General features: G+C 43.6%; 4 protein-coding genes across 6 annotated transcripts in view; 1 reads left to right on the plus strand and 3 right to left on the minus strand.

Moving 5' to 3' along the window:
* Window positions 1-41,674: 41,674 nt before the first annotated feature.
* LOC123043275 (uncharacterized) lies at window positions 41,675-46,302 on the plus strand. Its single transcript, XM_044465681.1, has 5 exons — window positions 41,675-42,016; window positions 42,242-42,417; window positions 45,361-45,544; window positions 45,834-45,940; window positions 46,046-46,302. Exons 1-5 carry the CDS (start codon window positions 41,945-41,947, stop codon window positions 46,125-46,127), a joined length of 621 nt encoding a protein of 206 aa, XP_044321616.1. The 5' UTR covers window positions 41,675-41,944; the 3' UTR covers window positions 46,128-46,302.
* A 6,180-nt stretch (window positions 46,303-52,482) lies between these two features.
* On the minus strand, window positions 52,483-57,128 carry LOC123043278 (phosphoglycerate mutase-like protein 1). Of its 2 annotated transcripts, none has more exons than XM_044465685.1 (10): window positions 56,921-57,128; window positions 56,517-56,583; window positions 56,285-56,392; window positions 55,228-55,307; window positions 54,972-55,134; window positions 54,551-54,625; window positions 54,370-54,458; window positions 53,198-53,317; window positions 52,900-52,944; window positions 52,483-52,812 (listed from the first exon to the last, which is right to left on the minus strand). In XM_044465685.1, the coding sequence occupies exons 2-10, from the start codon at window positions 56,574-56,576 to the stop codon at window positions 52,698-52,700; spliced, it is 855 nt and encodes a 284-aa protein (XP_044321620.1). In that variant the 5' UTR covers window positions 56,577-56,583; window positions 56,921-57,128; the 3' UTR covers window positions 52,483-52,697. The 2 variants fall into 2 exon arrangements, with proteins under 2 accessions (XP_044321620.1, XP_044321621.1); XM_044465686.1 differs by having other exon boundaries at window positions 56,517-56,578; window positions 56,921-57,116.
* Window positions 57,129-59,300: 2,172 nt separating this feature from the next.
* LOC123043277 (phosphoglycerate mutase-like protein 1) lies at window positions 59,301-65,057 on the minus strand. The gene is made up of 10 exons (XM_044465684.1): window positions 64,770-65,057; window positions 63,629-63,690; window positions 63,422-63,529; window positions 62,347-62,426; window positions 61,389-61,551; window positions 61,027-61,101; window positions 60,848-60,936; window positions 60,098-60,217; window positions 59,709-59,753; window positions 59,301-59,620 (listed from the first exon to the last, which is right to left on the minus strand). The coding sequence occupies exons 1-10, from the start codon at window positions 64,969-64,971 to the stop codon at window positions 59,506-59,508; spliced, it is 1,059 nt and encodes a 352-aa protein (XP_044321619.1). The 5' UTR covers window positions 64,972-65,057; the 3' UTR covers window positions 59,301-59,505.
* A 1,620-nt stretch (window positions 65,058-66,677) lies between these two features.
* The window catches only part of LOC123043276 (phosphoglycerate mutase-like protein 1), a 5,956-nt gene continuing 1,374 nt past the window's right edge, over window positions 66,678-71,259 (minus strand). Inside the window, exons 1-10 of one of the 2 annotated variants that reach the window (XM_044465682.1) lie at window positions 70,149-71,207; window positions 68,797-68,858; window positions 68,597-68,704; window positions 68,398-68,477; window positions 68,142-68,307; window positions 67,960-68,034; window positions 67,780-67,868; window positions 67,410-67,529; window positions 67,267-67,311; window positions 66,678-67,182 (exon numbers count right to left, since the gene is read on the minus strand). In XM_044465682.1, coding sequence (XP_044321617.1) covers window positions 67,002-67,182; window positions 67,267-67,311; window positions 67,410-67,529; window positions 67,780-67,868; window positions 67,960-68,034; window positions 68,142-68,307; window positions 68,398-68,477; window positions 68,597-68,704; window positions 68,797-68,858; window positions 70,149-70,308 — 1,086 coding nt within the window. In that variant the 5' untranslated portion in view covers window positions 70,309-71,207 and the 3' untranslated portion in view covers window positions 66,678-67,001. Of the gene's footprint in view, window positions 67,183-67,266; window positions 67,312-67,409; window positions 67,530-67,779; window positions 67,869-67,959; window positions 68,035-68,141; window positions 68,308-68,397; window positions 68,478-68,596; window positions 68,705-68,796; window positions 68,859-70,148; window positions 71,208-71,259 lie in introns of those variants that run through there. The other variant, XM_044465683.1, reaches the window with a different exon arrangement.

A 71,259-nucleotide genomic window follows, 5' to 3' on the forward strand; every position in this document is an offset into this window, starting at 1 on the left:
GCCGGTACGACATCTTCCTGTACAGCAACTCCACTTCTTTCATGGCGTCCGTCGTCGCCATCGTCATGCTGCTGCCATTGACGCTGAGCGACGACGTCAGATGGCTACAACGTTGCTTGCCATTCCACAGGGTGGACCTCAAGTGGTCACTCTGGCCGGTCCACACGGCCATTTTGCTAGACATGCTCGGCCTACTTGTGGCCTACGCGGCAGGAAGTACCAAGAAGTGGGAGTCGTCCAGAAATGTGATATTACTCGTCCTCCCCGTCCTGGCCTACATTGCGCTCTACGCAATGGCGGCGGCGATATACATATACATCCGCCGTGGATCCTCCCAGTCACAGTCACCGAGCAGGCAAGCAGGCCAACAAGCAACCAGCGTCGAGTCTTCGTCTTAGATATCTTATGTATTAGCCCTTTCATTTTAGTTTAAAGTTCTAGGTTTATCCTATGTCAAACTTCTTCAGGTTTGACCGAGTCTATAGGAAAATGTGCCGACATCTACAACATCGTGTTAGTTTTATTAAATTCATCATAAAGTATATTTGTGTGTGTGTGTGTGTGTGTGTGTGTGTGTGTGTGTGTGTGTGTGTGTATGATGTTGTGGATATTAATAAAGTTTCTACATGCTCGGTCAAACTTAAGATAGTTTGACCTAGGATAAATCACTTCCAATATTTTGGAACCGAGGTAGTATTTGCCTAACAAAACTTGTATAGGGCCATGTGGGTGGAGATGTTGTAGTGTTGTTGTGGTCGTGCATCCATTACCGTCTTCTCTTCTTTTCCATTCCTATATCTAGAGCTAGGTCAGCACTGTTCGTGTTGGCAAACCAAAGTTAAAAAGAAAAAACGTATCATCGTCACCCCTTACATGCATGCTTAATTGCCAAATGAATTGAATCCAAACCGGCTTACGGAGTTAACAAGAACCAAACTATAACCCTAACAAGAACAAAACAAGAACCCTCTGGGCCTCTCATGGACATCCGGGTCTTCCTGGGCCTCTGTGGCCATTTATTCTCCTGCTTATCATCTGGAAAATTTGGGACGCTCGAAATGCCAAAACTTTCAGAGACGTTCTTTTTGCTCCCATTGATGTAATTAGGGGTATCATTGCGGACCGCACTTTGTGGTCTCACCGCCTTACGAAGGTGGAAGACAAAGTACGCTAGTCTGTGGCGGGACTTCTTTACTTCTCGCCTTGTCTAGTTTGTAAAAAAAAATCAGGTGGGGAGCCTCATATAAGCATGTTTTTCAAGATAATTCCAGGTCACAAAGGGCATTTTTACACATGTATTTTTACAAATTCTCAAGTCAAGAAATGTTTCTCTTGGATGGAAAAGAATTATTGTACATGGCATGATCATTTGTCACTAAACTGTCTTAACGTGCGTGTAGGCACTTCTCCTTAATAAGATCCCAATAAGGCAATAACCAACACATGGAAATTACCAAAACGGTGATTTGACGTTGCAGCATGATCTTTAGATTTCGTTGTGGGAGGACTATGCACACGAAAAAAAACACTAGAATGATGAGGATGGCGTGGCCTAATATGAATGTGATAATGGCCTTCTGACCGACTTCAAAAACCATCCAAACCATGTCCTATGTAGCATTATGAAAACTGGCTAGATTGCATAACTTGCCAAAAACAGACAATTAATTACTATGAATTGCGGCTCGCATTGACGGAAAAACGTCAGATTCTCAAAATCCAATGGTAAAAAAGCCCCGAACAAAAGAATTTTTTATCAATTTTCATAGTAGGCTCGTCAAGATGACACATACACCTAGGAGTATTGCCTACAGAAACATTACGGGGTCCCTAAAAGCCACTTGCAAAAAATCAACCAAAACAGTATAGAATGTGTGAGGCTCTGGGATAAGCTAGCTAGTGACCATGACCGATAAGCCTCACATACAAAAGAAGAATATGGAGACCCCAATGACTATGTCGCCAGAGACGGAGCCAAAAATTCTCAAACTACCCCTAAATATTAGGTGAAGTTAATGAATTTAATATCCAAATTCTTATCTTTGCCCCCCTCCAATGCTTTACATGTTTCATTGGCCCTCTTAAACAAAATTCCTAGCTCCATCCAGGTACATCGCAATAAATATAATAATTTGCAATGTGAAAAGAAAAACTGAACCTTATAGAAAAAACATGAAACCACAGCCCACCAGAAAATAACACAAACGAACTCAAACCAATAGGAATGTTAGTTAGGCCCATCCCGTTCGATGACAGTCGTCGTGGTCGATGGTCCGTGGAGTCCAAATCAGGAGGAGGAAGAACCGTAGCCACCCCTCCCTCAAAACCAAACTTTAAGATCGCGTGCTAACCCATTTCATGGCTGGCTCATGCAAACTCTACGGCCGCTATAGCCAGCGATAGCGGCCGCTAACCCAGTTCGCGGGGACAGTAACATGTGCATATTTTTCTCAGAAAACAGGGGATTTTCAGCAGAAAATAGAGGATTTCAGTATAAATTCAAACAAAACAAGTACTTCCTCCGTCTCATAATGTAACTATACTAGTGTCAAAAAACATCTTATATTATGAGCCGGAGGGAGTACAATAGAGGTCTGCACCAGTTCTTGAGCTGTCACTTACTCACTTCACACAAGCAAATTAAAGTAGCAGATCATGGCATCACAAGAGATATCAACGAGCCATAATCTCGAGAAACATTTGAGGGCAGATCTGTATAATCTACAACCTGGACCTGAACGCCTACGACCTGAACTGTGGTCGCGGAGTCGTCATCGTGCAGAGGGCCCTCGTCGCCGGCTGCCTTGCCGTGGTCGTTGCCTTGCTGCCTTGCTGTCTCACCGCCGCAACCTTTTCGGTGGGAGGGGGAGAAGGTAATGGAGAAACGATACTAGGTTTCGTGGAGGAAGTGCTATCTGTCCCGTAGGGATTTGGTCTGATCTCTACTTTGGCCTCTCTTTCAGATTTTAGGCCCGTCCCAGCGAAACTGCAGCGAATGTAAGGTCAAGTCGCACCGTTTCACGCGCGATCGCGAGATTAGTGCCCAAAACTCGTCGCATCCCCTCTGCCTCGCTCTCGCCGTTGCCTCCTCCTCCTCCTCCTCCGGTCTCCGACCGCGAGGCAGCCCCCCTCCGCTCTCCAGGGTTTCTGGCCGGAATCAGCAACAGTAGCCGCCGTCCCAATCGAGCAGGAGAGAGGGGATCAGGACAGCGGGAGGAGGAGCTAGGTCCTCGAGTGAGGCACTGCAAAGGGAGGGGGCGCGCCCACAAGTTACGACTACTTCATCTCCATCTCCTGGAAGGTACTGTCTTCGAAAAAATTCATAGAATTACTAACAGGTGCAATTAACATTTTAGAAATATAGTACAGTAGCTATTTTTGGATTCTGTCAAACTGGTTTTATTTCGGTTTAACAACCAAATTAAGTGCTTAGACAAGGCTGATACCCTCAAAAAAATTACACAGTACTACCTCCGTTCCAAAATAATCAAAGTTTTGGATTTGTCCAAAGTCAAAAAAAAATAGGTCTGACCAAGTCTACAGAAAAATATTAAAATCTAGAACACCAAATTAGTCTCTTGAGATTTTTTTTAATGACATATCTATTTGTATATGTGTACTCGGTGTTGTGGGTCTCAACATATCTTTCTATAGAATTGGTCAAACTTAAGAAAGTTTGACTTGGAAAAATCTAAAACTTCAATTATTTTGGAAGCGGAGGGTGTGGTACCGATTGATTATTTTATACTAATGCAATATAAAGTACGAATTCGAGTATTCATGTATGGATTAGGACCCTAAGTTTTCGTTTCTCTGCAGAGCCCCAAACATGTGTGGATCGGCCCTGGCTGGGGTCGCCTCCCGGTTTGCCCAAGGACAACACGGGAGTAGCACCAGGTTTTTCTAACCTACCTATCTATGCAAGGAAAAGAAGAAAGAAATGACAGTGACAAATGCACAACAAGCGGAAACACAACAGTTCCATCACACAGTGATGTACACGGTACAAGTTTCTTAGGGGTTAACACGCTAAGATGGAGGAGACCCAGCGTTGGCTATTTGTTTATTAAACATCTGCCATTCGTTTTTGCGATTGCGTGCTTGAGGACAGTTGCGGCTGGTTCGGGGATTTGCCTTCTTTGTTGCAGATGTATATCGCTGCTGCTGCATAGAGCGCCATACAGCCAAGCACGGGGAGGACCAGGTATACAACATTCATGGACGACTCCCACTTCCTGGTACTTCCTGCTGCGTAGGCCACCAGGAGGCCTGCCATGTCCAGCAAAATGGCCGTGTGTACCGGCCAGAGTGGCCATCTGAAGACGGTCGTTCGAAAAAATGGCACCAGCTTCCACTTGAGGTTGCTCAGCGTCAATGGGAGCAGCATGACAATGGCAACGATGGACGCCATGAACGAAACAGAGTTGCTGTACAAGAACACGTCGTACCGGCGCTTGTTGATGTCGTGTAGGACCGGGTTGCCGGCGGAGTAGGCGGCGTTGTCCTCCTGCCACAAGCCACCAGGTGGTCTCAGGCCGCTCTGGTATGTCACGCTCGCAGCCATGACTCCTAGCAGCATCAAGTACTCAAGCTCCTCGCCTTTCTCTGAACCTCGCCCGCGTGCTAGTACCCGTCCTTGTCCTGATTTATGGGGTTCATCTTGACATGGCAGCCTGTACCTACGGATGCACCAGAAGATGAATATCTGCAGAGGTATGGAGGCCGACACCGCGACCACCAGCGCCAACACGTAGATAGAGGTCTTGAGATGCCGAGAGCTCCCCGAAGCGTAGGCACCCATGAGCGCGAACATACCCACCGCCATGCACACGTGGAGCGCGTAGCACCGTATCCCTGGCCTGTACAACTTACGGTTCACGAGGAGGAGGATGAGAGCCACCGACGACATGAAGCTAACCGCATTGCAGTAGAAAAAGGCCTTGTACCGACGTGGGTAGTTGTCGAGGAGGACTGGGTACCCTGCACGGTGGCCAAGCTGCTCATCGTCCGCTGACCAGAAGCCGCCTGGTGGTGTCAGACCTGCTTGGTAAGTAAGCGCCGTGACCAATATGGCGATTACCAGCAACACCTGGCGCTTGTCATCCAGCTGCTCCTTGCTTCGCCCTCCTCGAGCAGCACGAGCAGTAGCGGGGCGAAGCGCATCAACAATAGGCCAGCAACAGGAGGCTCCTCCAGCAGCAGCACTAGGCCAACAACAGCAGCTGGAGGAGGTTTCTGTAGCAGCAGCAGTGGTAGCAGGACCAGGGGCATCTTCAACAGGAGGTGAAGGAGTGGGAGCAAAAGTAGGAGGATCAACAGCAACATCACCGGCACGAGGTGCGCTGACAATGTTCTTCCTTTCTCCTCCTAATGCGATATGGACGACGGTGTAAGAGAGGACAAGGCAAGCCACTGAGACAACATAGATGGACGTGCTTGCATCCCTGGTGCTCCCGGCGGCGTAGGCGATGATGAGGCCGATCAAGTCCAGCACCATGGCTGCCACCAACGTGCGGCGCTTGAGCAGAAACCTGCTCTGGACCATCATGACGACCACCAAAGATGTCACGAAAGCTGCTGAGTTGCTGTAGAAGAACACCTGGTAACGAGCTGGATGTGTTGTCCGAAGGACCGGGTGACCAAGCTTATGCCCATGAAGATCGTCTTGCCATAGGCCTCCCGGTGGATCCAACCCTGCTTGGTAAGTGATGCTCACCGCGAGAATGGCAAGTACCATAATGAAATAGCGAGTGTTCTTCAAGTCTTGGTCCACGGTACCTGCATAATCAACCAGGCAATCATTCAGTCAAGCACTTCATTCTTGTTAACCTACTCTTCCTAATTATAAATTTATAATTAATTAGCATGGTCATCCACGTGTTTCTTTGGCTAGATTTAATGAATACTACTGGTATAGTGGATAGTAGTATTTCTCTCTTAACGTATTTGGTCTCATGGTATGGTAAACCTCCCGTTGGAAATATAACCAAATTTTGGTTTTCATAAAAATATGATTGCATTTTGGTAGAATTTTTTACTTAATTAAGTGTATCAGGTTTTGTTGGTAAGTATCAACAACAAAGCATCGATGGCATTAATGTATGCACCTTGCAGTGTACAATTGTGTACTTTCATCTCTATCTCTAGTTTTCCCTCTTCCTCCTCTTTCCTAGTTGCCATCTTCCCCCTAAGAATTACTCCCTCCATCCGAAAATACTTGTTGATGAAATGGATAAAAATAGATGTATCTAGCTAGAACTAAACTATGTCTAGGTACATGCATTTCTCCGACAAGTATTTACGAATGGAAGGAGTATTAAACACCACTCCCTCTGTTCACATATTTCAATCAACCCTTCACTTTTGCCCTAAGCGGTAGATTAAGCCTTTTTAATTTAAATTTGGCAAAAAATTGTTTGTTTTTGAACTACTTTTGCTTGTCATCTTGCGCAATAATGGCAATATGCAATTTAACTTATTACCAGGCTCTGCTCAAGAACTATTTCCTTTATATTCTCGCAAAAATTTGGCCACATGATCTCTATTAGGTTATGTCTGAACTGCATTTTAGTTGTTATTTTGCTTGCTATGCGAACCAGATGTGTATTTATTATGGTGTGAATTGTATTTCAGATGCTACTTCAGTTACCCATGTGCCATGTTTCCTATTTTCTTGTGTATATTATTCAAAATCTGTCAAATTCTAGCCAATTTCTAAAAATGCTTAAGCACACTTAAGCACCCATTGCTCTAAGTTGTGGCCTTCCGCTTCGCTTACGCTTTCCGCTGTTTTGAACATTGCTCTAGACCATCAATCTAATAAACCTTAGTTCTCCGCATATGTACTATTACTATCTGAATTTACAAAAAAAAAAAAATTCTCGCATTGCAATATATTCCTGTTTCTAAGCATGTCTATGTTCTTTTAGATTGACTTTTCCACATCTGAAGTGTCTTCTTAGTACTTGAATGAGGTGCTGCTTATGTCTTTCTCCTAAAACATTCTATCTCTGTTACTATTATCATTTATAGCTTATTTGTTCTAAAGCATTGATAGCCATCTATGGCAATGTAAGTAGTATACTATATATGTAGTTTTTTTCCCTCGGTACAAGCATATATTGTCCGTGTCATGCAACATAATTCTTTTGGTATTGAGATTGCCACCTTATCTAATTAAGCTTTTCTCCATCCCTACACAAACCTCGACACGACGACATCACATCAATGTCTACAGTATTATTGGTTAGTCAGCAAAAAAAGTGTTTTTTTCTCTCAATCAACCGTCCAATCAAATCTGTTTGCACTTGTCGCACAAATCCTAATGTCTGGATCAATATTTTTTATTACTGATGACTTCAATTAAAATATATCAATGTCTACAGTATTAAACAAAATTCATAACTAATCTAATGATATTTATTTTGTTGCAGAAGGCAAAAAAATAATATAAGCAAGGATCTAAGTTTTCAGATTTTGACATGGGACAAAATCTATATATAGTTATATACATGATGAAAAAAAATGTAACAGTTATTAGCATTTGCAGCAAAGGAATAACAAAATCGAGAGTACAACAAGTCTAGATTCGCATGAGAATTAGCAAAACAACATGTAGAGTATGTATATACCTGAGGGAATAGTGCTTCTGAAGTAGCCCAACCATCCAGAGAAAAAACCACACAATGCCTTGATAGGTTTCCAATCGAAGACATAATTAAGAACCAGCCGTAGGCCTACGCATGTGGGAACCGCAGTGGTCAGGAAGATGATCTTGATGGTATTGTCTGTCTCCCTGCAGCTCCCAGTAGCATAAGCCCCCATGAGGCCCAGGAGCGCGACGGCGATGAAGGTGTAGACCGCCACGAACCGCCCCGCGATGGTCCTGCTCAATTTCTTGTCCAGGAGCACCAGGATGATGAACAAGGAGGCGACAAACGCCGTCGTGTTGCAGACGAAAAAGGCCCGGTACCTCCGGAGCTCGCTGTCCTGCATGATCGGATCGCCGGCAAGGTGAAGATGGAGGCCGTCCTCCTGCTGGGTGCTGCTCCAGAAGCCCCCAGGCGGGTTCAGCCCGGCGGTGTATGAGATGGTGACGACAAAGGCCGCCAGCGGCATCAGCACCGCGATCTTCTCATTCTCTTGGTGCCCAGTGTTTGTGTTTGTGCGTGTGGTGCAGTGGCGGAACAGACCGAGGTAGCTAAGGAAAGCATATATGATGTGGACCAGGACGGGGCAGGCGAGTGCCACAGCCCAGATGGTTGTGAAGGTGTCATGGCAGGCGCCGGCTGCATAGGAACCCATAAGTCCAAGAAGGTCGAGCACCATGACCACCCGCAGCAATACCGACCAGACTGGGCTATTCTTGCCCAGCATGATGAGGATGAGGCAAACCACGACCGATGAGGCGAGCGCAGTGGCGTTGCTGTAGTAGAAGACGAGGTACCGGCGATAGTGCACGTCCCGGAGGATCGGGTCACCGGCGAGGTGCCCCTGCTCCTGTTGCGGCTGCCAGGCTCCCCCCGGCAGGTTGAGCCCGGAGACGTACGTCACCGTCGCCACCAGAGTGGTCAGCAGCAGAAGCTGCTCCTTGAGCTCATACAATAGCTCTGAGTCTGGAACTTCCTTGGACGCAGCTTGGTTGGACGTCGACGTTCCATTTGTTGGTGTCTGCGTGGAGATGGAGATGGAGGTGTCTTCCATCTTGCTAGCTGGGAGCCTGGGAGCTCCTTGCATTGCATAGCACTGGGTTATATACACATGCAGTTACGGATGTGAACAAATTGCCTTTAGTTTGTGTGTGTGATTAGACCACATGTCTTGTGATTTTATACCCCTATGTCTTCTTCCCTTGATGCATGAGCCGATTGGCGACTGCGGTTGGATTGTAGCTTTTCAGATTTCACACATCACATTCATCTTCTTGTCCCGATTCACTGTATTTTACACACAATGATGAGCACGTACTTATTTAAGATTGACTAGAACTTGCAGTGCATGTGGTCATGTACCTACCCCTTCAGGATTATACTTCTTTAAGACTGATTGAGAATTGTTGCTCAAGCTTGGGTAGTTGGATTAGGCAACTAATGAGATGCAGGTTGGCAAGTCTCGTGTGCTGGGAATTTCGGTTCACAGTGACAGATAGTTATAAAGCAATGAGTTGGTAGTCTTTATGTATCTATTTACATACTGATATTTATATTGCAAAGGAAATAGAGATGTGCTAGAAGTTTCTCATTAAAAAAGCAAAACATCTGTTTTTTTATCTCATGGCTAGTATTAAATAAACAGAAACCAACTGTTGGATCTTCATAATGTAGGCAGCAGAGCACACCGATTATCTACATAACCATAAGTAAGCAAATCACAACATCTTTTTAAGAGAGAACTACATATCCTCTGCATTTAGGAGCTCCTTGCATTGCATAGCATTGGGTTCTATATACATATTGTCTCATGCGCTTCACTGTATTTGGGAACTACATATTATCTACATGACCATACATAAAGATTGCAGTGCCGAAGGTCATGCACCTATCCCCTTAAGATTATACTTCTGTGAGATTTCTTAAGAATTGTTGATCAAGGTAGTTGGATTAGGCAATTAATGAGATGCAAGTTGGCAAGTCTCATGTGCTCGGAATCTTCATTCAGGATGAAAGGTAATTATAAATCAAGTAGTTGGTAGTCTATTAACTATCTATTTACTATATACTAGCTAAAAGCACGTTATGAAGAAAAATAGAGAGTTATGCTTGAAATTCTTGTAAAAACCATGTAGCTTTTGATCTTATGGCTAGTTTAGCCAAATAGATTACCACCGTTATATATCTTCATCACCTTAGCTAAGCAGAACACAATGGTTATCTACACAACCGTAGCTAAGCAAATCACAACAATTAGATTTACATATGTCACGTGCTTGGGACCTCCTTGCAATGCATAGCATTGGATTCTATATACATATTCTCTCATGCGCTTTGCTGTATTTTAGACAATGGTGGTTATACTTCTTTATGATTGACTAAGAATTGCAGTGCTCGAGGTTCATGCACCTACTCTTAAAGATCATACCTCTTTAAGATTGAATAAAGTTCTTGCTCAAGGTTGGGTTGTTGGAGTACACAACTAAAGCGATGCAAGTTGGCTAGTCTCATGTGGTCGGATTTCTTATTCGAGTGACATTGTAATTAACATGTAGTGTGTACCATGTGAAGCTGTCGGAGCAGGATGTTCGCGCGTCCGCGCCATGTTTTGCACGGGAGTCCTGTTTCCCAAGAAACATTTACAAGGAGTCACTAACATTGTTACTAATAGAATAGACAGTGGGAAATCTCATGCAAAGTAATGGCCTCTCCACCATGCTTGTGTTTTTCTACTCAATCGAATGGAAGAGACCCAGTTCAATTCCAAGAATGAAACTGACAATACAGATAGGATCTCACACCCTTCTTCACTGGCACATGCACAATTGCCACGCCCTACGACAAACAGAACTTGGAAAAACAAGAACACCTAGAGACAGATGCAGCTGCACTGTAGCGGGCAATCACAAGCGACGTGTACAACTACTCAAAGTTTGGGCGTGTTATTTAAAGAGACAAGAGCAGTGATGCAATCGGCATTCTCATCTTGTAAAACTTGCCCATGGATCTGCAATATTTGTGCATGTTGTTTAGATGGTCATGCACGGTGTATGTATGGGGCAGAGAAGCTATCAGATTTGGCTTGATTAGTTCCCAAACAATGTGAAAAAACTTGTAGCCGGCAAAGTCCAGCTCGCCTTGTTATTGGAATGCTCTGTGTTTGTTTACAGAATTTTTTTGGTAATGACAAGTATGAATTTTTGGGCAACGCTGGCTTCTCTCGGCTATCTCTTTCATAATGGTGGCATATATGGGCGAAAGTTGTCTTCTGTTCGCAAGCTCATTTGAACTCGTGATGAATAGTAAAATCCAAAACAAATGAAATAACATTCAAAAAAATCTGAATCTTTTTTTGTGGCGAGCTTTAACAAATGATTCAGTTCTTGGAGTTTTTCATGATGAAATAACATTTGTGGAAGTCGTGGAGAAAAAGAAAAATCAACACTCCAAAATGCTTTGGAAAATAACATTTTTGGACCACCAATTTTGTCTTTTTCTGCCAAGACTTCCACGAATGTCATTTCAAGATGAAATTTTTTCAGTACTCAAAATACTTGTGAATGTTTGAACCTGTTTAGAATTTCATGAATTATATTCAATTTTTTAGATTTTACTATTCACCCGAGCTCACTAGCTCGAGCTTAGGAACACCACGTCCACATATGGGCCGCCGCAGCCATACCGGATATCGTGAATAACGCTGAGGCAATTCTAGCCCACACCTTTGATCCTCATGAGTGTCTAATCGCTGAAGAGGTGGACAAATTCCCAAGCAAGAGCTTTTCTTCAGAATTTTGTTAAAAAAATCAAAAACCATTTTTGAAACACTGTGTTAAAATGGTTAAGAATTAAATAATGATTTATAGAAAAAATTCAAAAATCTTCACCGTCGTGAACTAATGTTCATCATGTATTTCAAAATGTTCACCATGTATTCAAAAAATGATCATCATGTATTGAAAATTGTCCACTATGAAAAACAAAAGTTCATTGTGTTGTCCAAACAAAACATGTCAAGTATTTGAACGTGATCACTATTTATTTTAAAAGAGGTTCTTGTAGAAAAATATGTGCATAGATGAAAGAGCAAATGAAAAAAAAACATGCACGCAATCTTGTCTGGATGAGAACACCAGCAAGATCTATGCTAAGGTGATCTATAAAGAAAACATCTAATTGTCGTTTTTCCAGTAACTTCATTTTTCAGTATTAAGAAAGTTATATTTACTATCTCTAAAGTTACGCTAACCAAACAAAGTTCTAGTTAGTTAACTACAACCATGATAGTGTTTACACAAAACTGATTGAGTAAATGCTCTGTATCCAAACAACTCCAAAGAATTGTTGCCAATGCTAAGGTTTTTATCAAATAACATGTAAAAATAAATCAATGAACTAGCCCATCTAGTATAATTTGTACTCCCTCCGTCCGAAATTACTTGTCGCGGAAATGGACAGAAATGAATGTATTTAGAACTAAAATACATCTAGATACATCCAGTCCTGAGACAAGTAATTTCGGACGGAGGGAGTAGTAAATAGCACGGTGGTCCATTATCCTTAGTGGGTTGGACGTGTTCAGTATTAATTTATGTTTATCTCATGTATGATAAGGTTCTTGCTCGATTTTATCTTTTTTGTTTTTTGGTTGTTTTCTCAGCTGGTTTTTTTGGTCTTTATTTCTTGTTTTTTATTTTTTCTCGGTTTCTGTGTTATTTTTCTTATGATCTCATTTTCATATTTATTTTCAAAAATCTCACTACTTTTAAAACATGTTCGCATAATTTAAAAAAAAATTCACAGTTTTTAAAAATGTTCTCAAAAATTTGTGATCCTACACTATTTTTATAACTATAAATTTCATGATTTTAGAAAACTATTCATAATTTTTTAAAATTATGCACATTTTATTTAAAATATTCACAATTATATAAATATTCTATATTTTAAAAATTGCCACAAAAGTTCCACAAAATGTCCGCGTCTTAAAACATGTTCTCTATTTTAGAAATATGTTCACATTGAAAATGGTTTAGTTTTAAACTTACATAAAAATTTCGGGTATTTTAAAAAATGAGTGAAAAGCAAAAAAAAATTAGAAACTAAAATAGGGAAAAATGTCTAGCTACAGTAGTTTCTATAGAATGAGATGTACCTTTATTCTAACTGACAAACATTACATGTACTATGCTTTGGATTATCGATTCAAGAAATTATAAAGTACTCCCTATGTTCCATAATTATTGTCGTGCTTTTGGTTCAAACTAAAACCATGACAATTATGGTATAGAGGGAGTAACTCTTGTCACTAAGAACTATGAAGAAATTTCTTGGACACATCTTCCCATGGTATTACTATTTGCAACAACAAAAATATTGCCAAGACTTTAGTGAAGAGAGGAAATTAGATCGGAGCAGCAATATGCCGCTCATAAACCAACACAAACTTGATTAGCTTCATAGGTTTCAGAAACCCTCTTGAGTCGCACATCTAAATGGATGGGAAGCCATGAAAGTTGAACGTACTTGTGTAAGCGATGATCCCCTGGAGGTAAAGGTTGTCGAACCATAAGATCTTCACCGGAAGGCCAAAGAAGGACTCAAAAGTCACAATGAATTACACCAACAAAAGCAATCAAAAATTGTCAAAAAAGCATCAAAAACACTAATACAGACTCATCGGGTCTATAGGAACAAATCTTCGAAGGCATAAATCTAAAATATGTTAGGTTGGACACACAAACTCTTTGGCATCATGATCCCCACTTTCCCATAGCCAAAGTGCATCTCTTTTCTCCTCCGCAAGAAAAAACCCTTCTCCTCCCATCGGTGCCACTGCAGGTCCTCCCTATCTCTGATGGCCTGTATATGGCCATGGAGATGCGGAGGATCTCGGTCCCCCGCCAGCGGGAGGGACCCCGTTCTCGTTCTTGTTAGATTCAACGTCTTGGTTGGGGCTGTGTGGCGACGGCGGTGTCTCTTAGGAGGAATAATGTCTCCCAGATTCTATCCCCATCCGATGGTGCATCAAGCATTGCCGGAGGGCATGTGGAGGTGCGTCACCGTCGGTTCTCGCGGGATTCAGTCAGTGCTACTCAAATTGACTCAAAGTGCGTCAAATATAGCTCCACATTCCACCCTACGAGTATAGAATAGGGAAAGGATTTCGTATTCTTTTTTTTCTGAAAAAGTAGATTAGCTTTTCTTAAGCTATTTTAAGGGAATTAGTTCTCATGGTACCGGTGATCTTATATATCTAGCTAGCAACCACTAAGACATTTCTCTCAACATACCAGCATGCATGCCAAAAGACCCACCAAACACATGCAACCATGCATTTTCATTATATTATGCTATTTGTATCTACTATATACTAGCTAAAAGCATGTTATGAAGAAACATAGAGAGTTGTGCTTCATATTTTTGTAAATAACATGTAGCTTTTAATCTTAAGACTAGTTTAGTCAAATAGAGTACCACCGTTATATATCTTCATCACCGTAGCTAAGCAGAACACAATGGTTATCTACACAACCGTAGCTAAGCAAATCACAACCATTAGATTTACATATCTCATGCGCTTGGGAGTGCTACCTCTTGAGCTTGTGTTGGTTTTTCCCTTGAAAAGGAAGGGTGATGCAGCAAAGTAGAGTAAGTATTTCCCTCAGTTTGATAACCAAGGTATCAATCTAGTAGGAGACAACGCACAAGTCACCGCATACCTGCACAAATAATCAACAACTTGCACCCAACGCGATAAAGGGGTTGTTGATCCCTTCACAGTTGGTTGCAAAAGTGAGATCTGATAGAGATAGATAAACGGTAAAGTAGATATTTTTGGTATTTTTGATTTATAGATCGGAAAGTAAAAGATTGCAAAATAGTAGATCAGAAACTAGTATGATGTAAAAGAGATTCAATATAATGGAAAAGAGACTTGGGGGGCATATGTTTCACTAGTGGCTTCCCTCAAGATAGCAAATATTACGGTAGGTGAATAAATTATTGTCGAGCAATTGATAGAAGAGCGCATAATTATGATGATATCTAAGGCAATGATCATGAACATAGGCATCACATGCGTGTCAAGTAGACCGAGACGATTCTGCATCTATTACTATTACTCCACACATCGACCGCTATCCAGCATGCATCTTGAATATTAAGTTCATAAAGAATGGAGTAACGCATTAAGTAAGATGACATGATGTAGAGGAATTAACTCAAGCAATATGATGAAAACCCCATTTTTTTTATCCTCGATGGCAACAATACAGTACGAGCCTTGCTGCCCCTACTGTCACTGGGAAAGGACACCGCAAGATTGAACCCAAAGCTAAGCACTTCTCCCATTGCAAGAAAGATCAATCTAGTAGGACAAACTAAACCGATAATTCGAAGAGACTTGCAAAGATGTCAAATCATGCATATAAGAATTCAGAGAAGAACCAAATAATATTCATAGATAATGTAAGATCGAGGATGTCGCCTAGAGGGGGGTGAATAGGCGATTTAAAATAATTATGGTTTAGGCTTGAACAAATGCGGAATAAACCTAGCGGTTAATTTGTCAAGCACAAAACCTAAAACAACTAGACTCACCTATGTGCACCAACAACTTATGCTAAGCAAGATAAGCAACTATGTGATAACAAGATATATGAGAAAGAACAATATGGCTATCACAAAGTAAAGGGCTCGGGTAAGAGATAATTGAGGCACGCAGAGACGACGATGTATCCCGAAGTTCACACCCTTGCGGATGCTAATCTCCGTTTGGAGCGGTGTGGAGGCACAATGCTCCCCAAGAAGCCACTAGAGCCACCGTAATCTCCTCACGCCCTCGCACAATGCAAGATGTTGTGATTCCACTAAGGGACCCTTGAGGGCGGTCACCGAACCCGTATAAATGGCGACCCTTGGGGGCGGTCACCGAACCCGTACACTTTGGCAACCTTTGAGAGCGGTCACCGGTACCCGTCAAATTGCTCGGGGCGCTTTCCACAACCTAATTGGAGACCCCTGACGCTTGCCCGGAGCTTTACACCACAATGATTGAGCTCCGAACAACACCAACCGTATAGGGCGCCAAGGCACCCAAGAGGAACAAGCTCTAGGGTCTCCAAACACCCAAGAGTAACAAGCTCAAGGGTACCAAGCACCCAAGAGTAATAAGCTTCTCAACTTGTAACTTCCATGTATCACGTGGAGAACTCAAACCGATGCACCAAATGCAATGGCAATGGCACATGGAGTGCCCAAGTCCTTCTCTATCAAATCCCACCGAAGCAACTAATGCTAGGGAGGAAGATGAGAGGAAGAACAAGAAGGAGAACACCAAGAACTCCAAGATCTAGGTCCAATGGGTTCCCCTCACATAGAGGAGAAAGTGATTGGTGGAAATGTGGATCTAGATCTCCTCTCTCTTTTCCCCCAAAACTAGCAAGAATCCATGGAGGGATTGAGAGTTAGCAAGCTCAAAGAAGGTCAACAATGGGGGAAGAACACGAGCTCAAAGGATAAGGTTCAATGGGGAAGAAGACCCCCTTTTATAGGTGGGGAAAATCCAACCGTTATGCTCACAGCCCGCACAGAGCGGTACTACTGCTCTAAGGAGCGGTACTACCGCTAGGGCGGTAGTACCCCTTTGAAAAACAACAGCGAGGAGGCAAAAGGCCAGTAGAACCGCCAAAGCGGTACTACCGCTCGTCCTCACGGTACTACCGCTTGACCTCACGGTACTACCGCAAATGGTAGTGGTACTACTGCTTGCGAGCGGTACTAAAAAAATACTTCCGTGCCTACCTCCGCTGAGCAAAATACGAGATTTTGGTCCGGAGCGGTACTACCGCTTAGGAGCCGCGGTAGTACTGCTCTGGAGCGGTACTACCGCTCAGGAGCCGCGGTAGTACCGCTCTGGAGCGGTAGTAAAAAATTACATCCGCTCTAGGCGCGATAGTATCGCTGCGGCCTTTACCAAAACAGCCACAACTTTTGCAAACGGACTCCGAATTCAACGAAACCAAGTTTGTTGGAAAGCTAACGACATGGGCTAACACAATCTTGATAGAAATATCAATAAGAAGCAAATGAGAAAAGGCCCATAAGAAAAAGGTGATAACCCTTTGTTGGATAAGACCGGTGAGGGAGTTCCGGACTAGGGGGTGTCCGGATAGCCGAACTATCATCATCGGCCGGACTCCAAGACTATGAAGATACAAGATTGAAGACTTCGTCCCGTGTCCGGATGGGACTTTCCTTGGCGTGGAAGGCAAGTTTGGCGATACGAATATGTAGATTTCCTACCATTATAACCGACTCTGTGTAACCCTAGCCCTCTCCGGTGTCTATATAAACCGGATGGCTTTAGTCCATAGGACGAACAACAATCATACCATAGGCTAGCTTCTAGGGTTTAGCCTCCTTGATCTCGTGGTAGATCTACTCTTGTAACACATATCATCAATATTAATCAAGCAGGACGTAGGGTTTTACCTCCATCAAGAGGGCCCGAACCTGGGTAAAACATTGTGTCCCTTGTCTCCTGTTACCATCCGCCTAGACGCACAGTTCGGGACCCCCTACCCGAGATCCGCCGGTTTTGACACCGACATTGGTGCTTTCATTGAGAGTTCCTCTGTGTCGTCATCGATAGGCTCGATGGCTTCTTCGACCATCATCAACGGCGTAGTCCAGCGTGAGACCTTTCTTCCCGGACAGATCTTCGTATTCGGCGGCTTTGCACTGCGGGCCAATTCACTTGGCCATCTAGAGCAGATCGAAAGCTACGCCCCTGGTCATCAGGTCAGATTTGGAAGTTTGAACTTCACGGCTGACATCCGCGGGGACTTGATCCTCGACGGATTTGAGCCACAGCCGAGCGTGCCGCACTGTCACGACGAGCGTGATTTAGCTCTGCAGCCGGACAGTACCCTGGAGGCCGCATTCGAACCCGCTCCGATCTTCAATTCGGAGCCGGCTGCGCAGATCGAGGACGGATGGCTAGACACCGCCTCGGGAGCTGCAACCTCTGCGGCGATAGAGCCGAACAATGGCCTTGTCCCTCATGAAGCTTGTGACTCTGAGGTGCCGGACTCCGAACCTCCCGTGCCCCCTCCGATCGAATCTGATTGGGCGCCAATCATGGAGTTCACAGCAGCGGACATCTTTCAACACTCACCTCTCGGCGACATCTTGAGTTCGCTAAAGTGTCTCTCGTTATCAGGAGAGCCCTGGCCGGACTGCGGTCAGGATGGTTGGGATGCGGACGACGAAGAAATTCAAAGCCCACCCACCACCCACTTGGTAGCCGCTGTCGACGATCTAACCGACATGCTAGACTACGACTCCGAAGACATCGACGGTATGGACGACGATGCCGGAGACGACCAAGAACCAGCGCCAACCGGGCACTGGAAAGCCACCTCCTCATATGACATATACATGGTGGATATCCCAAAGGATGGGAATGGCGAAGGATCAGAGGAGGATGACCCCTCCAAGAAACAGCCCAAGCGCCGGCGTCAGCGGCGCCGCTCTAAATCCCACCAAAGCAAGAATGAAGACTCCGGCACCGGAGATAATAATACACCGGACAGTGCCGAAGATAACCCACTCCAGCAAGATGCAGCACAGGAGGACGGAGACGCCAGCCCTCATGAGAGAGCGGCAGAAGAAGAGGTAGAGGATTATATGCCTCCCTCCGGAGACGAGGCAAGCCTCGACGACAATGAATTCGTCGTGCCTGAGGATCCCGTCGAACAGGAGCGTTTTAAACGCAGGCTTATGGCCACGGCGAACAGCCTCAAGAAAAAGCAGCAACAACTTAGAGCTGATCAAGATCTACTAGCCGACAGATGGACTGAAGTCCTCGTGGCCGAAGAGCATGAGCTCGAACGCCCCTCCAAAAGCTACCCTAAACGCAAGTTGCTCCCCCAATTAGAGGAGGAAGCGTATGAACCCGCATCACCAGGCGACAATACGGCTGACCGACCACCCCGTGGTCGCGACAGAGAGGCCTCTCGGCCCTTCACTAGACCCGTACCCTGGCATCGCTCGAAAAGCACAAGGCCACAGGGGAACGCTCCGGACTTGCGAGATATATTAGAGGATAAGGCAAGACAATCAAGATCGATCTATGGATCGCGTGGGCGCCCCATGGTACGTGACGACAACCGTCGCGCCGGACACAGTAAGTCCGGCCGGGCCGAACAAAACAGACAAAGCTCTTTTGAGCTCCGTCGTGATATCGCCCAGTACAGAGGCGCCGCACACCCACTATGCTTCACAGATGAAGTAGTGGATCATCAAATCCCCGAAGGGTTTAAACTCGTTAATATCGAATCTTATGATGGCACAACAGACCCCGCGGTTTGGATCGAAGACTATCTTCTTCACATCCATATGGCCCGCGGTGACGATCTTCACGCCATCAAATATCTCCCCCTCAAGCTTAAAGGACCAGCCCGGCATTGGCTTAACAGCTTGCCAGCAGAGTCAATTGGGAGTTGGGAAGACCTGGAAGCCGCATTCCTCAATAACTTCCAAGGCACGTATGTGCGACCACCAGACGCTGATTACCTAAGCCACATAATTCAGCAGCCAGACGAATCGGCCATACAATTCTGGACACGGTTCTTATCCAAGAAAAAACAAATCGTCGACTGTCCGGATGCGGAGGCCCTAGCGGCCTTCAAGCATAACATCCGCGACGAGTGGCTTGCCCGGCACCTGGGACATGAAAAGCTGAAATCCATGGCAGCCCTCACATCACTCGTGACCCGCTTCTGCGCGGGCGAGGATAGCTGGCTAGCACGCAGCAACAACCTCAGCAAACATTCTGGCAGTCCGGCTTTCAAGGACCGAAATGGCAGGTCGCGTCGTAACAAAAACAAGCGCAGCATCAATGGCGACAATAGTGAGGATACGACAGTCAATGCCGGATTCAGAGGCTCTAAACCCGGTCAGCGGAAAAAGCCATTTAAAAGAACTGCTCCGGGTCCGTCCAATTTGGACCGAATACTCGACCGCTTGTGCCAGATACACGGCACCCTCGAAAAGCCAGCTAACCGCACCAATACGGACTGTTGGGTATTCAAGCAGGCAGGCAAGTTAATTGCCGAAAACAATGAGAAGGGGCTACATAGCGATGACGAGGAAGAGACCCGACCGCCAAACAATAGAGGACAGAAGGGTTTTCCCCCACAGGTGCGGACGGTGAACATGATATACGCAACGCATACACCCAAAAGGGAGCGGAAGCATGCACTCAGGGATATATACGCGATGGAGCCCGTCACCCCGAAGTTCAATCCATGGTCCTCCTGCCCGATCACTTTTGACCGAAGGGACCACCCCACCAGCATCCGCCACGGCAGATTCGCCGCATTGGTCCTAGACCCAATCGTCGATGGATTTCACCTCACCAGAGTCCTAATGGATGGCGGCAGCAGCCTGAACCTGCTCTATCAGGATACAGTGCGCAAAATGGGCATAGACCCCTCAAGGATTAAACCTACCAAGACGACCTTTAAAGACATCATACCAGGTGTAGAAGCCAATTGTACAGGCTCAGTTGCACTGGAAGTGGTCTTCGGATCCCCGGATAACTTCCGAAGCGAGGAGTTAATCTTCAACATAGTCCCGTTCCGCAGCGGCTATCATGCCTTGCTCGGACGTACCGCGTTCGCAAAGTTCAACGCGGTGCCGCACTACGCATACCTCAAGCTCAAGATGCCAGGCCCTCGAGGAGTCATCACGGTCAACGAAAACACTGAACATTCTCTCCGAACGGAGGAACATACAGCGGCTCTCGCGGCAGAAGTACAATGCAGCCTCTTAAGGCAATTCTCGAGTCCGGCCGCTAAGCGGCCGGACATAGCTAAGCGCGCCCGGAGTAACCTACAACAAGACCACCTGGCACGTTCCGAGCACGCGTAGCAGTGCGGCCCCAACCCCAGCCCCTTCAAGACATCAAAGCAAGTCCTTCGCGTACACCATTACGCTCTGAAGATACCATGGGCATGGGAGGAGGGGCATGACCACAATAAGCCCAGACTGCGGCTCAACCACACCAGGGGCTCTCAAGTGTGTCGTTCTTTTTTTACCTTTTATTTTTTACCCACAGGACTCCGTTCGACAGAGGCCCTGTCCGGCAGCAGACCTGCCGAACTCACGATGCAACAGCCAGGGAAGGATAAAGGCTACAACGAATATACAGGTGGTCTCCATTACGAGCATTTTTTATACACCAATCCGCAGCCTACCCCTGGAGGGGGACACGTTTAACAATCCCGTCCCTTGCTTATCGCACTATTTGTATCGTTCTGCATTCATAGCAGCACTTATTGAATAAAACAATGCGGCACCTTTTTGCTTATAATTGCATTTCTTTTTCATACATATGTTCATTTACGACATGTTGCATCCGTACACTTTGGTACGGTTAACACACACCAGGGGCTTATGTTTCCCGCATCATGGTGTGATAAGTCCGAACACTTTCACAAGTGCGGCACCCCGAACTTATAGCATTATATGCATCGGCTCCGAATCATGTCTTGGGTCAATAGTTGGGTTTGCCCGGCTCCCATGTTTTGGTACCTTACGTTCCGTTATATCGGCTAAGGTAGCACTGGGAGAACCACTGTGATTGCGCCCCAGTTGAGCTGGGTTAACGCCTCAGTGGAGAAAGCTAAAACTGACCGTCATGATGAGGCGAGAGCCGGTCGCTGTTCGAGAGGTTTTTGCGAGTCCTTAAAGACTTATGCCGCTTAGAGCGAGGAGCCGAATCTTGTCCGGCCCAGGCGTGGATAGCGCCCCAAATTCGGCCTTCCGAAGACTAGGGGCTTCGCCGAAATTTAAAATTATAGAATTCTATGGCTAAGTGAGAGTGTTCAAGCATTATAAGTCCAGTTGCCTTGTTCGTTGTGTTGAGCGCCTCCCTAGATGGACCCAAAAATGAGAACAAGAGTGCTCAAGTTTATCCAGAACACCCCAGCACTCGTGGCATGGGGGTTGAAGCCGACGACTTGCCATCTCTCAGATTTGATAAACAGCCGCACAGAAGGTACTATTTTAAATTAACAAGCGTTGCGTAGCGCATATGAACTAAGTTTTCAGCGCACAGGATAACAAAATGCGATTCTACTCAAAAATTACATCTTTGGAGCACTCCCCCGCAATAGTGCAAGCGCCCTTCAACACACTCTTATAATACATCTCGGGCGTGCGATGCTCCTTGCCCTCTGGTGGTGGGTCCGTCACAAGCTTCTGGGCATCCATCTTGCCCCAGTGCACCTTTGCGCGGGCAAGGGCCCGACGGGCACCCTCAATACAGGTGGAGTGCTTGATGACTTCAACCCACGAGCACGCATCCACCAGCCGCCGCACCAGGCCGAAGTAGCTCCCAGGTATGGCCTCCTTAGGCCACAACAGAACTATGAGGCCCTTCATGGCCTGTTCAGCCGCCTTGTGGAGCTCGACCAGCTGCTTCAGCTGGTCGCTAAGGGGCACCGGATGTCCGGCCTCAGCATATTGAGACCAGAAGACCTTCTCCATCGAGCTCCCCTCCTCGGCCCGGTAGAATGCGGCAGCATCGGACACGCTGCGAGGAAGATCTGCGAACGCTCCTGGAGAGCTTCAAATTCGGGTAAGCAACAGGTAATTAACACTCACATGCTTACTTTGCATGAAAAATGCCTTACCTGCTGCTATTTTCTTTACCGCCTCAATCTCCTGGAGGGCCTTGTAGGCTTCGGCCTTAGCGGCTTTGGCACTCTCAAGAGCCGTTGCAAGCTCAGACTCTCGAGTCTTCGAGTCATGCTCCAAGCTCTCATGTTTTTTCACGAGATCCTGGAGCTCTTGCTGCACCTCCGCCACCCGCGCCTCCTATTTCTCTCGCTCGGTGTGCTCTTCAGCCGCATTTCGTTCGGCCGCGGCCACCGCCTCTTTCAGGGTCGCCACCTCGTTAGTGGCCCCTGCAATACCCACGTTATCCTTGTCATTCTTTTGCAACCAAAATCCTTTTCTGTAAGGTACAATTTTAATAAGGTATTACTCGCCTTCCTTGTCCTCGAGCTGCTTCTTGGCACGGCCGAGCTCATTCTCGGACCGCTCGAGGTTCTCCTTCAAAGTATTGACCTCCGCAGTCAGTGCGGCAGAGGTCAGCAGTGCAGCCTGCAATCCCATATTGACATATTTATTATGACTCCTGCGTATATCTTTTTAGATCCTCAGTCCGGCTTTTCTTTCCGAACACTGAACTGAGCATCAGGGGCTACTGTCTATGCGGTACCATTTTATACATATCGAAATTCTTACCTCAAAGCCTGTTAGAAAGCTGCTGCAGGCTTCGGTCAGCCCGCTCTTGGCGAGCTGCACCTTCTGAATCACCGCACTCATAACAGTGTGGTGTTCCTCTTTGATGGAGGCGCCATTGAGCGCCTCCAGCAAATTATCCGGCGCCTCCGGTTGGACGGAGGCTGCCGGTGTCACGGTCTTGCCCTTCTTACAAAGGGGTCGCCCGCCGAACTCCGGAGCCACTATGGGTTCCGGGGCCGAGTCCGGTGCAAAGTCTGGGAGGTTGTCCTGCGACACCTCCGGAGCCCTCTCCTCCTGGTGGGTCCCTTCCTGGGATCCCACCTCGGCATCATCCGCGTCATGGGGGGTGGAGGCAGTCGAAAGAGAATCCATATCCGACGCACCTAAGGACCCGCTCGATGAAGTGGGAAGATCATCCTTAGGCGGACTGCAGGGTTGTATGCGGCATTAGAAAGACATTATGTGGCGGAAAATATAAACCTTGAAGTTATTCGGGAGTCTGATACTTACGATCTCGCCAGGGGCTTGGCCCTTGGAGGCCAGTCCTCGTCATCGTCACTGGCGCTGGCAGAGCAGTCCGGGGGGAGAGTTTTTCCCTTCTTGGACCCTTCGGCCTCCCTTGTAGGGGAGGCATTCCTTTTCTTCCCTCCCCCCGCTGGGGGAGAGGCTTTCTTCTTCTCCTCCTCGCCTTGGTGGGAGGAGTCGGCCTCGGATTCATCATCCGATAGCACCTGAAAACGGGAACTCCTCTGAGTCCCCGTGGCCTTCTTCTTGGCCTTCTTCTCCGGCACCACGTGAGGTGCCGGAGCCAGCAGCCCCGTTAGGCGGGCGTCCGCTGGGTCCTCTGGCAATGGGGCCGGACAGATAGTTCGTTCGGCCTTCGCCAGCCAGTCCTATCAAAGGTAAAGGGAGTTTAGATCCCGCATAGAGTCAAACTATGGAAAACAAGTGGCAAAATCACTCACCTCGTCAGCTGGACGCTGCGAGCGGAATCCGCGATCTTCGGTAGCGGATGCGGGAGCCTCGGCGCTCTTAAACAGCACCTTCCAGACATCTTCGTACGTAGTGTCGAAGAGCCCGCTCAGGGTCTGGTGCTGCGCCGGATCGAACTCCCACATGTTAAAGCCCCATCGTTGGCACGGGAGAATCCGGCGGATGAGCATGACATGGACTACGTTGACAAGCTTGAACTTCTTGTCCACCAGCTTCTGGATACAGGCTTGGAGTCCGGTCAGCTCCTCCGAATCCCCCCATATCTGGCCACTCTCTTTCCAGGAGGTGAGCCGTGTAGGGATGCCGGATCTAAATTCGGGGGCCGCTGCCCAATCAGGGTCACGCGGCTCGGTGATGTAGAACCACCCCGATTGCCACCCATTAATGGTTTCCACGAAAGTACCCTCCAGCCACGTAACGTGGGACATCCTGCCCACCATGGCGCCTCCGCACTCCGCTTGGCTGCCCTTCACAACCTTTGGCTTGACACTGAAGGTCTTGAGCCACAAGCCGAAGTGGGGCTGGATGCAGAGGAAGGCCTTGCACACGACGATAAACGCCGAGATGTTGAGGATGAAATTCGGGGCCAGATCATGGAAATCTAGGTCGTAGTAGAACATGAGCCCCCGGACAAAGGGATGAAGTGGGAAGCCCAGTCCACGGAGGAAATGGGGAAGGAATACTACCCTCTCATGGGGCCTGGGGGTGGGGATGAGCTCTCCCTCGTCGGGGAGCCGATGCGCGATGTCGCTGGACAAGTATCCGGCGCTGCGCAGCCTCTAGATATGCCCCTCCGTGACGGAGGAGGCCATCCACTTGCCTCCCGCTCCGGACATATTTGGAGAAGGTTGAGGTGAGATGTGCGGACTTGGGCGCTGGAGCTCGAGTTCGCGGAGATGGATAAGCCAAGGAGGAAGAAGGCACAGGTAAAAGGGTTGGATCTTTATCCCCTTATATGGGCGGACAGAAACATGTGTCCCCACCGGCCTGGTAAAACTCGTTTATCTCCCAAGCGTCACAATCAATGGCGCGGTTGGGTTACCCACGTCCGTATTGATGGGAATCCCGGAATAAGGGGAACACAATCTCGGCTTCGACAAGACGTGCCAAGGAAACCACCTCGCTAAACGCGCTGAGGTGATACAATAAAAACAATTCGAGTAAAGGCTTGGTAGTGGTGTGACGTCACGCCACAAGATACGTCAGCAGATTGAACTTGTGTAATATTATTCTCTCTACGGTGGTACGTGGAATTTATTTTTGCAGAGCCGGTGGTGTTCACAATCTTCTATAAATTATTCGGAGGAAGAACCCGCCTTGCAATGCCGAAGACAACATGCGCGTCGGACTCGTCGTCATTGAAGCCTGGTTCAGGGGCTACTGAGGGAGTTCCGGACTAGGGGGTGTCCGGATAGCCAAACTATCATCATCGACCGGACTCCAAGACTATGAAGATACAAGATTGAAGACTTCGTCCCGTGTCCGGATGGGACTTTCCTTGGCGTGGAAGGCAAGCTTGGTGATACGGATATGTAGATTTCCTACCATTGTAACCGACTCTGTGTAACCCTAGCCCTCTCCGGTGTCTATATAAACCGGATGGCTTTAGTCCATAGGACGAACAACAATCATACCATAGGCTAGCTTCTAGGGTTTAGCCTCCTTGATCTCGTGGTAGATCTACTCTTGTAACACATATCATCAATATTAATCAAGCAGGACGTAGGGTTTTTCCTCCATCAAGAGGGCCCGAACCTGGGTAAAACATCGTGTCCCTTGTCTCCTGTTACCATCCGCCTAGACGCATAGTTCGGGACCCCCTACCCGAGATCCGCCGGTTTTGACACCGACAACCGGTAAAACCTCCAACACCGAAAACATTAGAAGACGCATGCGAACTCCGTTTTCGATGAACTCAAGCTTGTCATCGAGATAACCATAAGCTCTAAGACTCACAAAGAGAACCAAACAAGAACCAAGAAACATGATGCAAGGATGCAATGGTTTGAGCTCTCTACTAACGATACGATCAAGCTACCAACTTGAGAGCCCCCCTTGATAGTACGGCAAATGATCCTATAACCCGGTCTCCCAACTACCACCACGAGACCGGTTTAATAGAAAACCTATCAAGGGCAAACCTTTGCCTTGCACATGGTCCACTTGATCTAGATGATGACGATCTTGACTCCCTCAAGTTGGACCGCCTTTCTTGATTGCGTTGGCTCGATGAAGACTAGATGATTGCTCCCCCATAGTCCACTATGGGTGAGCCACTGTTCGACATATCTTCACAAGTCCATTGACACCACAATGGATGGCAAGATTCAAGCACTTGATCTCTTCATGATGCTCCACTTGAACTTGCACACGGCAATCTTGATGACGATCACCATATGATGTCATCCTTTCCATGGGTTGTATGATATCTTCCTCTTGACGCAAGCCCATGGACACGTACCTAACCCCACATAAAACTCTCACATAGACCATGGGTTAGTATACAAAGTGCAATGGACAATGCTTACCATACCATGGGATCACTTGATCCCTCTCGGTACATCTTCTACGCTTTGTGAGTTGATCAACTTGATTCACTCTTGACTTAGTCTTGATCAACCTTGAATCTTTCCAACTCTCTTCATTTGGATGATGTCTTGAAGGTAAACATGAATGATCACACAATCTTCTTCTTCAAGACATGCTTGTAATAAGCTCAACACTCACATGACCAATCTTTGGATAATTCCTTAATAGCACCTTGGTCAACTCATAAACTCCTTGAAACCAACACATGGACTTCAAGAAAAGTCTATGGACAAATCCTTCAAATATAACTCAAGATAGACATTAGTCCATAGAGATTGTCATCAATTACCAAAACCAAACATGGGGGCACCGCATGTTCTTTCAGATAATCTGATCATAAATCCAAAATTCATTGGATCTCGGCAAACACACCGCAAAAGAATATTACATCGAATAGATCTCCAAGAACATCGAGGAGAAGATGGTATTAAGAATCAAAGAGAAAGAAGAAGCCATCTAGCTACTAGCTATGGACCCGTAGGTCTGTGGTAAACTACTCACGCTTCATCGGAGAGGCAATGGTGTTGATGTAGAAGTCCTCCCTGATCGAATCTCGCTCCGGCAGGACGCCGAAAAAGGTCCCTAGATGGGATCTCACGGATACAGAAGGTTGCGGCGGTGGAAAAGTGGTTTCATGGCTCCCCTGGATGTTTTCAGGGTATAAGAGTATATATATGCGAAGGAGCTAGGTCAGGAAACCCACGAGGGGCCCACGAGGTAGAGGGGCACGCCCTACCCCCCGGGCACGCCCTCCTGCCTTGTGGCCACCTTGTTGCGTCTCCAACTTCATCTCCAAGTCTTCTGATTTCCTTCTGGTCCAAGAAAGATCACCGCGAAAGTTTCATTCCGTTTGGACTCCGTTTGGTATTCCTTTTCCACGAAACTCTAAAATAGGCAAAAAAAACAGAAACTGGCACTGGGCTCTCGGTTAATAGGTTAGTCCCAAAAATAATACAAAATAGCATATTAATGCATATAAAACATCCAAAACAGATAATATAATAGCATGGAATAATAAAAAATTATAAATATGTTGGAGACGTACCAGGGAACTCCTTGCAATGCATATCAGTTCTACATACATATTCGCTCATGCGCTTCAATGTATTCTAGACAATGGTGGTTATACTTCTTTATGATTGACTAAGAATTGCAGTGCTCGAGGTTCATGCACCTACTCTTAAAGATGATATATACCTCTTTAAGATTGAATAAAGTTCTTGCTCAAGGTTGGGTTGTTGGAGTACGCAACTAATGAGATGCAAGTTGGTTAGTCTCATGTGGTGGGTTTTCTTATTCGAGTGACATTGTAATTAACATGTAGTGTGTACCATGGGAAGCTGTCAGAGCAGGATGTTCCGCGTCCGCACCATGTTTTGCACGGGAGTCCTGTTTTCCAAGAAACCTTTACAAGGAGTCACTAACATTGTTACTAATAGAATAGACAGTGGGAAATCTCATGCAAAGTAATGGCCTCTCCAGCATGCTTGTGTTTTTCTACTCAATCGAATGGAAGAGACCCAGTTCAATTCCAAGAATGAAACTGACAATACAGATAGGATCTCACACCCTTCTTCACTGGCACATGCACAATTGCCACGCCCTACGACAAACAGAACTTGGAAAAACAAGAACACCTAGAGACAGATGCAGCTGCACTGTAGCGGGCAATCACAAGCGACATGTACAACTACTCAAAGTTTGGGCGTGTTATTTAAAGAGACAAGAGCAGTGATGCAATCGGAATTCTCATCTTGTAAAACTTGCCCATGGATCTGCAATATTTGTGCATGTTGTTTAGATGGTCATGCACGGTGTATGTATGGGGCAGAGAAGCTATCAGATTTGGCTTGATTAGTTCCCAAACAATGTGAAAAAACTTGTAGCCGGCAAAGTCCAGCTCGCCTTGTTATTGGAATGCTCTGTGTTTGTTTACAGAATTTTTTTGGTAATGACAAGTATGAATTTTTGGGCAACGCTGGCTTCTCTCGGCCATCTCTTTCATAATGGTGGCATATATGGGCGAAAGTTGTCTTCTGTTCGCAAGCTCATTTGAACTCGTGATGAATAGTAAAATCCAAAACAAATGAAATAACATTCAAAAAAATCTGAATCTTTTTTTGTGGCGAGCTTTAACAAATGATTCAGTTCTTGGAGTTTTTCATGATGAAATAACATTTGTGGAAGTCGTGGAAAAAAAGAAAAATCAACACTCCAAAATGCTTTCGAAAATAACATTTTTGGACCACCAATTTTGTCTTTTTCTGCCAAGACTTCCACGAATGTCATTTCAAGATGAAATTTTTTCAGTACTGCAAATATTTGTGAATGTTTGCACCTTTTTAGAATTTCATGAATTATATTCAATTTTTTAGATTTTACTATTCACCCGAGCTCACTAGCTCGAGCTTAGGAACACCACGTCCACATATGGGCCGCCGCAGCCATACCGGATATCGTGAATAACGCTGAGGCAATTCTAGCCCACACCTTTGATCCTCATGAGTGTCTAATCGCTGAAGAGGTGGACAAATTCCCAAGCAAGAGCTTTTCTTCAGAATTTTGTTAAAAAAATCAAAAACCATTTTGAAACACTGTGTTAAAATGGTTAAGAATTAAATAATGATTTATAGAGAAAATTCAAAAATCTTCACCGTCGTGAACTAATGTTCATCATGTATTTCAAAATGTTCACCATGTATTCAAAAAATGATCATCATGTATTGAAAATTGTCCACTATGAAAAACAAAAGTTCATTGTGTTGTCAAAACAAAACATGTCAAGTATTTGAACGTGATCACTATTTATTTTAAAAGAGGTTCTTGTAGAAAAATATACGCATAGATGAAAGAGCAAATGAAAAAAAAACATGCACGCAATCTTGTCTGGATGAGAACACCAGCAAGATCTATGCTAAAGTGATCTATAAAGAAAACATCTAATTGTCGTTTTTCCAGTAACTTCATTTTTCAGTATTAAGAAAGTTATATTTACTATCTCTAAAGTTACGCTAACCAAACAAAGTTCTAGTTAGTTAACTACAACCATGATAGTGTTTACACAAAACTGATTTAGTAAATGCTCTGTATCCAAACAACTCCAAAGAATTGTTGCCAATGCTAAGGTTTTTATCAAATAACATGTAAAAATAAATCAATGAACTAGCCCATCTAGTATAATTTGTACTCCCTCCGTCCGAAATTACTTGTCGCGGAAATGGATAGAAATGAATGTATTTAGAACTAAAATACATCTAGATACATCCATTCCTGAGACAAGTAATTTCGGACGGAGGGAGTAGTAAATAGCACGGTGGTCCATTATCCTTAGTGGGTTGGACGTGTTCAGTATTAATTTATGTTTATCTCAAGTATGATATATGTTCTAGAAGGTTCTTGCTCGATTTTATCTTTTTTGTTTTTTGGTTGTTTTCTCTGCTGGTTTTTTTGGTCTTTATTTCTTGTTTTTTATTTTTTTTCCCGGTTTCTGTGTTATTTTTCTTATGATCTCATTTTCATATTTATTTTCAAAAATCTCACTACTTTTAAAACATGTTCGCATAATTTTAAAAAAAATTCACAGTTTTTAAAAATGTTCTCAAAAATTTGTGATCCTACACTATTTTTATAACTATAAATTTCATGATTTTAGAAAACTATTCATAATTTTTTTAAATTATGCACATTTTATTTAAAATATTCACAATTATATAAATATTCTATATTTTAAAAATTGCCACAAAAGTTCCACAAAATGTCCGCGTCTTAAAACATGTTCTCTATTTTAGAAATATGTTCACATTGAAAATGGTTTAGTTTTAAACTTACATAAAAATTTCGGGTATTTTAAAAAATGAGTGAAAAGCAAAAAAAAATTAGAAACTAAAATAGGGAAAAATGTCTAGCTACAGTAGTTTCTATAGAATGAGATGTACCTTTATTCTAACTGACAAACATTACATGTACTATGCTTTGGATTATCGATTCAAGAAATTATAAAGTACTCCCTATGTTCCATAATTATTGTCGTGCTTTTGGTTCAAACTAAAACCATGACAATTATGGTACAGAGGGAGTAACTCTTGTCACTAAGAACTATGAAGAAATTTCTTGGACATATCTTCCCATGGTATTACTATTTGCAACAAAAAAAATATTGCCAAGACTTTAGTGAAGAGAGGAAATTAGATCGGAGCAGCAATATGCCGCTCATAAACCAGCACAAACTTGATTAGCTTCATAGGTTTCAGAAACCCTCTTGAGTCGCACATCTAAATGGATGGGAAGCCATGAAAGTTGAACGTACTTGTGTAAGCGATGATCCCCTGGAGGTAAAGGTTGTCGAACCATAAGATCTTCACCGGAAGGCCAAAGAAGGACTCAAAAGTCACAATGAATTACACCAACAAAAGCAATCAAAAATTGTCAAAAAAGCATCAAAAACACTAATACAGACTCATCAGGTCTATAGGAACAAATCTTCGAAGGCATAAATCTAAAATATGTTAGGTTGGACACACAAACTCTTTGGCATCATGATCCCCGCTTTCCCATAGCCAAAGTGCATCTCTTTTCTCCTCCGCAAGAAAAAACCCTTCTCCTCCCATCGGTGCCACTGCCGGTCCTCCCTATCTCTGATGGCCTGTATATGGCCATGGAGATGCGGAGGATCTCGATCCCCCGCCAGCGGGAGGGACCCCTTTCTCGTTCTTGTTAGATTCAACGTCTTGGTTGGGGCTGTGTGGCGACGGCGGTATCTCTTAGGAGGAATAATGTCTCCCGGTTCTATCCCCATCCGATGGTGCGTCAAGCATTGCCGGAGGGCATGTGGAGGTGCGTCACCGTCGGTTCTCGCGGGATTCGGTCAGTGCTACTCAAATTGACTCAAAGTGTGTCAAATATAGCTCCACATTCCACCCTACGAGTATAGAATAGGGAAAGGATTTCGTATTCTTTTTTTGCTGAAAAAGTAGATTAGCTTTTCTTAAGCTATTTTAAGGGAATTAGTTCTCATGGTACCGGTGATCTTATATATCTAGCTAGAAACCACTAAGACATTTCTCTCAACGTACCAGCATGCATGCCAAAAGACCCACCAAACACATGCAACCATGCATTTTCATTATATTATGCTATTTGTATCTACTATATACTAGCTAAAAGCATGTTATGAAGAAACATAGAGAGTTGTGCTTCATATTTTTGTAAATAACATGTAGCTTTTAATCTTAAGACTAGTTTAGTCAAATAGAGTACCACCGTTATATATCTTCATCACCGTAGCTAAGCAGAACACAATGGTTATCTACACAACCGTAGCTAAGCAAATCACAACCATTAGATTTACATATCTCATGCGCTTGGGAGTGCTACCTCTTGAGCTTGTGTTGGTTTTTCCCTTGAAAAGGAAGGGTGATGCAGCAAAGTAGAGTAAGTATTTCCCTCAGTTTGATAACCAAGGTGTCAATCTAGTAGGAAACAACGCACAAGTCACCGCATACCTGCACAAATAATCAACAACTTGCACCCAACGCGATAAAGGGGTTGTTGATCCCTTCACAGTTGCTTGCAAAAGTGAGATCTGATAGAGATAGATAAACGGTAAAGTAGATATTTTTGGTATTTTTGATTTATAGATCGGAAAGTAAAAGATTGCAAAATAGTAGATCAGAAACTAGTATGATGTAAAAGAGATTCAATATAATGGAAAAGAGACTTGGGGGGCATATGTTTCACTAGTGGCTTCCCTCAAGATAGCAAATATTACGGTAGGTGAATAAATTATTGTCGAGCAATTGATAGAAGAGCGCATAATTATGATGATATCTAAGGCAATGATCATGAACATAGGCATCACATGCGTGTCAAGTAGACCGAGACGATTCTGCATCTATTACTATTACTCCACACATCGACCGCTATCCAGCATGCATCTTGAATATTAAGTTCATAAAGAATGGAGTAACGCATTAAGTAAGATGACATGATGTAGAGGAATTAACTCAAGCAATATGATGAAAACCCCATTTTTTATCCTCGATGGCAACAATACAGTACGAGCCTTGCTGCCCCTACTGTCACTGGGAAAGGACACCGCAAGATTGAACCCAAAGCTAAGCACTTCTCCCATTGCAAGAAAGATCAATCTAGTAGGACAAACTAAACCGATAATTCGAAGAGACTTGCAAAGATATCAAATCATGCATATAAGAATTCAGAGAAGAACCAAATAATATTCATAGATAATGTAAGATCGAGGATGTCGCCTAGAGGGGGGGGTGAATAGGCGATTTAAAATAATTATGGTTTAGGCTTGAACAAATGCGGAATAAACCTAGCGGTTAATTTGTCAAGCACAAAACCTAAAACAACTAGGCTCACCTATGTGCACCAACAACTTATGCTAAGCAAGATAAGCAACTATGTGATAACAAGATATATGAGAAAGAACAATATGGCTATCACAAAGTAAAGGGCTCGGGTAAGAGATAATCGAGGCACGCGGAGACGACGATGTATCCCGAAGTTCACACCCTTGCGGATGCTAATCTCCGTTTGGAACGGTGTGGAGGCACAATGCTCCCCAAGAAGCCACTAGAGCCACCGTAATCTCCTCACGCCCTCGCACAATGCAAGATGTCGTGATTCCACTAAGGGACCCTTGAGGGCGGTCACCAAACCCGTACAAATGGCGACCCTTGGGGGCGGTCACCGAACCCGTACACTTTGGCAACCTTTGAGAGCGGTCACCGGTACCCGTCAAATTGCTCGGGACGCTCTCCACAACCTAATTGGAGACCCCCGACGCTTGCCCGGAGCTTTACACCACAATGATTGAGCTCCGAACAACACCAACCGTCTAGGGCGCCAAGGCACCCAAGAGGAACACGAGCTCAAAGGATAAGGTTCAATGGGGAAGAAGACCCCCTTTTATAGGTGGGGAAAAATCCAACCGTTATGCTCACAGCCCGCACAGAGCGGTACTACTGCTCTAAGGAGCGGTACTACCGCTAGGGCGGTAGTACCCCTTTGAAAAACAACAGCGAGGAGGCAAAAGGCCAGTAGAACCGCCAAAGCGGTACTACCGCTCGTCCTCACGGTACTACCGCTTGACCTCACGGTACTACCGCAAATGGTAGTGGTACTACTGCTTGCGAGCGGTACTATAAAAATACTTCCGTGCCTACCTCCGCTGAGCAAAACACGAGATTTTGGTCCGGAGCGGTACTACCGCTTAGGAGCCGCGGTAGTACTGCTCTGGAGCGGTACTACCGCTCAGGAGCCGCGGTAGTACCGCTCTGGAGCGGTAGTAAAAAATTACATCCGCTCTAGGCGCGATAGTACCGCTGCGGCCTTTACCAAAACAGCCACAACTTTTGCAAACGGACTCCGAATTCAACGAAACCAAATTTATTGGAAAGCTAACGACATGGGCTAACACAATCTTGATAGAAATATCAATAAGAAGCAAATGAGAAAAGGCCCATAAGAAAAAGGTGATAACCCTTCCTCGGATAAGACCGGTGAGGGAGTTCCGGACTAGGGGGTGTCCGGATAGCCGAACTATCATCATCGGCCGGACTCCAAGACTATGAAGATACAAGATTGAAGACTTCGTCCCGTGTCCGGATGGGACTTTCCTTGGCGTGGAAGGCAAGCTTGGCGATACGGATATGTAGATTTCCTACCATTGTAACCGACTCTGTGTAACCCTAGCCCTCTCCAGTGTCTATATAAACCGGATGGCTTTAGTCCATAGGACGAAAAACAATCATACCATAGGCTAGCTTCTAGGGTTTAGCCTCCTTGATCTCGTGGTAGATCTACTCTTGTAACACATATCATCAATATTAATCAAGCAGGACGTAGGGTTTTACCTCCATCAAGAGGGCCCGAACCTGGGTAAAACATCGTGTCCCTTGTCTCCTATTACCATCCGCCTAGACGCACAGTTCGGGACCCCCTACCCGAGATCCGCCGGTTTTGACACCGACAACCGGTAAAACCTCCAACACCGAAAACATCATAGAAGACGCATGCGAACTCCGTTTTCTATGAACTCAAGCTTGTCATCGAGATGACCATAAGCTCTAAGACTCACAAAGAGAACCAAACAAGAACCAAGAAACATGATGCAAGGATGCAATGGTTTGAGCTCTCTACTAACGATACGATCAAGCTACCAACTTGAGAGCCCCCCTTGATAGTACGGCAAACGATCCTATAACCCGGTCTCCCAACTACCACCACGAGACCGGTAAAATAGAAAACCTATCAAGGGCAAACCTTTGCCTTGCACATGGTCCACTTGATCTAGATGATGACGATCTTGACTCCCTCAAGTTGGACCACCTTTCTTGATTGCGTTGGCTCGATGAAGACTAGATGATTGCTCCCCCATAGTCCACTATGGGTGAGCCACTCTTCGACACATCTTCACAAGTCCATTGACACCACAATGGATGGCAAGATTCAAGCACTTGATCTCTTCATGATGCTCCACTTGAACTTGCACACGGCAATCTTGATGACGATCACCACATGATGTCATCCTTTCCACGGGTTGTATGATATTTTCCTCTTGACGCAAGCCCATGGACACGTACCTAACCCCACATAGAACTCTTACATAGACCATGGGTTAGTATACAAAGTGCAATGGACAATGCTTACCATACCATGGGATCACTTGATCCCTCTCGGTACATCTTCTACGCTTTGTGAGTTGATCAACTTGATTCACTCTTGACTTAGTCTTGATCAACCTTGAATCTTTCCAACTCTCTTCATTTGGATGATGTCTTGAAGGTAAACATGAATGATCACACAATCTTCTTCTTCAAGACATGCTTGTAATAAGCTCAACACTCACATGACCAATCTTTAGATAATTCCTTAATAGCACCTTGGTCAACTCATAAACTCCTTGAAACCAACACATGGACTTCAAGAAAAGTCTATGGACAAATCCTTCAAATATAACTCAAGATAACCATTAGTCCATAGAGATTGTCATCAATTACCAAAACCAAACATGGGGGCACCGCATGTTCTTTCAGATAATCTGATCATAAATCCACAATTCATTGGATCTCGGCAAACACACCGCAAAAGAATATTACATCGAATAGATCTCCAAGAACATCGAGGAGAAGATGGTATTAAGAATCAAAGAGAAAGAAGAAGCCATCTAGCTACTAGCTATGGACCCGTAGGTCTGTGGTAAACTACTCACGCTTCATCGGAGAGGCAATGGTGTTGATGTAGAAGTCCTCCCTGATTGAATCTCGCTCCGGCAGGACGCCAAAAAAGGTCCCTAGATGGGATCTCATGGATACAGAAGGTTGCGGCGGTGGAAAACTGGTTTCGTGGCTCCCCTGGATGTTTTCAGGGTATAAGAGTATATATATGCGAAGGAGCTAGGTCAGGAAACCCACGAGGGGCCCACGAGGTAGAGGGGCACGCCCTACCCCCCCGGGCACGCCCTCCTGCCTTGTGGCCACCTTGTTGTGTCTCCAACTTCATCTCCAAGTCTTCTGATTTCCTTCTGGTCCAAGAAAGATCACCGCGAAAGTTTCATTCCGTTTGGACTCCGTTTGGTATTCCTTTTCCACGAAACTCTAAAATAGGCAAAAAAAACAGAAACTGGCACTGGGCTCTCGGTTAATAGGTTAGTCCCAAAAATAATACAAAATAGCATATTAATGCATATAAAACATCCAAAACAGATAATATAATAGCATGGAATAATAAAAAATTATAGATATGTTGGAGACGTATCAGGGAACTCCTTGCAATGCATATCAGTTCTACATACATATTCGCTCATGCGCTTCAATGTATTCTAGACAATGGTGGTTATACTTCTTTATGATTGACTAAGAATTGCAGTGCTCGAGGTTCATGCACCTACTCTTAAAGATGATATATACCTCTTTAAGATTGAATAAAGTTCTTGCTCAAGGTTGGGTTGTTGGAGTACGCAACTAATGAGATGCAAGTTGGTTAGTCTCATGTGGTGGGTTTTCTTATTCGAGTGACATTGTAATTAACATGTAGTGTGTACCATGGGAAGCTGTCAGAGCAGGATGTTCCGCGTCCGCACCATGTTTTGCACGGGAGTCCTGTTTTCCAAGAAACCTTTACAAGGAGTCACTAACATTGTTACTAATAGAATAGACAGTGGGAAATCTCATGCAAAGTAATGGCCTCCCCAACATGCTAGTGTTTCTTTTTCTCAATCAAATGGAAGAGACCCAGTTCCATTCCAACAATGAAACTGACGGTACAGATACGATCCCACACGCTTCTTCACAGGCACATGCACAATTGCCACGCCCTAAGACAAACTAAACTTGGAAAATCCAACACAAGAACACCTGGAGACAGATGCAGTTGTACTTTAGCAGGCAATCACAAGCGACATGTATGACTACTCAAAGTGTAGGCGTGTTCTTTAAAGAGATAACGGCAGTGATGCAATTAGCATTCCAATCTTGTAAAACTTGCCCATGGATCTGCAATATTTTTGCACGTTGTTTAGATGCTCATGCATGGTGTATGTATGAGGCAGAGATGCTATCAGATTTAGCTTGATCAGTTTCCAAATGATGTGAAAAAACCTGTAGCTGGCAAAGTCCAGCTCACCTTGATATTGGAATGCTCTTTGTTTGTTTACGAAAAACCACCACAAACTCCAAGCCTTCAAAACGAAATAAGGCAACGACAAGTACAAATTTTTGGGCAACGCTGCCTTCTGTCGGCTATCTCTTTCATAATGGTGACATATATGGGCGAAAGCTGTCTTCTGTTCGCGAGCTCATTTGAGCTCGTGATGAATAGTAAAATCCGAAACAAATGAAATAACATTCAAAAAATTCTGAATCTTTTTTGTGGCGAGCTTTGACAAATGATTCAGTTCTTACTATTTTTCATGATGAAATAACATTCGTGGAAGTCATGGCAAAAAAGAAAAATCAGCACTCCAAAATGCTTTCGAAAATAACATTTTTGGAGCACCGATTTTGTCTTTTCTGCCAAGACTTCCACGAGTGTCATTTCAAGATGAAATATTGTCAGCACTCAAAATATTTGTCAATGTTTGCGCCAATTTTTTTAGAATTTCATGAATTATTTTCATTTTTTTTGGATTTTACTATTCACCCGGGCTCACTTGAGTTTGAGCTTAGGAACACCACGTCCGCATATGCGCCGCCGCGGCCATACCGGATATCGTGAACAACGCTGAGGCAATTCTAGCCCACACCTTTGATCCTCGTGAGTGCCTAGTCACTGAAGAGGCGGACAAACTCCCACGCATGAGCTTTTCTTCAGAATTTTGTTAAAAAACAAAATTGAAAACCATTGTGAAACACTGTTTTGAAATGATTTATAGAAAAAAATATTTTCAAAAATCTTCACCGTCGTGAAATAATGTTCGTCATGTATTTAAAAATGTTCACTGTGTATTTGAAAATGATCATCATGTATTGAAAATTTTCCACTGTAAAAAACAAAAGTTCATTGTGTTGTCAAAACAAAACGTGTCAAGTATTTGAACATGGTCACTATTTATTTTAAAAGAGGTTTTTGTAGAAGTATATGTTCGTAGATGAAAAAACAAATGAAGAAAAATATGCATTCAATCTTGTTTGGATGAGAACACCTGCGAGAGATATGCTAAAGTGATTTATAAAGAAAACTTCTAATTTTCGTTTTTCCAGTAACTTCATTTTTCAGTATTGTGAAAAGTTTTATTTACTATCTCTGATGTTACGCTAACCAAACAAAGTTGTAGTTGGTTAATTACAACCATGACAGTGTTTAGACAAAACTGATTTAGTAAATGCTCTGTATCCAAACAACTCCTAAGGTTCGTTGCCAATGCTAAAGTTTTGATTAAGTAACATCTAAAAATAAATCAATGAACTAGCCCATCTTGTATAATTTGTAGTAAATAGCACGGTGGTCCATTATCCTTAGTGGGTTGGACGTGTTGAGTATTAATTTATGTTCATCTCATGTATGATATATGTTCCAGAAAGTTCGTCCTCGATTTTGTCTTTTTTGTTTTTTGGTTGTTTTCTCAAATGGTTGTCTTTTTGGTCTTTATTTCTTGCTTTTATTTCTTCCCGGTTTCTACATTATTTTTCTTATGATCTCATTTTCATATTTTATTTTTAAAAACGTCACTGCTTTTAAAACATGTTCGCATAATTTTAAAAATGTTCACAAAATTTGATCATACACCCTTTTTATAACTATAAATTTCAGAATTTTAGAAAATTAGTCACAGTTTTTTTTAAATGGTCACAATTATATAAATATTCTAAATTTTAAAAAATGTTCACAAAAGTTTTACAATTGTTCATGTCTCAAAACATGTTCTCTATTTTAGAAAAATGTTCACATTGAAAAAATGGTTTAGTTTTAAACTTCAATAAAAGTTTCAGGTATTTTCAGAAAATTGAATGAAAACCAAAAAAATTGTTAGAAACTAAAATAGAAAAAAAAATGGCTAGCTGCAGTAGTCGTTTTAGAATGACATGTACGTTTATTCAAACTGACAAACATTACATGAACTATGCTTTGGATTACTGATTCAAGAAAATATAAAGTACTCCATCTGTTCCATAATTATTGTCGTGCTTTTAGTTCAAACTTAAACCATGCCAATTATGGAACGGAGGGAGTAACTCTTATCACTAAGAACTATAAAGAAATTTCTTGGACAAATCTTCCCAAGGTATTATTCTTTGTTACAAAAAATATTGCCAAGACTTTAGTGAAGGGAGCGCAATTAGATTGGAGCAGCAATATCGCCGCTCATAAACCTGTGCAAACTTGATTAGCTTCATAGGTTTCTGAAACCCTCTTGAGTCGCCCATCTAAAAGGATGGGAAGCCATGATTGTTGAACGCACTTGTGTAAACGATGATCCCCTCGAGGTAAAGGTATCGAACCATAAGATCTTCACCGGAAGGCCAAAGAAGGACTCAAAAGTCACAATGAATTACACCAACAAAAGCAACAAGAAACACTAACACAGACTCATCATATCTGTATGAACAAATTTTCGAAGAAATAAATCTAAAATATGTTAGGTTGGACAGACAAAAATTGCAGGACACACAAACTCTTTGGCATCATGATCCCACTTTTCTATAGCCGAAATGTATCTCGTTTCTCCTCCACAAGAAAAACCCCTTCTCCTCCCGTGGGCGCCGCTGCCGGTCCGCGCTATCTCCGATGGCCTATGGGCCATGAAGGTGCGGAGGATCTCGGTCTCCCGTCGGCGGGAGGGACCCCATTCTCGTTCTTGTTAGACTCAGCGTCTTGGTTGGGGCTATGTGGCGGCGGCGGTGTCTCTTAGTGAGAATAATGTCTCCCACATTCTATCTCCGTCCCGATGGTGTGTTTAGCATTGCCGGAGGGCATGTGGAGGTGTGTCTCTATCAGATCTCACGAGATTCAGTCGGTGCTCGTCAAATTGACTCAAAGTGCGTCAAATATGGCTCCACATTCCACCCTACGAGTATAGAACAGGGAATGAATTTCGTATTTTTTTTTCTGAAAAAAACATGGAACTAGCTTTTCTTAAGCTATTTTAAGGGAATTAGCTCTCATGGCACTGGCACTACCGGTGATTTGTTATATCTAGCTATCCTCCACTAAGACATTTCTCTCAACATACATGCATGTCACCTCAACATACCAGCATGCATGTGAAAAGATCCGTCAAAACATGCAGCCATGCATTTTTATTATATTATGCTATTTGTATTCAATAAATATTTTCCAACTATAATAATACACAATGAACCATATGTACTTTTAGTTTTAGTTATCATATATTACTCCAAATATTGATGTTTCACACAATCAAATCTGATTAAAAATAACTGCAAAGCATTCCCGCAACAACGTGCAGGGTATAATCTATACTGGAAAACAGAACCCTGCAAAAATCGAAATCACTAGTTAAGGAGTACTCATTGCGAAGATCATTCCCATTCCCCTCTGCATTTGCGCCACTTGTCGCAACCTGGGAGTTTTCCTTTTTTCGTAGATCCGTTTATTCAAAATGTTTTATCTCTTAAATCATGTGTCCAAATCTCGAACCGCTTTCGCCATTGGATTCCTCATGTCGAGATTTTTATAACTAGATCCCATGTTGATAGGTTTTGACGAACTTTTTTTTCACGAAAAAAAACGGACGAAAAAACCGAATAGAAAGCACGGGTTTTTCCCTTTCCGAAAGAGGCACGCTCGTGCCTCTGACTAAATCACAACCGTGCCTCTCGCGGAAGCAAAACCGCAACTCTCGCGAAAGAAAAAAAAACAGAAAACAAGTTTTTTTTCATTTCCGAGGAGACACGGCCGTGACTCTCGCGAAAGCACAACCGTGCCTCTCGCGGAAACAAAACCGTGACTCTCGCAAAAGAAAAAAAAACAGAAAATGCATTTTTTTTCATTTCCGAGGAGGCACGGCCGTGACTCTCGCGAAAGCACAACCGTGACTCTCGCGAAAGCAAAACCGTGCCTCTCATGAAGAAAAAAAACAGAAAACACATTTTTTTTCCGTTTCCAAGAGGCATGGTCGTGCCTCTCACGAAAGCACAACCGTGACTCTCGCAGAAGCAAAACCGTGCCTCTCACGAAAGGAAAAAAAACAAAAAACGTGTTTTTTTCGTTTCCAAGAGGCACGGCCGTGCCTCTCACGAAAGCACAATCGTGCCTCTCGCGGAAACAAAATCGTGACTCTCGCAAAAGGAAAAAAAAGAAAATTCATTTTTTGTCGAAAAGCTAGGAAAGACCGGTGGAAAACCAAAACATCAAAAAAACCCGGAAAAAACCGTTTAAAAAACCAAAAAAGCGTGCGAAAAAATAAAAAAAATCCGAAGGGAGCGCCCAGAGCGCGACACGTGGCGAATCGCTGAGAGCGTGCCACGTGACGCTGATCGTTGTGAGGCTTCCGAAGGAGCGCTCGTTAATTAGTTGCTCTCTGTAGAAATAAAGTTCAACACGCACCCACACAGCCCAACAGAGCAGAACACGAACCACGCAGCCCAATAGGAATGTGAATTAGGCCCACCCCGCAACCAGATGACAGTCATCGTGGAGTCCAAATCAGGAGGAGGAAGAACCCTAGCTACCCCGCTCCCACCTCGTCGCATCCCCTCTCTCCCACCCTCGCCGTCGCCGCCTCCTCCTCCTCCTCCTCCGGTGTCCGCCCGCCAGGCAGCCCCCCTCCCTCCCCCCCTCCGCGCTCCAGGATTTCCGGCCGGGAGCAGCAGCGGTAGCCGCCGTCCCAATCGAGCGGGAGAGAGGGGATCAGGACAGCGGGCGGAGGAGGAAGAGCGAGGTCCTCCTCCGAGGGAGAGGGAAAGAAGATGGTTTCGCTGTCGACTTGGTTCCGCTACGCCGCCCACAAGTTCGAGTACTCCATCTCCCTCTCCTGGAAGGTAAGCCCCCTTTCCCACCTACCTCCCCCCCTCCCGATCCGCACATGCCGTACAATCCCTCAAGTTCGTTCAGAGCTAATTCATCCAATCCAAGAACCAAATCCTGTGCAAGAAGAATCTCACTCAAAATCCTATGTATCTTGTCTTGCTCACTGTGGCCGAATCATGTACTAGATGTATTCTTCTCTTGGGTTTACATTTTGATTTCTGTTCATTTCAATGCAGAAGTACACCGTCGGGCAGATCAACAGCACTGAGATGACTGATGCTATCTGGAAGAGCTTCTTCCAGGGCAAGCTCACCTTCCCGCAGTGGATCAAAGGGGGCGAAGCCATGGCCCCCGTCGTGGCTCCGACCGGAGGAACCGTTCTCGTCAGAAAGCTCGCCACTTTATCCCCAAAGTAATCTCTTTTTTGCCAATCTATAACATGCTATTGTGTACAAGCAGCACTCTGTTTTGCTTTGAGATTTATATTTCTGCTCAGTGAACTTCTGTAAACTAGTTCTATGTAAATGGTTCAAATGAATGTAGATCAAAATCTCAATGTTCAAAAAAGCGGAAAGCGGAAGGCCTGCGCTTAAGCGTTTTTTAAAATTGGCTAGAATTCTACTGTTTTTGAATGATATGCACAGGAAAATAGGAAATATAGCACATAGGCAAGTGAAATAGCATCTAAAATGCAGTTCACACCATAGCAAATACACATCAGGTTCGCACAGCAAGCAAAATAACATCTAAAATGCTGTTCAGTTCAAATAGACATAGCCTAATAGAGATCATGTAGCCGGAATTTGGCCAGAATCTCAAGGAAATAGTTGCTGAACAGACCCTAATAACAAGATAAATGGCATATTGCCATTATTGCGCAAGCAGCCAAGCAGAAGTAGTTCAAAAACAGCCAAGCCTTTTTTTTAAAAAAAAGAAGCTTAATCTACTGCTTAGGGCCAAAGCAAAGTGTTTTGCCGTCGCTCTGCGCTTAAGCGTCGCTTAAAAATGATTTCTTGAACACTGCAAAATCTAGGTATTATCATTGTTTGGATGCTTAATATTTTTAGTTTTTACCTTTTAGCCTTGTCAAATCCTCTATTCTGTACTGTATGGTAAGAACTGTATGCTACCCGGAATCAAAATCAAGACTTTCCTGGTAATGGCGTTCAATGTCTATCTAAAGAATTAACTAACATTACTACATATAATTTGCTGCTGGATGCTCCTCAAACAAATCAAGAACTATCCAGAGCAATAACTTTAGGTGGACACATTAACATCTTTTTAAGAAGTACTAGCAAAAATACTCATATCTTACTGGAGTTAGCGAAGATACTCATATCTTAACAAACTAAAAAAAAGGGCAGCCCGGTGCACGTAGCTCCCACTTGCAAAGGGTCTGGGGAGTGGTCCGACCACTTTGGGTCTATAGAATGCAGCCTCTCTCTACATTTCTGTAAGAGGCTGTTTCCAGGACTCGAACCCGTGACCTCATGGTCACAAGGCAACAGCTTTACCTCTGCGCCAAGGCTCCCCTTCATATCTTAACAAACTGCTAGCAAAAATACAAGCATGTGCAGAGAACATTTTGCCGATATATAAACCACGTTTTCAATAATATAGTGCCACCAGGTGTAGAACTCCCCTCTGAATTTTGTTTTCGCAGCTACATGACTATAGTAATAGTAAAAGAATAACATGGCAACAATGACATTTCACAACAATGCATCATATGGGGAGGAAAATCAGCAATCATGACGCCATGAGTATTTGCCGTTTCTCATTTAATGAAAAATGGGATCGTTAATGGTAATTGATATGTTGTTATTACGAGGTTAAATGTGCAGTTCAGATATATTTTTAGCTATTCAACTTAATTTTTGAGCTGTTAGATTTGAATTAAATGGCTGATATGATGGGCATGAATCCCTAACTCGTACTCCCTACGTCCCATAATATAAGAGCATTTTTGGCACTACACTAATGTAAAAAACGCTCTTATATTATGGGACCGAGGGAGTACCTTTTATGTTGGTACAGATATTGCAGATTTACAAAATGACAAAGTGGTCCTTACTGTGGTGCTAATTGTTTTTTCTACATAGAAACCTCTTAAAAGGAAGGTCCAGGCAAGATAGAAACTATAATCATGTGAATTAACATATCTGAGCAAACTCTAACGTAGACTGAAAATTATCTGCGAAAATCTCTTTTTTCTTACATATTACCTCTTTTTTCACAAATTATCTGCGAAAAACTCATCTGAGCAATCTCTTTTTTCACAAATTAGTTGTCTTAGATTTGTTTAGAACTTTAGATATGGATGTACCTAACACTAAAACATGTCTAGATACATCCATATCTAGAAAAATCAAGACAACTAATTTGTGACGGAGGGAGTATTTATTGAGGTGGCTGCGTGTGGTAATTTTTCCATAAGTGAACCAGTGTGCACAAATAGTTAATAGTAGTGTATTTTCTTGTTTGCCTTGCTGTTGGCTGCAGCAATACATGTGGTGAATTTATTCAGTACCTGAAGTTTGAATCAGGCTGATGCTGTGCATAGCTCGTTCATTGGCGACAAAAAGGACTTGAATCAGGAATGGATATGATATAGGCTTAGCCTTGGACCATATATGTACAGCATTTGGCTCAATTTCTGTACAGTCCTAATTTTTATTAACCTGTAAAATATCTGAATGGCCGATAGAATAATTTAACTGCAATATATACTGGTATCCTGTACAGAACTGATAACTGGTCTGCCTACTTATCTGATCTCATAAAAATGTTCCATGCTAGTAATACTAACAACAATTCGTATCAATCTTGTAACTCTGGTGTTTTGAAGGGACACAACATCAACTTTGTGGGAATTGCCACTTAAAGGTTTTTACCGGCAATATTCATCAGCTGTTTTTTAATGTGATACCTTCACTTTCCTTGTTATTAAGATGTATCATAATTCTCTGATCTTCCATTTTTATGATTATTGTGTTTAGATTCAGTATGAGCAGATAATTTAGGGTATCTTTTGTTATTGATCTTGTCTTCTGTTTGGTTAGAAAATGTGATAGTTTTCTAATCATATTAATTATTAAGTCTAATTACCATGCAAATTTGTGTCATGATGTCACATGTGTTGAGCTGACTGAAACCTGATCTTTCCTTTTAAGTCAACCGATTGATCTCAAGAGTAGCACTATCGTGTATTTCTGTCAAGTTTGGCATCTTCTATTGCTTTAACCCTTGCCTTAATGCAAAGAATGAAAGAGAATATATATTCGGTCGGTATTAAGCCTTTAATAATATCTCCATATATTGGTGTTGTTTATGCATTAAATTGTTTCAACAGAGAACTCTTTGTTGGGGACATCGTCTTGTTGAAGGACCCAGAGAAATCCGATGATTTAATTGTCCGACGACTGGCTGCAGTGCAAGGCTATGAGATGGTCTCTACTGATGAGAAGGATGAGCCCTTTGTACTTGACAAGGACGAATGCTGGGTCACGGCGGATAACCAAGAACTAAAGGCAAAGGTACAGTACATCAATAAGTAATACTCCTCCGTTCCGAATGAGTAGATACATAAAGCATAGAGCGTAGCCAATCGCTAAAGGAAACAGTGTGGTACATGAATCAGTAATAGTAAATAATTATGTTGGCTTGCTTCGACAAGGTGTGTTTTTATTTTAGTTATGGAAACGTGCGATAGGGAGACATCCTCTTCATAGATACATAGTGTGTTCATAATGACCGAGTGAATGAGTAATATTGGATTTCAGCAGAGGTCTTTTCATAATTGTTTGTGATCTGTTTTGGTGGCAGGAAGCTAGGGACAGCCGCCTATTTGGGCCGGTCCCTATGACTGATATTGTTGGGAGAGTTATATACTCTTTAAGAACTGCTGTTGATCATGGCCCAGTGGACAACAGGTAGGAGGACCCCTACTCCCTTTGTTTAATGCAGCACCGAATCAAGTCATATACCTGTACTTTAGACATGAGCTGAAATGTTTGTTCCTACTCTGTTTGCGACAGCCGTGTAGCCATGTTCCAGGATTTGCCGGTTTTGGCGGTAGAGCTCGACGTGGAAGAGATGGTGAAGAACAATAAAATGTAGATAATGACATCCTGTGGTGTGGTGTATCATTTCCTTTGTGCGGATTCTTCAAATTTGTCGCTTCAAGTAGAAACTGCACGTGGATGATTGTTATTCGATGTTTGCTTGTGGTGTGGTGAAGTCAATAATATCTCATCATAAGAAATAAGCACACATGTTTGCTAAATTTTGATCATCCCGTGTCTGGGTTATTCTTGTTCCATTTGCATTTGCGCTGTTTGATGTGTATGTGCTTATGTTGCTATTGCTGTTTATCATAGTTTTACGTGACATCTTATGATTAAATTAGATAATATGTTGTACATATCGGACCATCATCACAGGCCTGAGATTACTTTCTAAAGGAAAACAACAACTATAAACCCAGGGATACAGATCTTGATAACTACTCTGCACCGTCATCACACTCCAAACACGTAATATGATTGAAGATTTTACCTACGAAAAGATAAAGCTGCAGAGAAAGATACCATACCGGACAAAGAATCTTGGAAATGCATCAAGTTCTCGCACGCGCGCGGGGGGTGTGGGGGTGTCGAACCTCGGCATAAACAAAGCTTCATATTGGCTCCGTTTGAACATGTGTTAAAGACTAAACCGACCATCGTCAACTAGATGAGGGATAAGTCCTCTAATCTGGCAATCTTCCGTGGCTATGTTAATGAATACTTCCTCCGTCCCAAACATCTTACTTGCAAAAAACGTCTTATATTGTGGGACGGAGGGAGTATAATGTTTGAGAACTGGTTGCAAATGAACAGTTGTATTCTTTCTCTGATGATGTTTACAATATATATCTTTTTTTAATGCCATGTTTACAATATACTCCCTCCGTTCCTAAATATAAGGTGTATTAGTTTTTTAAAAAGTCAACTGTTGTCTATGTTTGACTAACTTTACAGGAAAATATATAAAGATTTATAATACTAAATACATAAAATGTAAAAATATAGTCCATGATGAATCTAGTGATAATGATTTGATATTCTAGATATTGATATTTTTGTCTATAAACTTGGTCAAACTTAGAGAAGTTTGACTTTTTGGGAAAATAATACACCTTATATTAAGGAACGGAGGGAGTATATCTCTTTAAGAGACGCATCAACCGACACATTATTTCTGACGGACAGGAGCGGAAGGATGCGACCGCCTGTACGTTACAATGTGGAGGTTAATTACACTCCTCCGTCTCAAAATATAAGATGTTTTATAGGCTACTTTTTTTGCGACGAATTAATAAAGATACTTGACTTATCCAACCATTGTATCTATATCTATATCTATATCTATCTATATCTATATCTATATCTATATCTATATATGTACGTAGTAATAAAGCAAAACGCATTTCGCCAATTTTTTCATCCGTTCACCGTCAAAAATAATATTTTTTTCTCTATCCGAGGTGGTACTAAATTCTTATGCATCTATCTGCTAAAAAAAGGCTTTTTTAGAATTTCGTACGTGGACCGTGTGCTTTGGCCCAGCGAAGCCAGCCCACTTAGATTTCGGCCCACGTATCTGGGAAAGTTCTATTTTTCACACAGCGCAACAAATAGTCGCAGCTTCGTACAGAACAACCGATAATGGGCTGGCCCGCTTTTCTTTGTTTCTGTGTTTTGCTTCTATTTTTATGCTCCTTCCTCTATCTCTTTTTTCCCTTCCAATTTTTTTCTTCTTACAGAATTTATTTCATAAACTCAAAATTCTATAAAAAACGTCCAAAATTCCAAATTTTTGTTGCTATTTTGAAAACTATTCAGAACTTAAAAAAGTTTCCCATTTTTCCAAAATTTTTTATTACTTTTCAAAATTGTTCGAGATTTCTAAAAAGAAAATGGAATCTTCGAAAATGCTCCAAATTCGAAAAATATTCTTGTTTTAGTGAATTTTTCACAATTCAAAATAATGTTAAAAGGTACACATTTTCCAAAACCTTATGAATTTTCAACACATGTTCCCGTGCTAAAAAATTTCACAAATTACAATAATGTTCATGTTTTTATAAAAAAAATTCATGTTTACAAAAAATGCTTGTGAATTTTAAAATACTTTCATGTTTCAAATTTTGTTGCGTTTTTCTACAATTCAAAATAATGTTAAAAGATACACATTTTCTAAAAATGTTATGAATATTCAACACATGTTGCTGTGCTAAAAAAATGTTCACAAATTCAAATAATGTTTATGCTTTTGTAAAAAAAGTTCGTGTTTTCAAAAAATGTTTGTGAATTTGAAAAGATTGTCCTGTTTCAAAAAATTTCACGTTTTCTTGAAAGTATACATAATTTAAAAAAATTCAGGATCTAAAAAATGGTTAATGTTTCCTAATTCAGAAACTTCATACCTTAAAATCTTCTCGATTGAAAGGAAATTTAGATTGAATAATTCATGGGCCTTCTCTGGTATACGATGACGTAATAAAACTCTTAAATGCTCTCGATCAATGATGGAAAAGTAGCGGCTTGATTGCTTCACAGTTCACACCCGGCGAAACCGAGAAGCTAAATGTTCCTTTTTCACGTGCATACAGAGTTTTGCTTGCACATATAATTCTCACTAATTTTATATGCATGCTATTTTTTCTCCCATTGCAACGCACGGGCATATGTGCTAGTTAAACATAATAGGTGATAAAGGATCCCCTTGATGTAGCCCTTCCCTAGATTGAACAATTGTTCAACATCATTGTTTACTTCAATGGAAACACCACCTTTGTAAACAATGTTATCAACCCAGGCTCTCCAAATCGAAGAGAAACTCTTCACCCGCCGGCCGGGCTTGTTGTATAAAGGACCAGCACGTCTTGCCGTGGGTTTTCTTGAAATTGATTAAAGCCTCCATATCAAAATCGAAGAGAATCATTGTTTACTCAACCCAACTTATTATTATATAATTCATGGGTGGTTTCATGCAAAATAACAAAGCCTCCATAATATACTGGCTTGGCAAAAAAAAGTCGTTTGTATTGGCTATATGATATTTAAGGGCCACATCGATAACCCGGTTAGAACTCCATTAGGGTACATACAAAGCAGAATTTGATAATATACTTGAATCAGTTGTCCGTGCCATAGAATCCTAGATGCATTGCATTCCACTAAAAGAATTAAATGATCACAATACAACCAATGATGAAGCGGGTCAATAAAGAGGACATCAATCACCAGTATTGATATTTGATTTCTGTGTGAAGATCCTCCAAATAAAAGAGAAATATACGAGGTGTTCCTTCTTTGATGTCTAATTATCAATGATGAATCGTAGAAGCAAGCCATGGTTAGAGGCAAATGAGCCAAGTAAATGCAAAAAACAACATGATTGGTAGATTCATTTCTAAATGATGCTACTCAAGGTGTGACTAATTTTTTTCTTTCAATTTTACAGAAATACTATGCTGATTGATTAATGCATTATACTGTATGGTTTGATATGGGGGCTGGCAGATGAAGAGGTGGCACAATATATGTACAAGCAAACTATATTCATGTTTATAGTTAAATTAGTCAAGTAAAGCATTGTTATTATACATGTTGCTATTTTATTGTGATATTATCATTATAGTTTCAGACAAGCATGTCAATATTAAAAAAATGGATAAAACATGTATTAAAAATCATATAAAAACTAAAAACAACACTTGTACTAGCATCGAAGAAATCTGGCCACTTCTCAAATGTGCGGGGTCACCAGTTGACCTGTTGACGGCTTGACGCACACATCCAGCTTTCTAGTGTACATGATTCCTATTCCCGGTACATCCCGGCTCAAGCATATCAATATAAAAAATGGGTAAAATATGTATTGAAATCATATAAAAACTAAAAACAACACTTGTACTAGCATGAAGAAATCTAGCCACTTCTCAAGTGTGTGGGGTCATCATTTGACGCGCATATCCAACTTTCTAGTACATGATTCCTGTTCCCGATACATCCCAGCTCAATTTGTATCCCTTGAATACATGTATGGTATTTCTTTGTGGTTTTTGGACTACAAAGGCTATGGTAGGGAAAGTGTCACCGGTGCCAGGGGAGTGATGTCCAGTTTTAGCTCCTCCGATCGCAGGGAATCCATGGCGTGCGTGATGGACGGCCGGCTGCTCGGGTCCTGATGCACACACAAGAGCCCGACAAGTAGCACACGCTCCATTTGTTGTCGCCCAGTACTTGACTCGCCGTCTATCAACCTGCCATTTGCAGCCTCGAGGATCGCATCATCGTGGTACAAACTCCTTACCCATGACGGTAACGGAGGCATACCATCGAGACTCGTCGTTGGGTCCCTTCCAGAGACCATTTCTAGTAGGACAATGCCAAAACTGTAGATGTCAGACTGCCTGTTCCGCTGGCTCGTGTTGAGGAACACAGGGTCTATATAACCCCAAGTGCCCTGCACAAGGTCTGTGGTCTTTGACCCGGTTTCTTGGTGAACAAATCTTGTCAATCCAAAGTCACCTAACTTGGCACCATTTGAAGACCCAAGCAACACGTTGCTGGACTTGATATCACCGTGTACAATACACTGTCGGTGTTGCTCGCAATCTACATGGAGATATTGCAATGCAGAGCCTAGGTCGAAGATGATCTCATGCCTGTTTGTCAAAGCATGTAACCATGTGTTATGTTATGTAAGAGAAAAACCGAGTTGAATGAAGCGATGTAAGTGTTGTCGAGCTGGAATTACAATGCATACCTCTTGGACCACGGTAACCAACTCTTGCCCTCGTGTAGGTGTTGATCGAGGCTACCTTGTGGCACAAGCTCATACACAAGGAAGAGACGTGTGTACCTGTCGTCCCGCCACCAACATATAAACTCAACCAGGCTCCTCTGGCCATCACAGCACCAACCTATCAATTCGACAAGGTTCCGGTGCCTGAGCTGACTCGCAATCTTGAGCTCGTCCTCGAACGCCTTCCTCCCCTCGCATGATGATGTTTTCTTGAATATCTTTATCGCCACCGGTCTACTTGGACTTCCAAGTTGGCCCTCATAAACAGAAGGAGAACCTCCTTGCCCGAGCTTGTTTTCCTCTGCAAATTCGTTGGTTGCACGTGCCAACCTATGATAACCAATAGGCACAAGGCCCCTAGCAAGAGCTTTGTAACGCTTCTTTCTCGTGAATAGCTGCCACCGACGGACGCCAACAAAGATGCACACAATTGCAATGACTCCAATAACTAGTCTAGTTATTATCTCTACTAGCAGCAGCGTCTTCGGTGCGGGAGGGCGACTCCCGGGGCTCTCCCGCGGCGGATCCAAGGTGGAGTCAAATGACCAGGAAACTATTTGGTGTAGCTCGACCGCAATGCCAGTGGCACCGGAGAAGCCGATGGCCACCACACTAGGCAAGAATTGCCTCAGGTCAACACTCGTGCTGACGCGATACGTCGTGTCGCCGATCTGGAGAAGAGCTGCTAGGATTTTTGTGTCGTTGCCGTAGGTGATGTTGCAAGTCATTGGGAGGCCGGACGTTAGGTTCCTGCCAGGCACGGTGGCGTTGGTGTAGGCCCGTGAGACGATGGAGTTGACATCAATGCCCATGTGGCTGCCGCTGGGGTCGAAGCCATCATTCAAGTGCGTGTCAAACTCAACGGCCACGGCTCGTTCGTCGCCGGTCGCGACCGTGCCGACGCTCCTGTTGAAGAGGCCGAGGTTCCCGCCGCTCATCTCACGCTCCAACTTGGGAATGTCGGCCGGAGGGTAATGCCCGAGGAAGAATGCCAAGCCATCACCGGTGTTGTTTGCGTTGTTCACCTTGATTTGGAAGGTGAAGGAGGTGGTGAAGCGGGCGAGCTCGCCGGTGACGGCATCCCACAGCGGCACGGGCGCTGGGAGGAACACACGGCCTACGCTGTTCCCGATGCTCGGGGTCAGCTGGATCGTCCGAGACCGGGAGTCGTAGTAGGCGTCGCCCTGGAAGATGAGGTCCCGGGCGTCGTAGTCGGGATGGGAGAAGTTGGAGGTGAAAGAAATGGAGGAGGTAGCACGAGGCAGGCGCGAAGACCATATGGAGGAGCAGCAGAGGAGCATGAAGAAGTGTGCTCTTGTTTGGTAGGAAAAGCTCACGGCAGCGGCCATTTGCTGCAGCTTCTTGTTTGGAATTGGAAGCTCGTCAACAAGCTCGGCCTATATACTCTATAGCTTGTGATCTCGACGATGAAATGGCACCTAGCAATGTCCGTCAAACAGCAAGGGTTCATAAGCCAAATGACAACACTATATAGGCGACGAAAACTATGTTGCCATCTATCTGACCAAGTCTATCTGTGAAGTTTCCATCAGACCAAGTCTCCGAAGCATATAGGACAAGTATATATTGCCCTCGTTCTCAACAGAGGTCCGGTACGTGTGTAAATCATCCTTATTCCCATGAATATTTTGGGTGCGTGTTCAGACAACGGATCAGATCAGATAAGAAACATAACGAATCATGTCGAGCATACACTCCGGAGACAGATGGCGAGTCGTATCCGATTGTCTATTCTTCGATTTCAGGTATGCCATTCAAAACTTGACCATTGTCAGCCAGAACAGGGTTTGGTAAAAGAATCATTGACAGTCTTCAGTTCTTGCTAGCTCCTTCAGCCTGCTTCTTCTCCGCGACATCGCTGGGCATATCAAGCCCGGCCGGTATCTTCCCAGCGAAATTGTATGTAGAGGTATCCAATCCAAGCTTACTGCAGCGTTGCAAAGAAAATCCACATTATAAAAGAAGAAGCAAAGCGTCAATTGCAACGCAATCGTTAAGGCAATAAAGGACTGACCTTCTGTCGACCAACACCATCGACCGGAGCTCGCAGTTTGCAAAGCTGCATATAACCAAGTACTAGTTAGATTACTGAGGTTGCAAGACAAGAAGTTCTCTGAACAAGTAACTCTATCAGGTCATGTTATCCCAAGACAAAGAATACAAAAGATTTTTTTTCCCTTCTTCCGGAAAGAAAAACTAGTCCATTTTGCCTATACTTTATATGGTTTCAAGTTCCAACGGTTACATCTGGCAAATGCTGTGCTCTCTTGAGTTGATTGCTCAGTTGCAAGGGGAATGAATGCATTACTTACACCTTGCCCAGTTCCTCTGCTACGGCTGGATGACACTCTTTACCATACATGTTTAGGGTGTGATACAAGAAGCCACAATGGGTGACAACAGCTATCTCTTTCTCTTCTCTTGTCCATAACCTGCAAGCACATCCGACGAATAGTTCAGTTTAATTTAATCTAGCTACCAAAATTAAAGTTACTGGTCAACCCAACGGGTCGCCTAATCTGAGGTTTGTCTTTCTCAATACATGCTACACATAAATCTCCATCATCTACAACTTCCTAATGTCAAATTAAATGCAGTTCACAATCCTTCACCACCAGTTCCAATTTGTCTCTAAACCACACAACAAGTATGCATGAGGAAGATGAGTGTAACCATGCAGATCTTATTTGGCGCAGCCGCTGTCCAAACAAGCCGAAGATCTTTGCTTGGCTCTTGTTTAGAGGTCGGTTAAACACCGGGGACAACCTCTTTCATAAGCACATTGCAGCCGCCGCAGCTTGCCCACGATGTAATGCCACTTCAGAGGGCACCCATCATTTGTTCATTGCTTGCCTAAGGGTTGCATCCATATGGCTGCGCCCAGGCATTGTGCTCCCTGCTCGGCCCCAAGATCTTTGGGCTACCTCCATGTTGGCTGACCTTTGAAACTTGCATTTGGCCAGAGACTCTTCTACCAATTCTATGGAAGATATGGGCCTCTTGACGGTCTTCAGGAATAAAAATCATAGCAAGTCGACGACTGTTCGAAGTATCTGTAGTGACTTTGAACTTTGGACTCATCGGTTTAAAGAACCGAGTGATAAGATGGCCGCCCAGTCGCAACTATCCCACCTCACAGATCTCTGTGGCCTTGTAACTTCTCTCTAACACCAAGACCCTTGGGTCACTTCGAGTAATATATACATATACACAGGTGGGGACCCTTCCCCTGACGATGATTCTCAAAAAAAAAGTGAGGCAAATAACATGATTCTTTAGGAACATGGGACTCCTGTCAGGTGGGGAGAGTGGTGAATAAATTGCTTGTTTGGGTAACGCAGAAAAATAACCAAAAGTGATATAGGGCGTGCAGATGAATATTATCAAGGTACTTGTGTTTCATGCTCATAAAAGTAGACCATCAGGCTTATATTTTCAACACATTAATGAAAAGAAACTAATCAATCTTATAAAGAAAAATTACCAGTCAAAGAAATTCATGCCCCTGGCAGCAACAGACTCATTTGCTTCTACGATATCGGGTCCCCAAAGAACATCTTCATCATTCTCTATCTGTAAAGAGTGTGAGCACACGTATATTAAAAACACCATCGAGACACCGTGTCATGAACTGTTCTTATGAGTTAGCAACAGTAGGTACTTGCCAAGGAAAAATCAATGGCAGGAAAGAGAGTCCGGTATCTTGTTATGCTGCTCCTCTTGTCAGAGGTAAGAACACTCTGCATTTCATAAACAAATACAAAATCAAATATTGAGAATATTTGTCAACAGAGCATTGCTGATATGGGAGAAGCACACACAAACAGAGGCTTCTGTTCCATTGTGCATATAATGGAACCCGGCTCCCAGTTTGGGACGTGTATGAAAAAAAAAAGACACAAAGGGGCATGCAAAATTCTCAAATGAGAGTATTCGACTTATAAGTTAAAATAAAGATGAACAAGTTATTCTAGCTATTGCAAAAAATAGCCTATTCTAGTTAATATTTAACACAAACCAATATAAACGAGGCACTAAATGATGAGACATTTTTTATTTATTTTGTAACAAATGATAGGGAAATACCAACTGCTCCCTGCAGGCCTCAGCTGCAAGAAACGGCGGGCAGTTCAAACTTGAAATCGGCTGACGTCCACTGTTTTCTGCACCTTCTACCATTAATGGGGGTGCGCTTACTCCATCAGTATAGTTCCCACCACCAAAGACCCCCACTGCAGTTTGCAGAGTCCTGAGATTGGTTCAAGTGAACGTAAAAAGCGTAGAAGAAGATTCAGAACACTGAAAATGTACAAGAAGGCCAGAAGGTCAAGGAAAACTATACCTCATTAGAGGGGAAACGATAACCAACTCAATCTTTTTTGCTAGTCCACATTTTGTCACATGGTCTCGCAGGCAATCAACCTACAAATGCATTTTAATCAACATCCATGGAACTTGAAAATCCCACATGAAAAAAAAGTTGAGTGGTATTTCGATCAACATTATATGTCAGGGTCACAAAGGAACTTAACTAATTACACAACTGCAGACAGAAGACTTTGAAATGAACATGCCCAAAAAAGTGGCTCGCAGCCTTAACGGAATCAACTAAAGGCATTGCAATGTCATCCAAAACAAGGCGGTGTCATTGTGTTTTGATACAACTGGGGTTAGGGTTGATATCTCTAGTCAGAGGTTGATGCTAACACAGAGGACTTAATTTTTTTAAGGCGGCAATAAGAACCATGTGAACTACTAACAACCTAAGGTTTTGCATATGAAACGGCTGCTACGCTTGAGGATCTCATTAGTAACGAAAAAGTATTCTCTAGGATTTCAGCCATGGAAGCTTGACAGAATAACCATAGAAAAAAATTATTGGACATTGCCATAATACTGCTAACTGCCACAAATGCATTCGCCAGAAGACGCCATCATCCAAATAAAGGTTGAACATCATCAATGAGGATCTGTTACTATGTGAGGTGAATGAATCGAGCATCCAACACTTGAACTACAGAAATGAACTTCTACCGCTAAAGCATCATGACATGATGCCACATTTACACATTTCGACATAAACAATCTTACTGTTTGATAATATTTGTACCATGGATGGCCTGATATCATGAGCACAACACATGACAGTGAAATACAGGCTACCATCCAATCCCGTGGCGGTGAAACACAAAGGCGAAATGAACGGAGAAGGGCTTTTCTAATGTGCTTAGAGAGCATTGGTGCTTCCATTTCTAGTGCTGGTGCCAACATCGCAGACGCAGTTTCGCCTTAAATATCTGACTCGAAGCACCACCTTAGTCAGCCATAGAACTGATAATGCTAAGAGCAGTGGTTGAGATACATGGGGATAATGTAAAGCAAAACAAGAGAAATCTCACTTGGCTCCAGCCCAAAGGGGTAAGTTGGGCATCAAGCAGCGCAGGTGAAGTGTGGTCTATAACATCCGACTCTTCTGCCGCGTTGTGGAAACCCTGCGCATGCCTCACCTGCGCACATTGGTCACACGGAAACAGATTGAACATTCTTCACACTGCAAACATTTGTCACCGGTAATTGATGCTACATCCTTGGGTAAAAGGTGGACTCAAAGAGCAGCTCGAAGTGTGGTACCAGGTATAAGGTTTTGCATCGGTGCGCGGGATACAGAGCTGCGACGGCGCTGGCCTCCATTTCTGTTCTGCCCAACATGAACGGATAATCATATAATCATCCATCGACGAACTAGACGGGTAATAAAGACAATGTAATCAGACAGGTGCAGTCACATACAGTTTTATTCCCAGGCATCTCTTACCCGGTCTCCCCCCTGTTAGTTGAGGTGGGATGATAAGCTTGCTCTCAAATTCCCACTAGTAACTCTCAAATAACCGCGCACCAAGCATGGGTTCAGGACTAAAAATCGACCACCCTCCCATGCCTAATCCCATTCCCTTTCTCTAATACTGCCAAACAAGAGGAGGGGGGAACAGCCAACCCTCCGCGAGAAAACAGGGCAGGGGAAGGTGCGGCCGTACCTGAGGAGGAGGAGCCAAACCAAGTGCGGCGGCGGCGGCGGCGGCGGCGGCGGTGGTGGAGGAAGCCGTCAGCCGTGTCCTCTTCGGCTGCTTGATTTTTGCTCAAATAGAATGGCCGGACCACTCATCGCCATCGCCATCGCCATCGTCTCTCCTCCGCTTGGATATTTTACGGTTAAAAGAGGCATCTGATTGGGTTTCTCTCTCTCTCCTATCAGATGCCAATTGTCTTTATGTTCGTCTTTTTATGGAGCGACCATGTTATTTGTTGAATGAACATGTGGTAGTTCGTCTTGTTAGAATTAATTAGCATGTGTTAATTATATATGTAGTTAATCCCTGCTTGTGTGGAACCACGGACGGTTGCCTTTAGGCAATGGACGTGTCGGTTCACATGTGTCTCTTCCAAGTACTCCCTTCGTTTCAAAATAGATGACCCAACTTTGTACTAATTTTATGCTAAAGTTAGTACAAAGTTAAGTCATCTATTTTTGAAACGGATGAAGTAGATGTCGCTCGTGCCTTTTGGCAATGTATAAACGAAACTGCTGGACGGACGACACTAGCCGGCCGAACCCCACACGATGCAGGAATGAACGGGGTTGTTTGCTTTTGCTCTAACGCATCAATGGCTTTATGTGTAGCGTCGTCCACAGATCATTCTCTCCCAAATATGCCATCCGTATAGCAGCTCTCATGTGTGGAGCGACCATGTGTGCACACCCTCTAAGTTTTTTTTTTGAGGAAACCCTCTAAGTTATTTGTTGAATAAAAAAATCCTAAAAGAAAATGCCTTTTAACCCTTGAAAATGCCTCTTTAAACATGGGAGCCGTGTGTCATTTCCCATGCTCATCTCATATACGAGGGCATTATGAGGGGTTGCGGATGTGTTCGGTCGGTGCCCCACGTAGGATTTGGCGTACACTGACTGGATCATCTTTTCTCTTTCTTTATTTTCTTTTTCTCTTTCTCCCTGTCTCAATTAACCGCATTTATGTGACTGGGCATATATAAAGAAAATAAAATAAAATAGGAACATCGCTGCGTCCGACGGATAAACAAAGACTAAAAATGAACATGCCCGCACACGGACCTTGCACGTTCGCAAATATTTAGGAGACAAAACCGAGGTTACCGGTTGTAGATGCTCTTATGTCGATCGGGTTGGAGCAGGCCGACCGAACCATATTCCCACATTGGATCTTCTTCTTTGTTTTCTTTACAATCAACACCTTTATTTTTTATTTTTTTTTATTTTTTTATTTTTTGCGAAGGAGAAACTTGTATTACTCAATCAAGGAGTCCTTACAATCGTCAGCAACTATCACCAGAGTCTCCTCCAAACCAGACCCTAGCCAGGTCATAGTCCTGCCATGAATTCTAGCAAACACTGCTAAACTATCACTAGCTTTATTTTGAGAACGTGAAACGTGAGTAATACAAGTTTTTCTAAGGGACAACAAGTGCTTAATCTCCTGCACAACCGGGGCATAGATTATTTATTCATTCATTAGGATCGATAGTAGAATCGTTATTTACAATCAACACCTTTATTTATTCATTCATTAGGATCGATCGTAGAATCGTTACAGTCAATGAAATCACGGCCTTACGAGCCTTACGTACAGAATCCATCCAAATATTAGGAGGAGTGAATTTAGCTATCCTAGGCTCCTAGTTTATTCAGGAGTGACCTGTTTCTTAATGTGATGAGAAAAAAAAAGGAAAGCTATCTGTTTTTCTTGTCCCAACAAGTAGAGGGGCTACGTGTTCCGTATCTTTCTTGGAGGTCCAGCCAAGATTTTTAAAAAATCGTATATGAATTAAAAATATGAGCACTACTCTTGAATGCAATTTTGAAATTCATGCTGAAATTATATGCAAAGATCATTTTTTTCTTTACATATTTATAGACGTGGTAACCTGTGTGTGTGGTACACCTACTAATAAAGGGAGAAAGTCCGTCACTTTATTTTTGCAGAAAGTCCTCTGCTCTTTTTTGAAATCAACATGTAATCCAGGTTTAAGTTCAACGTTTCACCTTTTGCAGAAAATCTCCTGCTGTTTCTCGAAATTAACGCGTGATCCAGTTTTAAGCGAGTCTAGAAAAATGTTTTGCTATTTGAAAAAAAACATAATATTTGGGTTAATCAACCCACAATCTATACCAAATGCTTTAAAAAATTATCCGTTTATACCCTAACTTCAATTTTAACGTGTTCTATATAAAATTTGATTATAAAATGCTTACAATCTAAATATTGCATTTGGAGGCCTCCATGGAGCTCGGCCTCCAAAAGCAATTTCCGGTTATTTTACCTGTTATTGAAATGCTATTTAGGGTTCAACGTATCGTCCTCGTTCTCAAAAAGAGGGGTATGCGTATAAGTCCTTATTTCCCATGAATTTGGGTATCTGTTCAAACAACAAATCAGATAAACATAACCAATCGTGCCCATCATACACCGGAACAACAGACGGCAAGTCCTATCCTTAGATGTCGCTTAGTATCTATTCTCAGTTCATTGTCAGCCAGAACCAAGGTTTGACAAAAGAATCAAAGACATCCACATGCTCGACAGCCTCAGTTCTTGCTAGCTTCTTCAGCCTGCTTCTCGTCTGCGACATCGCTGGGCATATCAAGCCCGGTCGGTATCTTCCCAGCGAAGTTGTATTTAGAGGCATCCGATCCAAGGTTACTGAAGCGAGCGTTGCAAAGCAAACCCACGTTATAAAAAAGCAAAGCGCCAACTGCAACGTAACCGCTGAGGCAAACCAAGAACTGACCTTCTGTCGACCAAGACCATCGACCGGAGCTCACAGTTGGCGAAGCTGTATATAACCAAGTCAGAAGTTAGCAACATGCTCTTGTGATGATGGCATCAACCATGGTTTAAACATTTTAGTGCTCGCACAAGAATCATTGCAGTGAGAGTGCAACACAAAGAGTTCTATTGAGAGTAACTCTATCAGGTCATGTTATCCCACGGTGAAGAATACAAAACATTTTCCCCTCTACTGATACTGATACAAAAACTAGTCCAATTTTCTTATACTTGACAATGGCTTCAAGTTCCAACGGTTACATATTGCAAACATTGTGCTCTCACTGCATCACAAGTTTACAGGGTATGGTGGGTCGATTAGTTGACAATTACCAAGGGGAAAAAACTTACTGCTTTCCCAGTTCCTCTGCTATTGTTGGATGACACTCTTTACCATACATGTTCAAGGTGTGATACAAGAAACCACTATGGCTGACAATAGCTATCTCTTTCTCTTCTCTCGTCCATAACCTGTGAGCACATTCAAGGATCAGTCTAATATAATCCAGCAACCAAAGATAAAGTTAGTGGCCGACTCAACGGGTCATCCAATCTAAGGTTTGTCTTTCTAAATACATGCTACACAAAAATCTCCAGCATCTGGAGCTTTATAATTTCAAATAAGTCACTCAGTGATAACTCACTGGTATATGAGAAACAAGCAATCAGACGAAGGATTGCGTGGGACAGAGGTAATTATCCAATGCAGTGCACAATGCTTCACCACCAGTTCCATTTTGTCTCTAAATCATGCAACAAGTGTTGACGCAGATAAAGTAACATATATAGTCAGCTTCTGCCTTCCAGTCCATAGATGGAAGTGAGGCAAATAATATAATTCACTAGGAGTATGGGACTCCTGTCAGGTCAGGAGAGTGGTGAATAAATTTCTTGTTTGGGTGGACAAATTATTTTGAATGACGCAAAAAATAACCAAAAGTGATATAGGGCATGCAGATGAATGTTATCGAGGTACTCCCTCAAGAAAAAAGAAAAAATATCGAGGTACTTGCGTTTCATATTCATAAAATCAGAGCATCAGGCTTATATTTTCAAGACATTAATGAAAAGAAACTAATCAATCTTAGAAAGGAAAATTACCAGTCAAAGAACTTCATGCCCCTGAGAGCAACAGACTCATTTGTTTCTCTGACATCGGGTTCCCAGAGAACATCTTCATCATTCTCGATCTGTAAAGAGCGTGAGCACACGTATATTAAAAACACCATTGAGATGCTGTCATGAAATGTTCTTCTGAATTAGCAACAGTAGGTACTTGCCAAGGAAAAATCAATGGCAGGAAAGAGAGTACGGTATTTTGTTATGCTGCTCCTCTTGTCACAGGGATGAACACCCTGCATTTTATAATCAAATACAAAAGAAATATTAAGAATATTTGTCAGAGCATTACTGTTACGAAAGAAGCAGAGACAAACAGAGGCATGCAAATTCTTAAATGAGGATATATTTGACTTAAAAGTACAAAGATAAACAAGTTATTCTAGTCAATATTTAGTACTCCCTCCGTCCAATAATGTAAGACGTTTTTGCAAGCTATGTACATTATGGGACGAAGGAGTACAAACCAAGTAAATGAGGCAGTAAATGATGATATTTTTTGCAACAAATGATAGGAAAATACCAGGTGCTCTCTGCAAGCCTCAACTGCGAGAAACGGTGGGCAGTTCAAACTTGAAATCGGCTGACGTTCACTGTTTCCAGCACCCTCTACCATCAATGGTGATGCACTTGCTCCATCAATATAGTTCCCACCACCAAAGACCCCCACTGCAGTTTGTATAGTCCTGTGAGATTAGTTCAAATGAAATACTGTGAGACTCATTTAGTATTAGTAGTTACATGCTACGGCAATGCACTGTATGTACACCATGCCTTAGCACAGGAGTTCTGATAAAAATGTACTACATAATAGATAAACAGATTGAGTAGCTATTGTCATGAGGGAGTGACTAAGGGTGTAAAAGATGGATCAAGCTGAATTTTGTTTGTACTAGATTTTTGCACCATGTAAGACATGTACCAAGAACTGCAGACAACAGGAATATTCGTCCATGTACAACAAAACCAATCTAAACTCTGTTTGACAATTGCAAAAGACAAGATTCTGTGCAAGGATGTACATTAAACCTCATAATTTTACTAACCATGAAACCACTGCTGAACAGTTCTGACTCTAACCCCAACAAAGCCTGCCTAGTGGAGTGCTTTGGTATGCACTACCTATAACTGAATGTGCATAATGAAACTATAATTCCAAGGTAAAACTGAAAGACTCGTGGCCCAAGCAATAGCTGATACATGGAGATGCTTAACTGACATAATTCACAGGCCTTTCAAAGAACATGTTTTTTTCTTCTTCTAACGACAATTAACACGCTCGGTCCAGGAAAATATGGTTAGAAGATCAACATAGTCCAGGTTTAAGCAGTGCTACAATTTATACTAGAAGCTGAAAGCCTAACATTGTATTTTCTCGAAAGAAAATTAATGCAATGCCAACTCTGAACATACGAAACTTAGGAGAAGATCCAGAACACTGAAATTACGTACAAAAAGATCAAGGTCAAGGAAAACTATACCTGAGTAGAGGGGAAACAATAACCAACTCAATCTTTTTTGCTAGTCCACATTTTGTCACATGATCTCGCAGGGTATCAACCTACAAATGAATGTAAGTCAATATCCATGGAACTTGAAAATGCAACATGATAAAAAGCTGAGTGATATTTCGATCAACATTATGTGTCAAGGCCAGAAAGGAACTCAACTAATTACACAACTGCAGTAAAAAAGACTTTGAAATGAACATGGCAAAATTTTGGCTTATACAACCATAAAGGAATCAACTAAAGGCATCTCAATGTCATCCAAAACAAGGTGGTGTCATTGTGTTCTGATACAAATAGGGTTAGGGTTGATATATTAAGTGAGACGTTGATGCTAACAAAGGGGAGTTCAATTTTTTAGGGCGGCAGTAAGAACCATGTGAACTACTAAAACCTAAGATTTTTTTCATATAAAATGGCTGCTACGATGTGAAGATTCCTTTAGTAAGGAAAACATATTCTCCAGGATTTCAGCCATGACAGCTTGACAGAATAGCCATAGACAAAAGTACTGAGCATTGCCGTAATACTGCTAACTGCTACAAATGCATTTGACAGAAGATGTCATCATCATCCAAATAAAGGTTAAACATCATCAATGAGCATCTGTTAGTATGTGAGGTGAATGAATTGAGTATCCAACGCTTGAATTACAGAAACTTCTGTAACTAAGCATCATGACATGATGCCCACATCTACACATTTTCTATATAAAAAATCTTAATGTTTGACTTTGATAATATTGTACCATGAGTGTCTTGATACCATGAGCACGAACACATTACAGTGGAATAGAGGCTACCATCCAACCCTGTGGCACTGAAAGGGCAAAATGAATGGAAAAAGGGCTTTCCTAACGTGCTTAGAGAGAGCATTAGTGCTTCATTAGTGCTTGGAGAGGGCACTCATGTCAACATCACAGACACATTTTCGCCTTAAATATTTGACAAAAAGCATCACCTTAGTTGGCCATAGAACTGACAATGCTAAGAGCAGTGTTTGAAATTGAAATGCATGGGGATAATGAAAAGGAAACGAGTAATCTTACTTGGCTCCAGCCCAAAGGGGTAAGTTGAGCATCAAGCAGCGCATGTGACTTGTATGCTGCAAAATCCTTCTCGCCTTCCACATTGTGAATACCCTGGGCATGCCTCACCTGCGCACATTGGTTACAGCGAATCATGTTGAGTTTTTTTTTTCGCATTTGTCTTACAGGTCTGTCACCGACAGTTGATGATGTGTGGTACCAACCTACCAGGTATATGGTTTTGCATCGGTGCGCGGGGTACAGAGCCGTGCCAGCGCCGGCCTCCATTTCTGCCCAAAAGAAACAAATTACTGATGTATGTTATTACTATCCACTGACGAGCTAGACAGATGAACACAACGTGAACAGACAGTTGCAGCAGCCACATGCAGTTAGGCTAAAATCGCAACTTCCCGGCTGCACCTTGTGCTTTACAGAATGGCACATATGTTGATTCGTCGAAACGGAACATTTTTTCACATGGTGGGAATGTTGATGTATTGGTGCGTGCCCAAAGAATCACATCACATGGTAGTAAAAGGCGTTGATCCTCCATTGGTCAGAGAGCATGTGCGCCATACTGGCAGTGCCTATATGAGCTAAACGCGGTGATTCCCATCGGACGGACAAAAATAATGAATGCACTGATTTGCCTAGACCGAAAGCATATTGGTGTAGCAATTTAATGTGGGACTAGTGTCAAAAGCGCTCTTATATTATGGTGCGGAGGAAGTAATAAACTTGCAAGCACAAGCCTCCTCTGCGAAAAGAAAATAACATTAAAGCTGCTCCAACTACTCTGCTTTGTTTTCTTCTTCTTGTGTGACGAAGGAGACCATTTCGGCGGTGCAATGCGGCGGATGTTTAATCCATGTTGCATAGCATCGGATTAGTATATGATGGGAAGGCGGTGCGGTGGGGACGTCGGCAACTAGTGTTAAGCATCGACACGTAAGGGGAGGAGATCTGACTAACGGTTGCCAACGAAACCTGCTTAAATAATAAATAGCTACTCGTAAATAAATACTCGCTAATGGAGAAAGTGTTGAGGGGGAGGAGCATAAATAAGCGCATATTCGGGAGCATCTGCGCGGCGGAGGCAGATCTGGCGCTGCCGCGGAGCGGCGGAGGAGAAGCGGAAGCGCTGGGAAGAAGACGGGCGGGCGGCTGGGCGGGGGAGCATTGAGATTGCATAGCACGGCGGGGCGGCAACCGGCCTCTGCGATTAATCACTCAATCCAGGAGGAAGAGGGCAGTCGATTTTACTTTCCGGTGAGGGAGTGGGGAAGAGAGAGAGCGCGCGCCGCTGGGTTCGATTAATTCACGGGGGATGGAGAAGAAGGAGGGGGAGGTTGGAGCGCGGGCGTACCTGGGGAGGAGGAGGAGGAGCAGCGGCAGTCGGTGAAGGAAGCGCGGCGGCGGCGACGGCGGAGGGAAACCCGTCCGGCAGCGGCGAAGGAGTGCGAGCGCGAGGAGGACGATGAGGCAGAGGCAGCGGCCCGAGGCGGGATAGGGAGGCAGAGGCGGAGGGCCGCGCCGGTGGTGGTACTAAAAGGAGGATTCGGCAGCATCGTGGCTCGTGTCGGCTCGCTTTTAATTTATTCAATTCAATTCGCTAATGAGTCAGCTGCAAATCGCGTCATGTCCCCTCCTCGACGGGTCGCGTCCGTGGAAGGCAACAGCAGACAGTTTTGGCCATCGGCTTGCGGCGGTTCCAACTTTCTTTCCCCTCCTCCACCGCTCCCATCGCTTTCTCCTTTCTTTCTTTCCTTCTTCCTGCCCCCCCTTCTTCCTTCCAACTTTCTTTCTTTCTTTCCTTCTTCCTGCCGACAAATTCCGTGACTTCAAGGAATGTTCGCGTCCGCCCCCCCTTCTACCGCCGCTTGTTTCGTTCCTTCCTTCAATTACCGACCGTCCGTGCGGCGCCAGCAAGGGCAACTCCAACGGCTGGTGCAAAATTTGGCGGCCTAAAAATAATCAGCACAGGACAAGAGAGAGGATTTTCGGACACCCGTCCCGTCTGACCTTTTTTTTCTTGCTTTAATTAACAGATGATTGTAAAACTAGCGCTCTAAAATTTGGAGACGGCGTGAAAAATGACGATCCGGTGGCGGGGAAGTTAAGGACGGCGAGACGCAAGCGCGACAGGGATGGGCGGCCGCGGCCGGGCTTCGGCGGGACGGGCGGCCACGCTGCGGGCTCGGAGGGGTCGGGAAGGCCGCGGAGGAAGCTGCCGAGGGGCCGGACGGGGCATCGGGGTTCACGGTGGCCGGCGGAGTGGCTGCAGCCACAGATTTTTTTTTCATCAAATAGGGATAGAAGTACCGAAAGTCCCTTTCTACTCACAACCTCATTTGAGCTCAGCGATGAACAGTAAAATAATCTTCTTCTTTTTTTGAAAAAAACTACAACAAAAAAAATCTGAATATGTTTTGGCACAAACTTTGATAAATGTTCTCGGTGCTTGCAAACTTTCATCATCCTGAGATAACATTCCTTGAAGTCACGGCAAAATAAATAAAAACATAACTCCAAAATGATTTCAAGAACAGCCTTTTTTGGAGTGTCAGATTTTGTTTTTTTTACCACGGCTTTCAAAAATGTTATTTCGGGATGAAAATTTGCAGGCATTGAAAACATTTGTCCAGGTTCCCACCAAAAACATTTCAAAAAAAAATTGAATTGTTTTACTACTTTTTTTTTATTTTACTGGTGTCTGGTGACCGGTGGTTACAATGGGTTGGGCAGTGTAGTAAACGCTCGCAGGCCGAGGCTGCTGAGGACGACTGGCCTGCAACGGCATCCTTGCCGAATATCCCCACATATTCCGTGCTCCATATCCCTCCTCCCTCCCACCACATTTCTATAGATTCTTTTCAGTGGATATCCCTCCACATCAAAGGCATTCCAGTGGCCTGCCTGCACATAGCCACACGAGAGAATCCAATCACAGTCAACCAATCTGTGTGATCCAATTTCAAACGGACCAATCACAGAATATTTGGCAGCATGGGAAAATGTAGCCCCGTTTGTTAAGAAGTACGAGTATTATCTAAACCACGAAAACATCTTATATTTTGGGACCTATTTTGGGACGGAGGTAGTATATGGCATCATCGAATCAAAGGGCATATGAATGTATTCCGGAAGAATCTGGAGGCCCCGATGCTATGATCCAAATGACTTGCATAGGGGGAAAAAAATCTATGGATTTGAATCGCGAAAATTCCTATAAATTCCTTCGATCCAAAGAGGCTCTAAGCCGCATAGAAAAATGTGAAAAGGAACAACAGCCGGAAAGTATATCTGACATGATGTCATAGATTAACAAGATGGCTACATGTATAAATCATCCTTACTCCCATGAATTTGGGTATGTGTTCCGACAATAAACCAAATAACGAACATAATGAACTGTTCTAATCATACTCCAGAGCGACAGATGATAAATCCTATCCGTAGGTGCCTCTTATCTTTGCTTCAACATCAATCATGCAACTGAAACTCGACCATTGTGAGGTCAAGAGTCTCGGTTCTTGCTAGATTCTTCAAGAGAAATGTGATTAAAAGGGGGGAAGTTCCCTCCCTCGACTCTACGTTGTTAGGTAGAAATGAGGCGAGTGGGCGAGCTCATGTGCGTGTGCTCTAGACAGCCAGCCGCTCCCCGGTTCCCACTGCTAGCTTCTTCAGTGTGCTTCTTGTCCGCGACATCACTAGGCAGATCAAGTCCGGCCGGTATCTTCCCAGGGAAATCGCATGTAGGGGTATCCGATCCAAGCTTACTGCAACATTGCAAAGCCAATCCACATTATTTAAAAAGGACATCACAAATGCAACATAATCATTGAAGCAAAACAAGAACTGACCTTCTGTCGACCAACACCATCGACCGGAGCTCACAGTTTGCAAATCTGTATGTAACCAAGCCAGAGTTAGCAACATTTTTCGGCCCTTGCGGAATGTTGTGGGTTGATTGGTTGACAGTTACCAAGGAAAAAAAAACACTTACCGTTTGCGCATATCCTCTGCTATGGTTGGATGACACTCTTTACTGTACATGTTTAAAGTGAAATCCAAGAAACTACTGTGGGTGACAATAGCTATCTCATTTTCTTCTCTTGTCCATAACCTGCAAGCAGATCAAGAGATTAGTTTTAATTTAGTCCGGCCGCCAAAATGAAGTCACTGGTTGACTCAACATGTCATCTAAAATCTGAGGTTTGTCTTTCTCAATACATGCTACGCATAAATCTCCAGCATCTAGGATTTTCTAATGTCAAATAGTCACTCAGTGATAACTCACTGGTAACAGATCATTAGGCTTGTATTTTAAAGAAATTAATGAAAAGAAACTGACCAATCTTAGAATGGAAAATTACCAGTCAAGGAACTTCATGCCCCTGGCAGCAACAACGTCAATCGCTTCTCTGACATCGGGTTCCCAAAGAACATCTTCATCATTCTCGATCTGTAAAAAGCGTGAGCACACATAATTAAAAAACTATCTGAGACACCGTCTCTGAAACTGAACTCGTGAATTAGCAACAGTAGGTACTTGCCAGCGAAAAATCAATGGCAGGAAAGAGAGTACGGTATTTTGTTATGCTGCTCCTCTTGTCACAGGGATGAACACCCTGCATTTAAAATTAAAATTAAAAATCAAACGAGGCACTAAATGAAGATTATTTGGCAACAAAATGACTGCTCTGTTTTATTTGTGTTCTTCAGGAGAGGGAATTACCAGGCGCTCCCTGCAGGCCTCAACTGCGAGAAACGGCGGGCAGTCCAAACTTGAAATCGCCTGACGCCCACTGTGTCCAGCGCCTTGTACCATTAGTAATGGTGATGTACTTGCTCCATCAGTACAGTTGTCACCACCGAAGACCCCCACTGCAGTTTGCATAGTCCTGTGAGATTGATTCAAGTGAACATAAAAATGTTAGAAGAAGAACATAAAAATATGTACAGGAGGGTTATAAGGCCAAGGAGAACTATACCTCATTAGAGGGGAAACAACAACCAACTCAATCTTTTTCGCTAGTCCACATTCCCTCACATGGTCTCGCAGGCAATCAACCTACAAACGCATGTAAATCAGCATCCATGGAACTTGAAAATGCCACATGGAAAAAACCTTGAGTGATAACGACATTATTTGTCAGGGCCAGAAAGGAAAAGGGAAACAAGAAACCTTACTTGGCTCCAGCCCAAAGGGGTGATATGAGCATCAACTAGCGCAGGCGACTTGTAGGCGCTATGATCCTTCTCGCCTTCCACATTATGGATACCCTGAGCATGCCTCACCTGCAGCGCGTTGGTTTACAGCTGTTAATCAGACAAAACATTACTGGCATCTTTCCTATATGTTTGATGACTGATAGCTGAGGTGGTAGTACCAGGTATATGTTTTTGCAGCGGCGCTGAGGGTAGAGAGCAGTGCTAGAACTGGCCTCCATTTCTGCCCAACAGGAATCAATGAATTATCATGTCATAATCCACCCAAGAGTTACACAGAAAACAAGAGTGGAAAAAGACGGTTTCAGTGCCAATTCGCAACTTTCCCAACTGCACTTGATTCTTTACTGAAAGACACATTTTCTATTGGGCAAAAAGGGAACATTCAAACGGCATACCAATGGTCATGCATAGGCTTGGTTTCAGGCAAACAATTGGGACTACCAGTACTCTGTTTTTACAATACTACGGCACTCTGCATCCAACCACACCCTGTCTGAAACCTGTTCCATTTACTCTGTTTTTCTTCTCCCTTTTGGTGAGGGAGGGGACCATTTTCGGCGGCGCGATGCGGCGGAGTATAATACTCCGTATATCGTATTATTTGTACTACATCCAGGAGAAGTAGCATATGATATGATGAGAAGGTGGAGGAAGAAGGTCAACATCGTGTGCGCTGAGGGTAGAGAGCAGTGCTACATCTGAAATTCCTGGGCGGGCCATGGCCCAGTTTGGCCCCTACAAGCTCCGCCCCTGCTCAGGCGCACCCTTGTTTCCCTCCTCGGCGGCAGGTTGTTTGCCAGCGGCATGCTCAGGCGAACTCCTCTTCGACGTCCGCGGCAAGGCGACTGGGTCATGGATAAAGTAAACAATGGGACTACTACTCTGTTTTTTACACTAGTACTAGTGCTCTGCATCTGCATCCGCATCCAGCCACGCCCCTGAAACCTGTTGCGGTTGCTCTGTTTTTCTTCTCTCCCTTTGGTGAGGGACGGAGGGGACCATTCCGGCGAGGCGGCGGAGAATTGTTTACTAAGTACTCCCTCCGTCCGGAAATACTTGTCGGAAAAATGCATAAAAATGAATGTATCTAAAACTAAAATACGTCTAGATACATCCATTGCTCCGATAAGTATTTTCGGACGGAGGGAGTATATATTATAAGTCGGATTAGTGGTGTAGGACGAGAAGGTGGGCGAGGAAGGACGTCAACATCGGACCCAGAAAGTATACGGAGAGGGGATCTAACCAACGCTCGCCCACAAGAAGAAGAACAAGATCCCCTTGTTAATAATAATAATAATAATAAGCAGATACGCAAGCCAAAGCGAAGCGAGAAAGAGACTTGAAGAAAGACGGGCACAAGGGGGGAAGCGGAAAGCGCATATTCGGAATCGGAAGCATCTATCTTGTGCGTGGCGGCGGCATGCCATGCGGTGAGTGATGCAGGGGGCCATTTGGTAAGGAAGGTTGTTAGGAGGAGAAGGAGGAGGAGAGTGGAGCGCGGTCGTACCTGAGGATGAGGAGGCGCAGCGCGGCGGCGGAGGTTGAGGTTGAGGTTGAGGAGGACAAAGAGGCGGCGGGCGGGGGCGAGAGCGGGAGGAGACGGCTGCGGTGGTAAAAGAAGCAGCGGGGATGCGGGAGGGAGGGAGGGAAGAGTATGTATGCGGCATGGCGTCCCGTATTTATGGGCTCGCTCGTATCGTATGCGCTTGGTAGAGTAGAGGACGCGGCGACGGATGGGAATTGGATCTTGCTTGTGCGCGCCTGCCTGCCTGCCTGGCTTTGCTTGCCGGTTCCAACTTGTTCTTCTACCTAGACTGTGGACTTGATCGCTTTCTTCCTCTCTGCCGACCTCCTTTTACTTCGGAACGGTCTCTGTCGTTCGCTCGCTCGCCGCCGGCTTCTCCTTCTCCCCGCCGTTTCCCAGTTCCGATATTTTCCTTCAAAAAAGCGTGCGTGTTCGTTCAGCGCTTTCGCCGCCACGCAACCGCTCTCTTCCCAGATACTACTACTGCTGCTAGTGGTAGAGTAAACGCTCGCAGGCCGATGCTCCAGCCGACCGAATATCCATGCATATTTCCATACCCGAATATCTACAATCGCATTACCATATCTTTTTGTTTTTTTGGAGTATCCAGTCCACACCGGGCATCACAACTCACAAAGTGGCCCGCCTGCCTGGCCACAGCGGAGAATCCAATCACGGGTCAGGGCCAACCAACAAACTTGTCCGTTCCAACGGGCCAAAGCAACTAGACTGAATCACACAAGCTTCCATTCTCACAGGTAAAACGGCATTGCGTTCCGGTACGGTGGTTGCTTTCTTGATTATTCATCGCCTTGTTTATCTAGCTAGCTAGGCCGTCCGTATGATATGCTTGATCCCATTCATCAAAGGGGACAGAACAGCCGGTTACAGAGAACAAACACAAGTGTTATATTATTACTGTCCCAAATTGAGCATGAAAACATCTACAAAATGGAAATCTTGCATACCGCTGGTTCAAGTGGTATGTGGATCACCAGTAATGCTACACATACAGGATTATACAGGCTTTTACAGGTCGACTTGAAAATAATGTGACGTGAAAGTTTGTGATTGGATTTTAGTTGCCAAAGCA

This window comes from Triticum aestivum, chromosome 2B, assembly GCF_018294505.1.
Source record: "Triticum aestivum cultivar Chinese Spring chromosome 2B, IWGSC CS RefSeq v2.1, whole genome shotgun sequence".
In the NCBI taxonomy this organism is placed as follows: domain Eukaryota; kingdom Viridiplantae; phylum Streptophyta; class Magnoliopsida; order Poales; family Poaceae; genus Triticum; species Triticum aestivum.

Coding starts and splice junctions, on each gene's coding strand:
- LOC123043275 (XM_044465681.1), top strand. CDS start 41,945: ATGGTTTCGCTGTCGACTTGGTTCCGCTACGCCGCCCACAAGTTCGAG. Junction 42,017..42,241: donor CCATCTCCCTCTCCTGGAAG/GTAAGCCCCCTT, acceptor ATTTCAATGCAG/AAGTACACCGTCGGGCAGAT. Junction 45,545..45,833: donor ACCAAGAACTAAAGGCAAAG/GTACAGTACATC, acceptor TTTTGGTGGCAG/GAAGCTAGGGACAGCCGCCT.
- LOC123043277 (XM_044465684.1), bottom strand. CDS start 64,971: ATGCTGCCGAATCCTCCTTTTAGTACCACCACCGGCGCGGCCCTCCGC. Junction 61,102..61,388: donor AGGCTTGCAGAGAGCACCTG/GTATTTTCCTAT, acceptor TATAAAATGCAG/GGTGTTCATCCCTGTGACAA. Junction 59,621..59,708: donor ATGGTCTTGGTCGACAGAAG/GTCAGTTCTTGG, acceptor CGCTCGCTTCAG/TAACCTTGGATCGGATGCCT.
- LOC123043278 (XM_044465685.1), bottom strand. CDS start 56,576: ATGGAGGCCAGCGCCGTCGCAGCTCTGTATCCCGCGCACCGATGCAAA. Junction 54,626..54,971: donor AGGCCTGCAGGGAGCAGTTG/GTATTTCCCTAT, acceptor TATGAAATGCAG/AGTGTTCTTACCTCTGACAA. Junction 52,945..53,197: donor GCAGAGGAACTGGGCAAGGT/GTAAGTAATGCA, acceptor GGTTATATGCAG/CTTTGCAAACTGCGAGCTCC.